Raw genomic sequence first — 72089 nt, 5'->3', positions numbered from 1 at the left:
GGGGTAAAACCCCTCAGTGGTGAAGTGGTTAAAGATTTATTATATTAAATAACTTTAATAATTACCATAACAACAATTGATTATAACTACAAAACTGTGTGTTAAAAGTCCATAAAACAAACAGAAAGCCCACCCACATTAGTGGGTGACTTTTACCCAACTGGTCCAAGGACAACAGACACAAAGACAACCTGAATAACAACAAATAACAAATAAATGAGGCACGCCCACAATCGCTAACGACCTAGACACAATAACCCAATAAATTGTGCCAGCGACAAAGGGAAGGGTGGGAGGGAAGAACGTTCCAGGCTGTACCTCAACCACAAGTGAGGGCTGCCCGTCAGACCACCCCTTATATACTCCAGGTCACCTCTCCTGCATTGGGCAGAGAGTTTTCCCACACTTTGACTGCCGGCCAATTACAGGTGAGCTGCTAGATTACTCTCTTCAGCAACAGCTACCACATACCACATAGCACCTGAAAGAGAAAAGAAAGAAACAACAGAAACATTTTAAGAAGGAAACACCACTCACCACACCACCATGCCGAAATTGTAGGAGGACCAGGCGTAGCCAGACCCAAACGACACAAGTAGAAGGAAAGTTCGTTCAACCAAATGGCATAAAAGTCCAATCTTTGTTGGCAAATCGTTCTGGAAAGAGACATATCAGTTCACGCGTATTGGGGCAAAAAAACACACCTTAGACTCAGGAGTGAGTTTGTGGTTCGATACGCGCAAGCTGATATGTCTCTGTCCAGAACAATTTGCCAATAAAGATTGGACTTTTATGCCATTTGGTTGAGTGGACTTTCCTTCTACTTATAAACAGCAGAAACAGCCCAGACACCATTGAACCCTTATGTATCAAGCGCTCTTCAAACAGAAATACCTGTGTATACATGTTCAATCATATTTTTTTTACTTTGTATTTAACCTCCTGGGGGATACAATTATATTGCCCAGGAGGTGGCGCAGCACTATTTTTTTTTTTAAATTATTTTTTAAATCATGTAGCGAGCCCAGGGCTCGCTACATGATAGCCGCTGTGCAGCGGCGTCCCCCTCTGATCGCCTCCGGCAATCAAAGCAAACAGGAAATCCCGTTCAGAACAGGATTTCCTGTTTGGCTTCCCCCGTCGCCATGGCGACGATCGGGATGACGTCATCGACGTCAACGACGTCGTGACATCAGAGGGAGTCCCGATCCACCCCTCAGCGCTGCCTGGCACTGATTGGCCAGGCTGCGCAAGGGGTCTTGGGGGGGGAGCGGCGTGGCACGGCGGGTAGCGGCGAATCAGCGCGGAGCGGCGGCGATCGGTATATACACGCAGCTAGCAAAGTGCTAGCTGCATGCAACAAAAAAAAATTATGCAAATCGGCCCACCAGGGCCTGAGAAATCCTCTGTGGCGGCTTACCCCGAGCTCAGCTCGGGATTATCCCCCAGAGGGTTAATATTAACTTTTATTTAATTATTATTATTATTTTATATAAAGTTTAAAGTAATTTTACCTCTGAGCCATTGTCCACCAATGTGTCCCCATCCATACAAATGAGGCCTCTCATATCCTTAGTTTGAATGACTGAAGTTCAGGGGCATAACTACGCTGCAAAAACCTGCATGATGTAAACCCCAAAATGGTCTTTTTCCTACAGCTCATAAGAACTGGCTGCATCTATATCTATGTGCAGGCCAGTCCCACTTACATATGTAGGTTGCCTTAGCAGAAGATAGAAGCAATCATGACAGATTTTACAGCATGCCAAAACTATCCTCCCTGCAGTGCAGCCTCATAAAGCAGTACTGCTACCCCAGAGCCAATTTATAGCTCCAATGGGGCCATGGGGTGAAAGTAACCTCAAGATCCCACTGACACCCCCCCCCCCCCTAATCCCCCAGCAAATTCACCCCTAAGATCTCCACCCAACTTGCAACTCTCCTCTCCTGGCGGGTGCACTGCTCCATTAGTCCGTGTGCTTTCGCCTTCATCCCCGCAGGGGCACCGGTGCATGCTAATATGTAATGAATAACATGCTCCGGGTCACCGAGAAGATGTGGGCAGGTGAGGATGAAAATGAGAACGCACGGATAACTGGACCAGCACATCTACCAGGATAGGTGTGTTACCTATTCTATGCTACCAAAAACTTTCCAGGTGTCCCAAGGAGCACAAGTCAAGGGGACACCTAATGCTAGGGAGCCCTGGGGCAACTGTCCAGGTTCCCCCTATGGTAGCGCCAGCCCTGATACCAGACATGGCAGCATTGCTACACAGCCATAAACCCGTTATTTGTATCATTCAACTATTTATCTCAATGCATGGGTGATCTAAGTCAGTGCTTTATTATAAAGTAGAATTGACAGAATTATGTCAGCAAGTAAAACATTTAATGTTGTCTTTGTAAACTATGGACTAAATTTAGCCCACATACACAGCTGTTACTAAACAACCAACTTTTCTTGATTACTGTATTTAACACATCATTTAACATATTGCTGCTAAAGGTAATCTGCCTGAACATTAAGTGATATACTTCAGTGATGCAGCCAGCAACTCCTCTGAGATTCAGATAATAGGTCCAGGTAGAAAGAGCCTAGATCCTGGGCTCTCAACACGCATTATCCCCCAGCTGTACTCAGGCTGGGCTTAGGGGGTACTTTAACTTGTCACAGTCAATCCACTCTAGTCAGTTTTGAGATGAAAAAAAACAACAACAACAACTTAAAGAGTATCTGTATTTAATATGTATAACATGTTTTTAAAATGTAGCATAAAAAAACATGCCTTTTGTTCGGGGACATCTCCTATTACCCTCTGTCATAATTTTGCCGCTCCCCGCCGCATCAAGCATAATTAACCAGTTCCAGATTTCTGCTACGTATATATACGCCCCTGTGTTTACCTCTAGCAGATCAGGGGCGTATATGTACGCACTGTTTACTCACCGCCGCCAATCGCGATTCCAGCGCCGTTTCCGCCGCATCCCCGTTCTTCTGTGTTCAGGGCATGAGAATAATCCATTCTCAGCCCTGATCCCCGTGCCAATATGAATGGGAGAGAGAGCATCTCTCATTCATAACCCCAAGGAAACTGTTACAGTTTCGTTCCTATCTGATGTAAACAGCAGACAGTGAGCTAAGTGTAGTGCCATCTTGTGGTCAAAAAGTAAAATACATCCATATACACCCCAATATACCATAATACACGCTTACATTCAGACATTTATTTAAATATTTACTATTGTTAAACCCCTTCCACCCCTAACCCATAGTTACCAAAATAAAACTTGTAAATAAAAAATAAAAAAAATTACAACATAAAAAAAACCTACATAAATAGTTACCTTAGGGACTTTTTAAATATGTATGTTATGTCGATATTTTAATGTTGCTTTTGTAAAGAAAAGCCTATTATTATGTTTATAGCATAAAAAAAAAACACTAAACTGAAAAAATACACCTGTGTTTTCAAATAAAATAATATTGCCATACATTGTACTAGGGACGCAATTTAAGTCAGTAAGAAGGTTCATGACGCTCTACCCCTAACCATCATACCAGTCGGTGCAGGATCAGGCAAGCCAGGCCATAGTAGTAGAGAAGTACAAAAAAGGATCCGCAAGCCAGAACAGGATGAGGTAAAAAAAAGGGCTGAAATGTTTATTAGAAAAATCCACAGACAAGGCAATAAAATCACAGGATCAACTAACGCGTATCGGGCCTACCATCTGCCCTTAGTCGTAGTTAAAAGTGAACCTGAACATGAGGAGAATTTATGTGAGGCCAGGGAAGAGAAAGCTCCACCCCCGGGGACACACAAACCGCCTCTTTAAAGAGACATACATCCCCAATGGATACAATGTAAAAATACAATAATAACATTGAAAATGAAATATAAAAGATGTAAAAATGTGTTATCACTGACAAACTGTAAAGTTGTATATGAATAGGAGAGGAGAGAGGACAACAGCAATTCACATAGATTGTTATCTAAATACAATAAGTATGATTAAGGAGAGGAAAGAGAGGGGCTCAATATGTGTAAACCAAGCTCAAGTCCCATCTCTTGTTTAAACCCTGTGGTGTACGGGTACCCAACCTATGAATCCAAAAGGCTTCACGCTTTAAAAGCATTCTCTGCAGCTCACCTCCCCTAATTGGACAAACCACCCGTTCCACCCCCTGAAAAGTAAAGGAAGAGAGATCTTTCTCATGTACTGTTTCAAAATGTTTGGAAACCGCAGACTTGCGAAAGGTGTTCCAATTTGTGCCACAGTAATGTTCAGCTACGCGGGCTCTAAGGTGGCGAGTGGTACATCCCACATATTGTACACGACATGTCATGCAGGAGATAACATAAATCGTGTTTTTGGTATCGCAGTTCACATACTGTTTGATAGGAAAGCTTTTGTTATGGGCAAAAGAAAAAATCAAGTTGCTTTTTTTGTGACACTGACAATAATTGCATGTGGTGAACCCGCAGGGATAGGAACCCACTGTAGCCAGCCAGGTTGGGGTACGAGAAGAGGAGGGGGACCGAAAAAGACTGGGTGAAAGGATGGACCCCAAAGTGCGGGCCCTTCTAGCAGAAAAACGGCATCCCTTGCCCAAAATGGTTTTTAGTTTTGTATCCGGATACAGCACAGGAATATATTTTTTAATAATGCTTGTAATTTTATTGAATTCAAGGCTGTAGCCGGTGACAAAAGTAACCCGATCATCTCCGGCCCCCCTCACAACCCTGCTTCTCAGTAGATCTGAACGTGATCTATTTGTGCCCTTTTGGAGCCCCACGGCCAACTGTCTTCCAGTGTAGCCTCTTTGTTTAAGTCTGGTCTCCACCAGGTTGCACTCCTGTTTAAGATCAACTGGATCCGAACAGTTACGTGCAGCCCTGGTGAATTCCCCCGTGGGGATGGCATTTAGGGTGTGTCTGGGGTGACATGAGCTAGCAAGCAGGATGGAATTTCCCGCTGTGGGTTTCCGAAAGGTACGGGTGGTAACTGTGTGTAATGAGGGGTTTCCTGTGAGAGTAAGATCCAAAAAATCAATTTTGATCGGATCCGAGCTCATAGTGAAATTTAAATTCAGATCATTACTGTTGACATAGGTTAGGAAATCACTCAGGAGAGCAGGGGGGCCACCCCACACCAAAAGTAGATCGTCAATGAACCTGCCATACCAAATGATATGGGAGGCATAGGGGTTGTCATCTCCAAAGATGCGGAGCTCCTCCCACCACCCCATATAGAGGTTCGCAAGGGAGGGGGAAAATTTGGCCCCCATAGAAGCTCCGCATCTCTGGAGATAAAACCCCGAATCAAACATAAAATAATTGTGCGTGAGGAGGTACCCCACCGCCCCCCTGAGGAAAACCTGTAGGGATTCATCAAAGGAAGAGTATTTACAGAGATGAAAATCCATAGCTTCCAAAGCTAGGTCATGGGGAATGGATGAGTACAGTGATGTGACATCCAAAGTCACCCACAGGAACCCGTCCTCCCAAGAAAAACTGTCAAGGGTTCCATGGAATCCTGTGAGTTGCCTTCCTTGTCCCAGAATCATATTGAGAATGTCTCTTCATTTCAGGACATTAGGACTCTTAGTGCATTACAGGATCTGGATGAATATAAATCAGACGGGGTGGGCTTACAGCAGGTGGTTCCAATTAGGATTTCCAACCCATCTTTCTACCCCATGAATGCTAGGTCTCCCGAGTTAGACTCTTTTCAGGATCTTATTGAAAAGGAGTTGACTGCATTGTCCAGGGCGTCCAGGGCCCCCTCCGACCTCTCAGTCTCCGAGCGACACGCTCTTACTAGTCTTGAAAGTAACAAAGATATTGTCATACGCTCGGCAGACAAGGGGGGTTCGGTCGTTGTCCAGAATGCATTGGACTACAGAGCGGAGGCCCTTAGGCAATTGAGGGATGTGGATGTGTATCGGCCCCTGCTTCGGGACCCTACACAGGATTTCCAGCGGGATCTTCGGGTGCTGTTGGACCTCGGGCACAGCACGGGTGTACTAACCAAGCGAATGTCTGAGTTTCTGTGTCCATTGCACCCGGTTGTGCCCGTCTTCCACCACCTCCCGAAGATCCATAAACCGGATGTTCCCCCGCGGGGCCGGCCGATTGTGGCCGGGATTGGCTCCGTGGGTGAGCGTCTGGGTGAGTGGGTCGATGCACATCTACAGCCCCTTGTCACCAGACTTCCTGGTTACCTGCAGGATACCCGTCATGTTCTCTCAAGCCTTGACAGTTTTTCTTGGGAGGACGGGTTCCTGTGGGTGACTTTGGATGTCACATCACTGTACTCATCCATTCCCCATGACCTAGCTTTGGAAGCTATGGATTTTCATCTCCGTAAATACTCTTCCTTTGATGAATCCCTACAGGTTTTCCTCAGGGGGGCGGTGGGGTACCTCCTCACGCACAATTATTTTATGTTTGATTCGGGGTTTTATCTCCAGAGATGCGGAGCTTCTATGGGGGCCAAATTTTCCCCCTCCCTTGCGAACCTCTATATGGGGTGGTGGGAGGAGCTCCGCATCTTTGGAGATGACAACCCCTATGCCTCCCATATCATTTGGTATGGCAGGTTCATTGACGATCTACTTTTGGTGTGGGGTGGCCCCCCTGCTCTCCTGAGTGATTTCCTAACCTATGTCAACAGTAATGATCTGAATTTAAATTTCACTATGAGCTCGGATCCGATCAAAATTGATTTTTTGGATCTTACTCTCACAGGAAACCCCTCATTACACACAGTTACCACCCGTACCTTTCGGAAACCCACAGCGGGAAATTCCATCCTGCTTGCTAGCTCATGTCACCCCAGACACACCCTAAATGCCATCCCCACGGGGGAATTCACCAGGGCTGCACGTAACTGTTCGGATCCAGTTGATCTTAAACAGGAGTGCAACCTGGTGGAGACCAGACTTAAACAAAGAGGCTACACTGGAAGACAGTTGGCCGTGGGGCTCCAAAAGGGCACAAATAGATCACGTTCAGATCTACTGAGAAGCAGGGTTGTGAGGGGGGCCGGAGATGATCGGGTTACTTTTGTCACCGGCTACAGCCTTGAATTCAATAAAATTACAAGCATTATTAAAAAATATATTCCTGTGCTGTATCCGGATACAAAACTAAAAACCATTTTGGACAAGGGATGCCGTTTTTCTGCTAGAAGGGCCCGCACTTTGGGGTCCATCCTTTCACCCAGTCTTTTTCAGTCCCCCTCCTCTTCTCGTACCCCAACCTGGCTGGCTACAGTGGGTTCCTATCCCTGCGGGTTCACCACATGCAATTATTGTCAGTGTCACAAAAAAAGCAACTCGATTTTTTCTTTTGCCCATAACAAAAGCTTTCCTATCAAACAGTATGTGAACTGCGATACCAAAAACACGATTTATGTTATCTCCTGCATGACATGTCGTGTACAATATGTGGGATGTACCACTCGCCACCTTAGAGCCCGCGTAGCTGAACATTACTGTGGCACAAATTGGAACACCTTTCGCAAGTCTGCGGTTTCCAAACATTTTGAAACAGTACATGAGAAAGATCTCTCTTCCTTTACTTTTCAGGGGGTGGAACGGGTGGTTTGTCCAATTAGGGGAGGTGAGCTGCAGAGAATGCTTTTAAAGCGTGAAGCCTTTTGGATTCATAGGTTGGGTACCCGTACACCACAGGCAGGGCCGGGACAAGGTCCACCACCAACAGAGGCTGAGCTGCCCAAGTGCGCCCCCCCCCCTCCCCCGATATCGCTCGGCGTTACTGCCACGCACCCAATCAACCTCAATGGCCTGAGATCTTGCAGCATGTCTGAGTGACATGCTTGGCTTAAAATTGTCTGTATCGTCGACTGGGCATGCACTTGGCGTCTCGGTTTTCATCCAGTTCTAATAGTCATTAGACAGCAGGAAAAATATACACTGAAACTAGATTCTGCTTGCCATGATCACAAACCATTATTTCAAGAGCGTTTATGGCGCCTTATGCATGATATTGCCAAGACACGGTACAGTACCCATAAAGATTACAGCCTATAAGGGCCAGATTGGTGGATGCATGTTACCCTCATTTGGTCACATGTCCCCAAACATACTCAGTCTGCACCTATAAATATTATACTCGTGCCCCTAAAACACACGAGGCAGATTCTGCTGCCGATAGATCTTTCTATAGCAACCACTCATAGTCTACGTCAGTGGTTCTCAACCTTTTCCAGGTCAAGGCACCCTTAGTGACCCTGTAATTGATTCAAGGCATCCCTTGACAAAAACAAATTACAGACGTGCACAGTCACTGTATTACGCATCAAATATGGCCCAAGAAGATGCATTACAATCACCGTATTAAAGTGGACCTGAACTCCTGCATAGGACAAAAGGAAAACATAGTGAAATGAACCCTGTTTGTATTTATAGAATTTAGCCTGTCTAATTCCCCCATTATCTTATCACAAGTTGTAATTTGATCTCTCCCCTGTATCACTTGACTGCCAAGGCAGATAAGCTCATTTGAAAGCACAGAATGTTAACAATATGTCTGCTTTCATGAAAGCAGGAAGTAGATACACTGCAGATTTATTGCAGGATTTGTATCAGCTGTAACAAAGAAATGTTTTTCTGTAAAGGTTATTATGCTGTGGTTTATCTTTTAGAGCAGAGAGTAATGCTTCATACACACTTGAGATAAAAGTATTTGGAAAATGAAAGATCACAGACCAATTTTACCCCCTTCCATGTAGTATGAGAGCCATACTCTACACAGTCTATTCTATGGAGCTGCACTCCCCATCGGACAGAAATCTTTGCAAGATGCTGCACACAAAGATGCCCGTACACACTCAAAAGATCATTATCTGCAAAAGATCTGTTCTTGCAAAAGATCCATTCCTGCAAAATGCATTCATAGTCTATGAGATCTGCAGATCATCATACACACCTTGTTTAACAGACATTCATCCAGGGACGGATGTAGACCAAGTTGCGCCTGGGGCAAGGTCAGGTTTTGGCGCCTAAAGGTCAGGTTTTGGCGCCTAAATTGCCATTCCCCATCCAGTTTTGGCGCCTAATGGTCAGGTTTTGGTGCCTAAAGATCAGGTTTTGGCGCCTAAACTGCAGTTCCCCATCCAAATTTTGCCGCCTTTTTAAGAATTCAAAAAACTGCGCCTGGGGCAAGAGACCCGTCTGCCCCCCCCCCTAGATCCGTCCCTGCATTCATCTGCAGATCAGATCCACCAGGATGGATTTTCAGATCTGCAGATGATTGCCAGATATGCAGATGAAGTCTGTTAAACAAGGTGTGTATGAGGATCTGCAGATCTCATAGACTATGAATGCATTTTGCAGGAATGGATCTATTGCAGGAAGAGATCTTTTGCAGATAATGATCTTTTGAGTGTGTACGGGCATCTTTGAGTGCAGCATCTTGCAAAGATTTAATCTGATGGGGAGTTCAGCTCCATAGAATAGACTGTGTAGGTATGGCTCTCATACTACATGGAATGGGGTAAAATTGGTCTGTGATCTTGCCTTTTCCAAAGACTTTTATCTCAAGTGTGTATGAAGCATAAGTTCTGATTTCAGGCCCGCTTTCCTCCTCTGGTTATACAGCATCCCAGTTAAGCAGGCAATGCTCAGCTTTAGGCATTATCCCTACTGCTGAGCAGAATGAGAGTGTTGGGGACTGGGGAGCAGACTGAGGGTGCTGCGGAACAGAATGAGAGTGTTGGGGAGCAGAGTGAGGGTGCTGCAGAGCAGAATGAGAGTGTTGGGGAGCAGACTGAGGGTGCTGCAAAGCAGAATTAGAGTGTTGGGGACTGGGGAGCAGAATGAGGGTGCTGCAGAGCAGAATGAGTGTTGGGGAGCAGACTAAGGGTGTTGGGGAGCAGACTGAGGGTGCTGCGGAGCAGAATGAGAGTGTTGGGGAGCAGTGTGAGGGTGCTGCAGAGCAGAATGAGAGTGTTGGGGAGCAGTGTGAGGGTGCTGCAGAGCCGAATGAGAGTATTGGGGAGCAGACTGAGGGTGTTGGGGAGCAGAATAAGGGTGCTGCGGAGCAGAATGAGGGTTGGGGAGCAGACTGAGGGTGCTGTGGAGCAGAATGAGTGTTTGGGAGCAGAGTGAGGGTGCAGTGAAGCAGAATGAGTGTTGGGGAGCAGAGTGAGGGTGCTGCGGAGCAGAAGGAGAGTGTTGGGGAGCAGCCTGAGGGTGCTGCGGAGCAGAATGAGGGTTGGGGAGCAGACTGAGAGTGCAGCGGAGCAGAATGAGGGTTGGGGAGCAGACTGATGGTGTTGCAGAGCAGAATGAGGGTTGGGGAGCAGACTGAGGGTGCTGCAGAGCAGAATGAGGGTTGGGGAGCAGACTGAGGGTGCTGCTGAGCAGAATGAGGGTTGGGGAACAGACTGAGGGTGCTGCGGAGCAAAATGAGGGTTGGGGAGCAGACTGAGGGTGCTGCGGAGCAGAATGAGGGTTGGGGAGCAGATTGAGGGTGCTGTAGAGCAGAATGAGGGTGCTGGGGAGCAGAGTGAGGGTGCTGCGGAGCAGAATGAGAGTGTTGAAGAGCAAAGTGAGGTTGCTGGGAAACAAAGATTGCTGGTCAGCAGAGTGGGGTGCAGGGGAGGAGAAAGTAAGGGCACATTGAGGGTACAAGTGGGGAACAGAGACATACAGCAAGGTAAGCAGTGATTAGCAACAAGTGGAGGATGCAGGGAAGGACAGGCAGAGGGAAGGGATGGCAAACAGTGTGGGCTGAAAGAATGCACTCACGTTCCCTGCCTTCTCTGGTCTGGTGCACACAAGGCACCGCATCATTAGCTCTCTTCTGTGTTCAAAAGCTAGCTCTACTACGCGGGGAGGTGGGGCTAGCCTGACTTCTACATTCTATTGCTCTTCTCCCCCTTGCCTCTCACTGTAAAACACTTTTGAGGGGGAGAAACTCACTCGTGAATTAAACACAGGCAGCCTGCATCTAGACACAATGCAAAGCAGGACTAGCCCAGCACTAGAATTGGGACACACGTGACTGAGAGGCCAGCTTCAGCACCCCTGGGAAAGACTCATACAGAACTGACCTTACTAACTGTAAGTTTAAATATTGTGGGCGCCTGTTCAGTCCTGACTCCTCAGTCCTCACTCACGCTGTGTGCCAGTAGCAGATGCTCAGAGGGACATCAAGGAAGGGGATTAGACTCACGCAGGGAAACACTAGCTTGCATCAGGAGAAGGGGGCAGGACTTGTGCGGGCGCTTCCTCCAGCCAGCATCAGCCACAGTAAGATCTGTATAGCTTGCCTGGCTGGAGAGAGTGGGCGTCGCCGGCATCATCACCATGGCCACGGGCGCAGCACTCGGAGCTGGGAGACGGAGTACAGAGACAATCCGCTCCACAGCAGGCAGGTGAAAAACGATCCTGCGCCCCCTATGACGTCAGTGACCTGCGCCCCGAGGCTGGAGCCTCGCCAGCCTCTGTGTCGGCACGGCTCTGACCACAGGGTTTAAACAAGAGATGGGACTTGAGCTTGGTTTACACATATTGAGCCCCTCTCTTTCCTCTCCTTAATCATACTTATTGTATTTAGATAACAATCTATGTGAATTGCTGTTGTCCTCTCTCCTCTCCTATTCATATACAACTTTACAGTTTGTCAGTGATAACACATTTTTACATCTTTTATATTTCATTTTCAATGTTATTATTGTATTTTTACATTGTATCCATTGGGGATGTATGTCTCTTTAAAGAGGCGGTTTGTGTGTCCCCGGGGGTGGAGCTTTCTCTTCCCTGGCCTCACATAAATTCTCCTCATGTTCAGGTTCACTTTTAACTACGACTAAGGGCAGATGGTAGGCCCGATACGCGTTAGTTGATCCTGTGATTTTATTGCCTTGTCTGTGGATTTTTCTAATAAACATTTCAGCCCTTTTTTTACCTCATCCTGTTCTGGCTTGCGGATCCTTTTTTGGACGCAATTTAAGTGTTGTAATAAACGGGACAAAAAATGGGCAAAAAAAATGTGACTGTTTTACCTACAATAGCACTTTTTTTTTTAACTACAATGGCTGAAAACTAAGAAATGATACATTTTTGCAATTTTTCTCTTCTTCTTCCCTGTAAAATGCATATATAATAAAATAATTCTTAGCAAAAAGTATTCCCCAAAGAAAGCCTAGTTTGTCCCGCAAAAAATAATATATAGATCGTTTCAGTGTGTCAAGTAGCCATAAAGTTATTGGCGAATGGATGGGAGGTGGAGCTTGCTGGTTCCCCCGTAAAAAATCTTACAGGAAGAGACGTCACTTCCTAGTGTGTCTCACCTGACCGCTGTGGTTACTTCCTTGCGCTCCACTGCTTCAAACTTCCTACGTTGTAGCACGATTTGCAGGATATTGAAGGCAAAGGCATAGACCACTCTGTAGTTAAACGGGGCGCCCCTAAAACATTACAGATCGCAGTTTGATTCTATGGTTCTAAGGAGTAATACCTTCAGCGATCTCTGGTTACGTTGTTTAGCGTTCCCCATTATCCCAGCAGCATTTGATGCCTACAAGAAATGTGACAGTCCCTTGCCATATCTTATGAGTTTTTACCATACATTTTATCATTTTTTGTGGTCTTCGCCTATTACTAACAGTAATTGTTTTTGTGATCCCCACACATATATATATATATTTTTTACAGGGGAACCAGCAAGCTCTATGTATGAGTGTATGTTTGTATGTTTGAGACTGAGTATATGTATGAGGTGCATAAATCACCGGTCGTAACATTGTTTGTAATAAAACGCTTTTATTGAAAACACAAAAAATTATTGTATTATATCCAGCGCACCACCTACTAGATTTTAAAATTTGTCCTTTTCCCAGGTGGGGGAAGGGGATAACCCCACCCTGGTGGTTGCAGCAGGAGGCAGCAGTTCTTCCATTTTTATTGCAATAAGACATTTTTGTTTTTGAATAATTTCGACCCATATATGAATTTGGGCAGCGCCCTCCAGTGTGTTTTTCGAATGGATGGGAGGTGCATTATGTGAAAATTGCTCTGGTCTTGAAGTGGTAAAAACATGTGGTAGGGAAGTGGTTAAAAACAGTTTTATAAACTTTGTTTATAAACAAAAAAAATGGCCGCCAAAAGCGGAAGTATGTCAGCAGAGCTTCTTTTCCCCTGCAGCTCTCATCCACTGAAGTGTGACAGGCTGTTTGTTTCTTCTGAGCCTGCAGACTCGAGCACTCTGTCTGTTACTGGGATTGCTCAGCATGTGACAGTCCAGTCAGCTCATGTCACAGCCTCACAGAGGACGAATTCTCCTGGTTACAGCTTGTTTTTACAAGTTGTATAAAGCCTGCTCGAGTCTGCAGGCTCAGAAGAAACAACCAGCCTGTCACTCTATACGCAGCTCTCTCCCTGGTCAGCCTCAGAGGCAGCTCTCACTGATATCAGAGAGCAGAGACACTGTCTAATCTAAATAACAGACAAAGGAGTGTGCATAGAGAGGGTCCTGGAGGGGGGCGTGCATTACAGATCAACAACACTGAAGAGTTGGCAGCCTTCCAGACACAGGGCGACAAATCTGACAGGGGAAAGATAAGTTGCTTTATTACAGAGACGGGGATAGTAGAAAGTGCTGCAGTAAGCCAGAGTACATTAGAATAGGTTTAGGAACTTGTAGGATAGTAGAAAAAAAGGATGACATTTTTGTTACAGAATCTCTTTAAATACATGTTTTGTACTGTGCACAGCACTACGGAAGATGTTGGTGCTATGTAAATAAATAACATAACTATAATAATAAATCACGTATATAAAAATCTGTATAAGCATTCTAGTTCACTTAAAGGGACTTCGAGGAGTAAAAAAAAAAATCGGAACTTAGCTGGGGCTTTCTCCAGCCCTACGTAGGTCGGGAGGTCCCCCGGCGTCCTCTTGGCTCCTCACCCGGTCCCTCCGCAGAAATCATAACCGGCGACACCAGCACCTAGTGTCGGGCTGACACTTCCTGAACGTCATCACGCCGGCCGCTACGCTTCATCACAGTGGCTGGCGTGACAGTACTGCGCTTGCGCTGTTTTCTAACTCTAAACCGCGCATGCCCAGTACTGTCACTCCTGCCGGCGTGATGACGCGTAGCGGGCGGCGTGATGATGACGAGCGTCACCGTTCAGGAAGTGTTAGCCCGACACTCGGCCCCGGTGTGGCCAGATTTCTGCGGAGGGAACGGGAGAGGAGCCAGGAGGACACCGAGAGACCTCCCGACCTATGGTGGGCTGGAGAAAGCCCCAGGTAAGTTCCGATTTTGTTTTTTATTACTCCTCGGGGTCCCTTTAAAGGACACAAACAAATTAAAAAAAAAATAACCTTTTAAGATATTCCACAGTTCTATTTTATATGTAAATCTACTTTTTAAGTTTTTACTTTTTTATTATTTTTCTCAATGACACATTCATTGAAGTATGCCAGAGCTAAAAAAATATGAACTATTGACCTTTTTTTATCTCTTTCCTACTCTCAAAGCCATTTTCTGCTAGGAAAGTTTTTTATAGTTGTAATTTCTTATTTGTGAGGGTCACACTGTAGACCCAGACAGGAACTGCCATTTACATAACTGATGTTTAACTCTTTCAAGCAGAGAAAGAAAAAAAGGAACACAGCATAGTTATGTGTTCCCTAGGCACTGTACATACCCATGTCTATCTCTTCATGTCACATGTCAGCTTGGGTATCCTTTAAACCAGTGTTCCCCAACCCTGTTCTCAAGGCCCACCAACAGTGCATGTTTTGTGGAAATCCACAGTGGTTGTTAATCAGCTCTGCTGAGACACTGATTACCTCACCTGTGCATGTTTGTGGTTTTCTGCAAAACATGAACTGTTGGTGGGCCTTGAGGACAGGGTTGGGGAACTCTGCTTTAAAGCATATAAGAATACTTTTAAAGGACATCCGAGGTGACATGTGACATGATGAGATAGACATGGGTATGTACAGTGCTTAGCACACAAATAACTATGCTGTGTTCCTTTTTTTCTTTCTCTGCCTGAAAGAGTTAAACATCAAGTATGCAAGTGACAGTTTATGTTTGGGTTGGGACTGGGTCGGACTATAGCATAACCCTCACTGATGAGGAATTTTAGCCATAAAACATTTTCCGGGCAGTAAATGACTTCTGAGAGCAGAAAATAGATAAAAAGGGTCAATAGTTCATAGATTTGAGCTCTAGCATACTACAATTATTGTGCCATTGAGCAGAGACAATGAAACAGTAATAACTTAAAAAGTAGATTTAAATTTAAAATAAAACTGTAGGAGGTCTTAAAAAGTCATTTTTAGGAGGAAGAGGATAGATAAAATTGTTTATCTCATCAGTTTATTTTCACCTCGGATGTCCTTTAAAGTATTTGTACATGATTAGGAAATATTTTGCACAGCATATATTTGACAAATGGTACATGATACGATGATATCCATAATAGGCTGTGCTTGGCTATTTCCACATTGCAGTAATGGGTAGCATGCTGTAATAATGCTGAGAAACATTGTGGTCAGTGAGCTCACAGTTCTCTACTATGCACATGTGTATGGAGATTGCAGATTTACACACGTTTAGTTTGTACAGATTTGAAATAATTTGAGCTGCCAGATTTGCCATTTTGATTGATTTATAAGAAGCATTTAAAGGAAATCTCGGACTTTAAGGCAAAAATGTAGATATCTCAGGAGAGGGAAGCTTCTGGATCCCACAGAGGGTTCCTCTCTGCCCCTCCGTTCCAGGGCTAAGACCCCCAAAATTCCAGGAAGTTCCATTGAGGTTCAAATACTTATATAGTGTAAATACTAGAGTTTTCAAACCATAGTTTAATGTATCTAGAATGTGATCTTGGAACACAAGTCTGGATTAAATTGAGAATATTTTGTATTTTGTGAAAGGCATTTTGTGGATATCATTGCCAGTAGTTTTAGAAGCTGCCCGCCACTGGCACTGAAAATCAGTGAGGTGTGTTTTGTAGTATCTTCTATTAATTCCATATGGAAGATAAAATCATGAATAAACACAAAATACCTGGCACACTGGCTTTTCACAAATGCCTACCTGAGCCAATGAGAGATGCTATTTGCTTGAGAGAACAGAAGTCCACGTTTGTCCAAATTTCTCCTCATACTGTCAACTACAAATTGGTTATTGTAAAAATATCTTCAACCATGAACTAAAAAAAACATAAGACAAGTTTTTAGGAGCCTAATTCCCCTTTTCAGGCATATAGCACCCAAAGAACAGGGAACAACAGGGAAGGGAGTAGCTGCATGAAAGCTTGCACTAAGGAACTTTTTCAGTGAGCCATTAAATGCTGCTATCATTTGTACAATCACCATAATTTACCACATCATCAGAGGATTATCACATCATCGCCACATCCAGGTATATGTAAAGAGTACCAAGACTCTCATATTGGGTCTAGCACTTCCAGAGTGCTCCTTTAAAAAGTTTGTTCTAATTGTTTGGTTATACTATGCAGACAAACAGCAGTGCTGGCCAATGCCTTGTGTAAAATATATTAAAATGAAGTCCAAAGGCAATACAAAGCTTTAATGATAGTGAGTGGTTTATAATAAAGCTATACACTAACTCTAGTTGTCTCTGTATATTCTATTTATCTCTTCATTAGCATTACTAATCTAACTAGGAAGTATGGCAGAAGGATAACAGTTGCTGCTTAAAAATGGATGTTGTACACGTACGCTGTCGACATTTTCAAGTAGTGCATTTTCCACCTTGAACATGATTAGCAGGGTCCCCTGCTTGTCTCTAGGCCCTGAATGGTGCGGTATAGGACCAGAGCATTGTGCAATGTTTCTGAGATTTTCTTGTCAACCTAACTGGTTCAGTTCTGACTTTTCTAAACCGAACAACCAATGTTTGTGACAAATTTGACTTGAACCCAAATCCATAGAGCAGAATTAAACAGATCTATGCACATGCAGCAAGATAAGAATGCAATAACGTCCTGTCTTTAGTGGATATGGATTGAGACAAGATTCTTACCTTTGCTAAAGGCAATGAAGTTCATAATCTGATTCAAGATTGTAACTGAAACCCTAGCAGAGTTTACAACTGGTGAGAGGCTCATATGCACAGCAATCTAGACTTCCATCCAGGTAATGCTGGATGACCTAAGGGCCCTATATTGATTTATCTGGGGGTGGTCAATCATTTATTGTTACCCTGTCATCTGATTAGTTGCCCTTATTTGAAAGAGATTTGATCAGTGTTGGGAAACATCCCTCATGATGACGGTTAGCATTTGTCTCTAATCACCCGATGTCACATTTACTGCATAGTCACACAGTGACTACATGGTGCACAAGGGACAGAAATGATCTCGTATGGATGTAAGGTTATTCTGTGACTCCTCACTCAATACAGTGTGCCTCACTCTTGGAAGATATGAGCACTTGTGATATTTTTAATATTTTAAAGTGGCCGATGTGCTCCTCCACAACACGCTAATATCAATATACTGTATGTTATAATTGAACCACTATTAAAAGGAGTATGTCTCTAAAATAACATAAATAATAAAAGTAAAAAGCGCTCAAAAGTATGAAAATATACTAAATCTTACTAAATTATACATAGCCCATACATGGGGCGCTCAAGAACGCATAGAGTCCATCAATAGCAGGGCAGCCATCAGGGGAGGGGACAACCGACACTTCAGTGAGGGGGCCAGGGCTTCTGGGGGCCCTGCTCCCCCAAAGCACTGGAAGGGCCACATGTGCTGGCTGCGGACCTGTGGCTCACTAACCAACGCACCGCGTTCCAGCACCCAGAGAAGAGTGACATCAGTGCTGGAACGCAGGGAGCAGATGAGTGAGCCCGCTACAGCGGACTTCCTATACTGGGGCAACACCTACATCTGGCTACAGGCTACCTATACTGGGCCACCACCTATACCTGGCTACCTATACTGGGGCTGGGACCACCTATACCTAGCTACCTATACTGGGGCACTACCTATACTTGGCTACCTTTACTGAGGGCACCACCTGTACCTTGCTACCTATACTGGGGCATCACCTATACTTGGCTACTTACACTGGGGCTCCTATAGCTTTATACCTATACTGGGGGCACCTGTACCTGGCTAACCAATACTGGTGCACCACCCATACCAGGCTACCTATACTGGGGGCAACTATACCAGGCTACCTATACCGGGCACCACCTATAGTTGAATACCTACAGTATACTGGGGCACCTGTATCTTGCTGACCTATACTGGGGCACCAGCTTTACCAGGCTATCTATACTGGGGGCATCTACACCAGGCTACCTATACTGGGGCACCACCTATAGCTGGCTACCTATACTGGGGGCATCTACACCCGGCTACCTATACTGGGGCAACACCTATAGCTGGCTACTTATACTAGGGGAACCTATACCTGGCTACCTACACTGGGGGCACTTATGCCTGGATACTTATACTGGGGGCACCTATACCTGGCTAGGGCAGGGGGACAAGCTGAGATAGAAGGGGACAAGAGTTAACATAAAAGGATAAAAGAGGCACAGGAGGAACAGAGGCGGACAAAAGAGGCACAGGGAGAAAAGAGATGAGAAGGAAACATGAGGTCACACAGAGGGACACAAATGAGGCACAAACTGAGAGACAGGTGAGACAGAGGGGGATAAAAGAGAATGGATAAAGGATAAGAATGGGCCTACAAGTCCCTATCTCATTTGTTAACCAGGGACTACCTGTATTTTGCTAGTATTTGGCTTCCATCCACAACATGCCATGGTCACACGGCACACCCACTTTTTGCCGCATTTCACTGTGCATGCTGCTATCTTCAATGTCAGAGCCATGCACATTTTTCGGCGCAGCGCACTTCGTGCATGGACACGAGGGTGGGGTGGCTAATGAGCGGGCACAGCAATCAGTGGGTGGGCCCAGAAAGAGGGGGGGGCAGACCTGATGATGTGTGAGGGGCCCCAAAATTTCTGATGTCGGCACTGATCAATAGAATAATTATCTTGATCTTAATTCGCAGAGAATAAAAAAACATAGCAGTACTTCACTATTGTTTGCCTCTCTTGTGTTCTTTCTCGAGGAATTAAGGTCAAGATACTTCTTGCATTGAAACACTCTATGCCTTAGGTAAGTATCTGATTTTTTGTTAACAAGTTCCCCATCGAGTTTACTTTAAGATTTTCCTCAGCGGGTGCAATTGTTTCTGATGATTTCACCAGGAAAGTGTGTACCAGAGATCTGTCAGCATGGATTCTATCCCCCAGTTACCTGTTGTTCCTAGTGAACTTCAAAGTAAAGATGAGCGAATGAGTAAAGTTCAACAACCACATAAATTACTGCGGGATATCAACCAATTAGATAATCGACCATTCTGCCTCACCTATTAACTTAGTACAATTTCAACAAACACATATAGGGAGCTGAGATGTCACATTAACATATTTATTAATCAATTAGCATATATCAAAAACACATAATTGTATCCACATAATTAAAATTAGGGGTGGGACGACGAATCCGGCGAATCCACGAATCCCTCGAATATTAGGAAATATTCGAGATTCGTGGACTCGAATCCCGACGCCATTTTCTGTTCGCCGAATCCCGACGCTGCATCGCCGCCGCCGCTTCCCCCGCTCGCAATTGTCCTCCTCCCGCTCCCCGCAGCCGCCTCCGCTCGCCCGCCGCATAAATAAGAAGCAGCAGCCTCTCACCTCCAGCATGGAGCCCGGAGCGGCAGACCTCCTGCAGACTTCCTTATTCCCCCTAGTGACCGGCTCTTACTACGCGTCATCAGTAAGAGCCGGTCAGGTGGCCACTAGGGGGAACCAGGAAGTGAAGGGAGAAGTCTGCCGCTCCGGGCTCCACGCTGATGCTGGAGGTGAGAGGCTGCTTCTCCTTATGTATGCAGGGGGACGAGCGGAGGATGCTGCGGGGGGAGGGAGGAGGATATGTGCCACTGCCACCCATAAGAAGCCCCCATAGCCTGCTATATATACTGAAGCCCCCATACGAAGCCCCCATAGCCTGCTATATATACTGAAGCCCCCATACGAAGCCCCCCATAGCCTGCTATATATACTGAAGCCCCCATACGAACCCCCCCCCCATAGCCTGCTATCTATACCGAAGCCCCCCATAGCCTGCTATCTATACTAAAGCCCCCCATAGCCTGCTACCTATACTAAAGCCCCCCATAGCCTGCTACCTATACTAAAGCCCCCCCATAGCCTGCTACCTATACTAAAGCCCCCATAGCCTGCTACCTATACTAAAGCCCCCCCATAGCCCGCTAACTATGCTGAAGCCCCCCATAGCCTGCTACCTATACTGAAGCCCCCCATAGCCTGCTACCTATACTGAAGCCCCCATAGCCTGTTACCTATACTAAAGCCCCCATAGCCTGCTAACTATACTGAAGCCCCCCATACTGAAGCCCCCCATAGCCTGCTACCTATACTAAAGCCCCCATAGCCTGCTAACTATGCTGAAGCCCCCCATACTGAAGCCTCCCATAGCCTGCTACCTATACTGAAGCCCCCCATAGCCTGCTACCTATACTGAAGCCCCCCCATAGCCTGCTACCTATACTGAAGCCCCCCCATAGCCTGCTACCTATACTGAAGCCCCCCCCCATAGCCTGCTACCTATACTGAAGCCCCCCATAGCCTGTTACCTATACTAAAGCACCCCCATAGCCTGCTACCTATACTGAAGCCCCCCATAGCCTGTTACCTATACTGAAGCACCCCCATAGCCTGCTACCTATACTGAAGGCCCCTATACCCTGCTACCTATACTGAAGGCCCCTATACCCTGCTACCTATACTGAAGGCCCCTATACTCTGCTACCTATACTGAAGGCCACTATACCTTGCAACCTATAGTGAAGGCCCCTATACCCTGCTGCCTATACTGAAGGCCACTATACCCGGCTGCCTATAATGAAGGCCACTATACCCTGCTGCCTATACTGAAGGCCACTATACCCTGCAACCTATACTGAAGGCCACTATACCCGGCTGCCTATACTGAAGGCCACTATACCTTGCAACCTATAGTGAAGGCCCCTATACCTTGCTAGCTATACTGAAGACACCTTTACCTAGCTACCTATAGTGCGGGCACCTATGCCTGGGTACCTTATACTGCGGGCAACTATACCACGGATCGCACAATTCTTATGTGCAGGATTCGTTAGATTCGGGATTCGAAAGGTTCGAGATATTCGAGAACCTTTTTAGATTCGGATCCGGATTCGGATTCGAAGAAATTGTGGATTCGTCCCATCCCTAATTAAAATCAATTAAAACTCATGACCTATAGGACAACCTACGCAGGATATAGATTTGGTGCACCAATTATACCGGTATATGCATATATATATATATATATATATATATATATATATATATATATATATATATATATATATATATCTTCGGGCCCCTTTAATCCTGTTCAGTTGTACTATAGAACATCATCCAAGAGAGAAAAGCAGTATCTTCAATCCACCTTGCATAAACTTATTAATAACAAGCCTCTATTCCATTTGTAAGATGCGCCCCCATTACATGCAGCCAGCGGCTACAAGACCTTGCTCGCCTTAGACTACCACCAGAGCCTCAGCAGATAGAAATAGCTTTTAAGCGGAATTATTTCGACTGCAACAGGAATTGCTTTGGCTGATTAATCAGAGGTGCATAGCATTAGGTCGGGTCGGCCAACCAAGCCTGGTACTCACGTGCCCTGTCATGTTAGCAGGGACTTGGTCATTGTTGTAGCGCTGTTCCAGGATGTCCGCGTTATCTTTGTACACGTCTGAGGAAGCCTATTGGCGAAACGCGTCACGTGTTGTGACGTCATCCCGCCACCACGCTGGCTGCAGCGATCCATCTCCTGCCTCCGCCCCTCTTCCTTAGCTCAGCCTGACTCCCGGACACCTCATGCGCGTCTGAACCTGTCATCCAGCCGCAAAGATAACTCGGACATCCTGGAACAGCGCTACAACAATGACCAAGTCCCTGCTAACATGACAGGGCACGTGAGTACCAGGCTTGGTTGGCCGACCCGACCTAATGCTATGCACCTCTGATTAATCAGCCAAAGCAATTCCTGTTGCAGTCGAAATAATTCCGCTAAAAAGCTATTTCTATCTGCTGAGGCTCTGGTGGTAGTCTAAGGCAGGGGTCCCTAACCTTTTCTGGCCCGGGGACCACTTACTGACCAAATTTTTCTCCAAGGCCCGGGGGGGGGGCGCGGGTTATTGCGCGCGCGACCTAGTGGACAGTGTCGTGCGCAGCGGGTTACGGGGGGAGGGGCTGGGGTGCGGCAGCATAGCTAGCATAGTTGCCTCAGTATAGGGAGTTTAGTTGCCCCAGTATGGCTAGTATAGTTACCCCAGTGTTGCTAGTATAGTGCCCCAGTATAGCTAGTATTGTGACCAGTATAGCTAGTATAGTCCCAGTATGGGTCGGTAGTGCCCCAGGATGGCTAGTATAGTGCCCAGCATGGCTAGTATAGTGCCCCAGCATGGCTAGTATAGTGCCCAGCATGGCTAGTATAGTGCCCAGCATGGCTAGTATAGTGCCCAGCATGGCTAGTATAGTGCCCAGCTATAGCTAGTATAGTGCCCAGCTATAGCTAGTATAGTGCCCAGCATGGCTAGTATAGTGCCCAGCTATGGCTAGTATAGTGCCCAGCTATGGCTAGTATAGTGCCCAGCTATGGCTAGTATAGTGCCCAGCATGGCTAGTATAGTGCCCAGCATGGCTAGTATAGTGCCCAGCTATAGCTAGTATAGTGCCCAGCATGGCTAGTATAGTGCCCAGCTATAGCTAGTATAGTGCCCAGCATGGCTAGTATAGTGCCCAGCTATAGCTAGTATAGTGCCCAGCATGGCTAGTATAGTGCCCAGCATGGCTAGTATAGTGCCCAGCATGGCTAGTATAGTGCCCAGCTATAGCTAGTATAGTGCCCAGCTATAGCTAGTATAGTGCCCAGCATGGCTAGTATAGTGCCCAGCTATAGCTAGTATAGTGCCCAGCATGGCTAGTATAGTGCCCAGCTATAGCTAGTATAGTGCCCAGCATGGCTAGTATAGTGCCCAGCATGGCTAGTATAGTGCCCAGCATGGCTAGTATAGTGCCCAGCTATAGCTAGTATAGTGCCCAGCATGGCTAGTATAGTGCCCAGCTATAGTTAGTATAGTGCCCAGCATGGCTAGTATAGTGTCCATCTATAGCTAGTATAGTGCCCAGCATGGCTAGTATAGTGCCCAGCATGGCTAGTATAGTGCCCAGCATGGCTAGTATAGTGCCCAGCATGGCTAGTATAGTGCCCCGCTATAGCTAGTATAGTGCCCCAGCATGGCTAGTATAGTGCCCAGTATCTGTAGGTGGTGCCGCCGCTTCTGTTACCTTATGAGCGGGCGGGCAGGCGTCCGCTTCCGGATTCCCCCATGCGCCGCTCTCCTTCATGCATGATGAAGTACTATCTCCTCCTATAACAGCAGCGCGTCTTGCGTCTGCTGTAAGGAGGGAAGGAGGCGGGGCAGCGGCTTCCTGTAGCGGCGATATGCATCGCCGCTACCATGGGAACCGCTGCCCCGCCTCCTTCCCTCCTTACAGCAGACGCAAGACGCGCTGCTGTTATAGGAGGAGATAGTACTGCATGAATGAGAGCGGCGCATGGGGAATCCGGAAGCGGCCGCCCGCTCATAAAGTAACAGAAGCGGTGGCCGCGGGTGGGAGGGGCAAGATGACAGACCGGTGGTTGGGGACCCCTGGTCTAAGGCGAGCAAGGTCTTGTAGCCGCTGGCTGCATGTAATGGGGGCGCATCTTACAAATGGAATAGAGGCTTGTTATTAATAAGTTTATGCAAGGTGGATTGAAGATACTGCTTTTCTCTCTTGGATGACGTTCTATAGTACAACTGAACAGGATTAAAGGGGCCCGAAGAGATATATATATATATATATATATATATATATATATATATACACACAGGATCTTCTCAAAAAATTAGCATATTGTGATAAGTTCATTATTTTCTGTAATCTACTGATAAACATTAGACTTTCATATATTTTAGATTCAAATACACACAACTGAAGTAGTTCAAGCCTTTTATTGTTTTAATATTGATGATTTTGGCATATAGCTCATGAAAATCCAAAATTCCTATCTCAAAAAATTAGCATATTTCATCCGACCAATAAAAGAAAAGTGTTTTTAAAACAAAAAAAGTCAACCTTCAAATAATTATGTTCAGTTATGCACTCAATACTTGGTCGGGAATCCTTTTGCAGAAATGACTGCTTCAATGCGGTGTGGCATGGAGGCAATCAGCCTGTGGCACTGCTCAGGTGTTATGGAGGCCCAGGATGCTTCGATAGCGGCCTTAAGCTCATCCAGAGTGTTGGGTCTTGCGTCTCTCAATTCTCTCTTCACAATATCCCACAAATTCTCTATGGGGTTCAGGTCAGGAGAGTTGGCAGGCCAATTGAGCACAGTAATACCATGGTCAGTAAACCATTTACCAGTGGTTTTGGCACTGTGAGCAGGTGCCAGGTCGTGCTGAAAAATGAAATCTTCATCTTCATAAAGCTTTTCAGCAGATGGAAGCATGAACCCACTTTTGAACCAGAAACAGCGGCAGAAGCACCTGACCTGGGCTACAGAGAAGCAGCACTGGACTGTTGCTCAGTGGTTCAAAGTACTTTTTTCGGATGAAAGCAACTTTTGCATGTCATCCGGAAATCAAGGTGCCAGAGTCTGGAGGAAGACTGGGGAGAGGGAAATGCCAAAATGCCTGAAGTCCAGTGTCAAGTACCCACAGTCAGTGATGGTCTGGGGTGCCATGTCAGCTGCTGGTGTTGGTCCAGTGTTTTATCAAGGGTAGGGTCAATGCAGCTAGCTATCAGGAGATTTTGGAGCACTTCATGCTTCCATCTGCTGAAAAGCTTTATGGAGATGAAGATTTCATTTTTCAGCACGACCTGGCACCTGCTCAAAGTGCCAAAACCACGGGTAAATGGTTTACTGACCATTGTATTACTGTGCTCAATTGGCCTGCCAACTCTCCTGACCTGAACCCCATAGAGAATCTGTGGGATATTGTGAAGAGAAAGTAGAGAGACGCAAGACCCAACACTCTGGATGAGCTTAAGGCCGCTATCGAAGCATCCTGGGCCTCCATAACACCTGAGCAGTGCCACAGGCTGATTGACTCCATGCCACGCCGCATTGAAGCAGTCATTTCTGCAAAAGGATTCCCAACCAAGTATTGAGTGAATAACTGGACATAATTATTTGAAAGTTTACTTTTTTTTGTCTTAAAAACACTTTTCTTTTATTGGTCGGATGAAATATGCTAATTTTTTGAGATAGGAATTTTGGGTTTTCATGAGCTGTATGCCAAAATCATCAATATTAAAACAATAAAAGGCTTGAACTACTTCAGTTGTGTGTATTTGAATCTAAAATATATGAAAGTCTAATGTTTATCAGTAGATTACAGAAAATAATGAACTTTATCACAATATGCTAATTTTTTGAGAAGATCCTGTATATGCATATACCGGTCTAATTGGTGCACCAAATATATATCCTGCGTAGGTTGTCCTATAGGTCATGAGTTTTAATTGATTTTAATTATGTGGATACAATTATGTGTTTTTGATATATGCTAATTGATTAATAAATATGTTAATGTGACATCTCAGCTCCCTATATGTGTTTGTTGAATGAGTAAAGTTTCCCGAGATGCAAAACTGTAAACCTTTTGTCTCCGAGAATGGTCTGCCACAGAGATGGTTCATTTACCTTACTCCATCCTCCTTTCACACTTCCTGTTTCACAGTGGAGGCTATAACCAAGCAAAGGCATTTGCCAGCCAGCTATGCAGTTATTCCAATTATGGTGCAAAAAAATTGCTTGTCTTAAAATCAGCCGATAATATTCCATACTGTAAATATCTTGCTTTAAGGACCACTCCAGCAAAAAAAAGAAAGCAGTTAAAATCTGACAGAACTGGCAGGTTTTGGACTAGTCCATTGCCTCATGGTTGATTCTCAGAGTTTTCTTTGTTTTCAACAGCATTTCATCAACAGCAGTTTGACTGTGTTTTGCCAGTTAGACTTAGCAACTGACGTTAAGGAAATGCTTTTGAAAAAAAAGAAACCCCTGGGAATTCCCCATGAGGAGATGGGCTAGTCCAAAACCTGTCGGTTCTGTCAGATTTTAGGTGCTCGCTTTTTTCGCTGGAGTGGCCCTTTAAAGCATTCATTTATATTTTCCATTGCCTTTACCCTGCACTGAAAGTGACACAGCTGTAAGACATCCACATGGCACGCTACATGCATCCTATTAAGGCTCCACAGACACAGTATGTAGGTGTGTGGCACACAACATGTCATCCAGCGCAAGCTATCTGTGTGGACAAAATTAATGTGCAGACAGCTTGAAAACTGTGTCACTAAATGGCACACAGAGGCCGGGAAATCTCATACAGTGTCTATACTCTGACTATTTTAACAACAATAGAACACACCGCTTGCATTTCTCTACACAATGGCCAGTTTACTCCCAGATCTCCAGGAAGAATTCTTCTTTTTTTTCTTCTCTCATTTTTATTAAAAAGAAGAAGTATGCTGTGTTACATTTTTGACCTGAAACAGAGAAAAGGAAAAAAAAGACAAGAGGAAAGTTATTCAAAGGGGAATATTTTGCACCACCTACTCCATTTATCTTTGTGCTGCTACTCCAGATCTATGGCAGTATAAAACAGATATCTCTCAGGATCAGGCATCTTGGTGATACATCAGTCTCTCTATACCATCCCTGCGGAGTCACATCTCCTGCTGTGATTTTACTCTATTGCTTTACCCAGATCTTTACATCAGTCTACCTAAGGGAACGGCTAATTACCTGAAGCGCCCTAATTATCAACCTGTAATTGTATTTGAACTTACTAAATGATGTAGAGCCTGCTTGGCTAATGAGGAAATACTCAGCGTCTTACGTTATATAGTCTACCTAAATACAGATCCTTACTTTCCACGTGCACAGAAATCATTAGATCACAGTCTATATACAGTATATACATATTCAAGTCATTTTCTTCAACCTGATCCAACTTAACGAGTAGCATTTCCATCTTTGTTAAAGAGAATCTGTACTCTAAAATTCTTACAATAAAAAGCATACAATTCTATTCATTATGTTCTCCTGGGCCCCTCTGTGCTGTTTCTGCCACTCCCTGCTGCAATCCTGGCTTGTAATTGCCAGCTTTAGGCAGTGTTTACAAATAAAAGACGCCATGCCAGCCATTGCTAACAGCATGTGATAGGCTGATAGTAGCTCAGTGTGTGAGTCATACAGAGCTTGGAGGGGCCTGGAGAGGGTGTGTATAGCTTCTATCCTATCACAAGCAGACCTGCACATTCCAGCCTGAGTGCCTGAGCCCGACAGAGCCGACCGAGGAAAGAAGATTAGATTATGTAACAGAGATAACACAGCCACTGTGCAACTAGGAAAGGCTGCAGTAAGCCAGAGCACATTAGAACAGGTATAGGAACTTATAGGATAGAAAAAATAAGGCTGAACATTTTGTTACAGAGTCTCTTTAACCACTTCGGTACCAGCAGCCTCTGCCCCCTTAAGGACCAGAGGCTGCTGGTACGCTAAAACACCGCACTCCGACAAATCGCCGCAATAATCCGTTGCTCCCGCCGGTCACGCCGTTCTATCCCTGCCGCAGGCTGCTCTCTCTGCCGTCTCAATGGGATTGGCTTACAGTAATGACAGGGCCAGGAGCCAATGAAAACGGCTCCTGCCCAGGTCACAGTGCTCTGCCGTCATAGAGGCGGAAGGGCAGCACATTGTGGCGGGTAGAAAGCGGCGAGAGCGGCAGGAACGGCCGGGGATGCACGGTGAATGGGACGTAGAGTTTATGTCTGGTCAGAACCGCAGCGCCACCCGCCTGATGTAGATTTAAACTGCGTCAGTCCGCAAAAAGTTAAGGTGGCCGCACACAATACAATAAAATGATTCGGTTTTACAGCAATTTGATAAAAATGATTGGATCTCCCGAAAAAGTCGAAAACTTTTTTTCATTCGACTTAAAAATCCGATCAGATTTCCCGTTTTCTACGATTTTATTTATCTGGAATGCCAGGTAGTTTTCTTCAATCTTTCTAAAGATTGTATGGTGTGTGTTAGATTGTCATTTTATTAATACACACACCCTAGCAATTTTGTCAGAGTTTCCAATCATTGTTATCATAATTGGGGAAAAATTTAAAATAGGTGTGTGGTACATTGGTCATATTTTTGAAATGTTACAATCAGTCAGAAACATTTATTGCAATTCTTTAATTGAACAGATATTTAAAAAATTGTATGGTGAGTGGCCACCTTTAGATGGCAGAGAGATAAACAGAGATAACCACTTATAGCCTTCTATATCTCCTGAGGACTCTGGAACCAAGATTACTGCACTTGAGGTCCACCACCTGCACATTCGCAACAGTCTTTATATGGCATTGCAGTCATCCTTATATTTGCTTACATCTCAGCTGGATAATGTATTGGTTAACCTCCTTGCCGGTCTAATTAATCCGGCAAGTAGGCAGCGCAGAACTTTTTTTTTATTTATTTATTTTTTAAATCATGTAACGAGCCCAGGGCTTGCTACATGATAGCCGCTGAGCGGCGGCATCCCCCCACCCACTCCGATCGCCTTTGGCGATCAGAGTAAGCAGGAAATCCCGTTCAGAACGGGATTTCCTGCAGGGCTTCCCCGGTCGCCATGGCGACGGGGCGGGATGACGTCACCGACGTTATGGACGTCGGGACGTCACAGGGAATCCCGATCCTCCCCTCAGCGCTGCCTGGCACTGATTGGCCAGGCTGCGCAGGGGTCTGGGGCGGGGGGGCATCGCGGAGCGCCGGGTAGCGGCGAATTGGCGGTGAGCGGCGGCGATCGCGTACTACACGCAGCTAGCAAAGTGCTAGCTGCGTGTAGGAAAAAAAATTATGCAAATCGGCCCAGCGGGGCCTGAGAAATCCTCCTGCGCAGGTTACCCCGAGCTGAGCTCGGGATAACTGGCAAGGAGGTTAAAGACATTATTCTTCGGTAGAAAACCATGGTTTGAATCCTGGCTGGAAGCCACTACTTAACCAGCATGGGGCTTGATTCCCTAAAGCGTGCTAACACAGTTAGCACGCCTAAAAGCTTTGCAATGTGCAAACTAGGGTGCTAAGTAATTTGCACGGCCAAAGCTGTTACTGATCGCGCGCTATTGGGTGCGCGCAAAATGTCGCACCGGCTTTTCACTGGCATGCTAACACTTAGCACGCTTTAGTGAATCAAGCCCATGGAGTACTTGGGCAAGACTCCTTTACGGTCTAGGATCTACTGAGCAGCACACCCTAACTAGCTGCAGCTCTCAAGTAATTTGAGTTTGCAAGTGAGAGAGGAACACTATCAAGGGTGGCAGGGGAGCAGCCCATGTAACCTCAGAGGGCCCAGAGCTGTAAGAGGGCCCCAACTACTACTTCACTCCCTCCAATATAGGGCCCATCCTTCAGATCAGGTGTTTTGATATGGATATGCTACGGCCAAAGCCAGAAATCGGCCAATTCTAGAATTGGCCGGCCGTTTCTAGAACTGGCCGATTTGACGTCGGCCAAAGTCCAAAATGCTGTAAATTTCTGACATTGGCCAGCCAGTTCTAGAAACGGCCAAAGTCAGTCGTCCAAAGTCCAAAATGCACAAATCTCCACTTCGCGTTATGACCTGCCAGAACCCGAAGTGGACAGACTTCGGGTTCTGGTCGTAACAGTACTAATACATAGGGGGGATAAGGGGAAAAAAATAATTTGTCACCTTGCTGCTAATGGTCCACAGCATCCAAGAAAAGTGGAGTTGGAGTCAGATTACAGTGCACACCATCTTTCAGAGGGAACGCTGTTCTAGCATGATTCCGGATGGCAGAGTCTATTACTGGTTTCCCCCCCTAACAGCTGTGTGAAAGCTGTGCAACCGCAGCATGTGCGTGTGAGGAGCTCCTTCTCTGCAGAGTCTGGCTCAATCAGAGCAGCATATAATTGGCTGGCAGCTATTACCTAGCAATGGATAAACAGTGTGCGCTATGGCCGGGAGAGGAAAGAGGCTTGTGCTGTGTGCAGATCTGCGAGGAGATTGCAGGTTGGATCAGGTTTCCACAGGCTGCAGTGTGAAGTTCATTAATCGAATGAGCCGGCTCTAATCTAAGAGCCGATGTTTTGATGTGAGCGTTACCTCCTCTGAGTCTCAGGTTTCCACAGGCTGCAGTGTGAAGTTCATTGAGCAAATGAGCCGGCTCTAAGAGCCGATGCTTTGATGTGAACGTTACCTCCTCTGACTCCCTGCACAGAGAATCAGGCCGGGCTGCTGCTGGAAGCGGAACAACAATGCGGGGGACAGTGGGACGGGGACAGAGCGGGGCAGAGCGGGGGACAGCACTTTCAAATAGGTGAGCTTTGGGACTTGGCCGGCCACATTTAGTCAGAACGCATTCTGGCCGGCCAAAGCCCGAAATTAGGCAGCACTTCTTGTATTGGCCGCTTCAGGCGGCCACTTCGCGTTGTGACCGGCCAGAACCCGAAGTGGCCAGACTTCGGGTTCTGGCTGTACAAGATATAAAGACTATGATGTCCACACTTGTTTTATGACCCTTACAAGATAAGCCTCCGGGCTATGAGGGTCATCAGTGGTAGGCAAGGGAAAGGGTGTGAACATTTGGGGGGGGGGAGGCATCAAAGTTTTGCTGGGGGTTCCCATGACTGTTACACCTCTGAACACTATATAAGTGTTAATATTTCATTATCAACCTAATCATAAATATGAGAAAACCAAGAAGTCATGAGACACATCACAAACTCCCAGGTGGCTGGACATGGAACAAAAAAAAAGTACTTTGCCTCATGGCACAGGGGAAGTGAATTAATACATAAAGAAAGCAGCGATCATTGAAAGTTAGCAATAAGCAAACAACGACGGCACACCTTTGTATTCAATGACGGCACAACGACTGACTGCCAACAGTACGAACGTCCAAATCGTCATGCCCCGGCTCTTCTGCCACAGGACGATCACTCCGCACCAGGGGCTTGATTCACTAAAGCATGATAACTGCTATCACAGCAGTTATTATCACGTGATCTGCCACGTGCAAAGGTTTGTACGCGAACTGCGTTACTTCATGTGAAAAGTGCCTGTGATCGCGTACAAACCTTTGCTTTTCACACAAAGTAACGCCGTTCGCGCAAACCTTGGCGTGCAGCAGATCACGTGATAACTGCTGTGATAGCAGTTATCACTCTTTAGTGAATCAAGTCCCAAATGTGAAAGTAGGCTTTAGGTTAGGAAGGAAATTAAGGAAGGTTAATTTTGTTTACAATTTAGAGGGATTGGATATTGTCAAAAACCTTTACGGGAAAACAGTTCCTGACAGGCAGGCGCAGGTGACTCGCACCTACACAGCAGAGCCTGAGGGGAAGCTTGTGCTGTGCAGGAGCAAGGATTGGTAAATATTGACGCATGGCTGAAGAGAACGGGGGAATCCTCATTAGGATCCAGAGGCTTCCCCTTCCTAAAGTAAGTACCACTCAGGGGTACTTTTTCCCCTTACAGGATTACTTTAAATATTGCCCCATCCATCCTCTCTGATTGGATGACCACAAGCAGCACCAGCATTGGCTAATGGGATGCTGGTGCTCCAGCTATTGGCCAAACTCTTTCCCTGCATGCTACTCTGTGACCCAGCTGGGACTTCCAAGACTATTTCACAGTACCCAGGTATGCTAGGACAAAGTTGTACTGTCATGGAGTACTGTCACAGAGAAATTGTGACAGTTGAGAGGTATGCAAGATCAGCAGGAAAGCCGGGCAAGTAAATAAGCACGTCAGTCTCCATATCCCTCTCACTTCAGGTGTGCTTTAAGCACAAGCGGTTTAATCAAATATCCAGTCTGTGGGATTGCAAATCGTTCAGGCCGATTTCACACTGCTAACCCTTTTCTAGTGTGGTGCAGTGCCATGGTTGCACCACAAAAAAAAACAGCCTTTGGGGATCACCGTTTTAATACATGTTAATTCCCTTTTGGCAGAAGGCCAAGCAGGAAGTGAGGCTCTCTAGCACTCACTTCCTGCGTCCAAAGAAAGGAATTGTGTGGAAGTGTATTGCTAAAATATGCTTCCACCCATGCGCACTGCAATGCTAATGCGAGAATTAATTAAAAAGTACACGTTGCCATAAACTTACATGACTTCTGACCTGCCGCATATCGGCGGGCGAATCGACGGTAACGTAGGGATGCGCTCTGGCCTTGGAATGCTACATCACTTCTGTTTCATCACATTGCACCGCGTAGGTATGAAAGGTCCAATAGACTTTCAGTGGTGTAGTGTTGGCCTTGTGCAAAACCAGGCCAACCAGTGCAACCAGGCCAGTGTGAAAGGGCCCATAGAGTCATAGCAACATACTAATAGGGACAACAGCAAGTACATTTGTTAAATGTTTAATATGTCTAAAAGCTGTTATTAACTTGTCTTATACAGGCCAAATACGTCTCTTCAATTATGTTTTTAGCTAAAAATGAGGAAAGGTTATATTATGTTTAATCCTAACAATGGACTCTCCCAGAATGCATCTGTGTATCTTACCATTTGGTTTGGTCTCCTCAGTGCACAGATTGACTGTAGCAGAGGCAAGATCTTTGTCAATGTTATCTAATGAAGCAGTTCATTTTTGTCATAAAAGGTTAAAGTCTATAGGCCATATACAATTCACTTATTCCCCTGAGTTTTCTCCTAGGAGATATTTTTCATCTTCTATTTAAAATAACTTTCCAGCACTTTTCAACGAAAAAAGTACTTAACTAAGAAGTAAATGAAAAAGTACCATGAAAATTATTTTCTTGCATGCTGGTGGCTTAAAAAGCATTTTATTGACAAGTTTAAAATATCACCTAGGAGAAAATTTAGGAGAAAAACTTAATTGCATATGGGCCTATGTGTTTAAATGTTCTGTATAATGTATAGTGGTGAAAGTATGCTTTTGGATGCAGCCTCTGGGTCCTGCAGTACATACAGGGCTGAGCAAATTGTGTAAAGGTGGAGAGCATTTCATATCACCCTGATGTAATATCTTTGTACTGTAGACTGATTTTTTTTCTGTTTTGTTATTTTTAAATACAGGAAGTGTGAGTGCCATCTCTTTAAGTCCACAGCATCTATATGTATGTGCCTGGATGCACTGATGACTGAATTGGTGTGAAAGCTGGAAGTATTGCAGGTGGTATAAAAAAGAGAGGGTTACACTTAGCTGTTAAATCTTCTTGGCTTCAGCACCTGGGTCCCAACCACCCACCTTTCATAGATAGAAATTATTCGGTTCAGCGACAGCAAGCATCAGTACGAAATCCACCGTTGTACTGCTGATACTGCCACTGTAGCCTAGCATTCTCTCCCAGTCCACCTGAATCCCATGGATGTGGATGCTACAGCATATGGTGGGTTGCTGTCATGGCCGGATTTGTGGGCAGGCCACAGAGGCTCAGGACTAGGGCGGAGCTTCAGCTAGGGCGATGTTACAGCTGTCGGCAAATCAGCTGTTCAATTATTGCGTATCTGTGCAGCGCTGCCCTCTTCCTCCTCGGGTCTCTCATGTATTCAGTCAGTGTGTCCCTTCCGCCCCTTTCCTCCACTCTGACACTGAGGGGAGGGGCCGATAGGGCGGGAGACCCGAGGAGAGGATGAAGACCACAGGCAAAGTAGGTAGTTGCAGAACACCTGCTTTGTTTAACATGACGAAAGTTCTGTGCTGTTCTCTGGCTTTATTGCTGGAGTGCAGCGCTGCCTGTATTACAAAGTGTCACTCAGTCTTCTTCTTTTACCACCAAACATTCCTTGTAAGTCCGGAGCCGTCTCCTCTTCTCTTCTCGCATAGCATCTAAGAGGAAAGCTGCCCTGTGTCTCTGCATCCTCATAGCACACATTGCTGAGCATCCAGTACACGCTGCTGCCACGGGGGAAGGGAAGCAGCTGGCTGTGTCTGTCTGACATGCAGTGTTTAGTCCACCACTTGCTGCCAGTGTTATATTCCATGCTGGAGAGTCTGCAAAATTATGTGTTTTCCTGAAACTATGTTATATAACAATTTTGTGTGTGCTGTATTGAAAAACTAGTGTTTGCTATCTGTGGCTTATTTGAGGTTTGTTCATTGCTGAATGCTAAGTATATTATTGCAGGCAACTGTTGCTGTTATAGAATCTGTTTAAAGCACCAGGAATGATTTTATTTACAATGAACTTCCCCATAAGGGAAGTTCGGAAGAGTGTTCTGTTGGGATAAGCATCATAACTTTTGTAGGGGGTGCTGCTTCCCTGGCCTGTTCCTATGAGATCTTCATTCTTCTCCACAGACTGACCTCACAGTGATGCATTTTTATTTTCCCAGCAATGGTGTTCACGCACCGCAATGCATGCCGGGAGATGTAGTCCATGGTTGTGAGTCCAGAGATGTTCTTGCATCCAAGGACTACATCTCCCAGCATGCTATGCAGCAGGCACACACAATTGACTTAGCTGGGAAAAAGAAAATGCAGCACTGTGCGGTCAGTCTGTGGAGAAGATGGTGGATCTCATAGGTACAAGAGTTGGTTAGTGTTTAGTCTGCATAGTGTAATGGTCAAAGGACAATGTAGCGAGAGGTATGTGGAGGCTGCCATGTTTATTTCCTTTTAAACAATACCAGTTGCCTGGCTGTCCTGTTCTCTTTGACTGCAGTAGTGCCTGAATCACCCAACTTAAACAAGCATGCAGCTAATCCATCCAGACTTCAGTCTGAAACACCTGATCTGCATGCTTGTTCAGGGTCTATGGCTAAAAGTATTAGAGGCAGAGAATCAGCGGGACAGCCAGGCAACTGGCATTGTTTAAAAGGAAATAAATATGGCAGCCTCCGCATACCGCTCGCAATAGTTGTCCGTTAAGAGCTCTGCCTCTGACATAGTAGACCTGGGTTTAAAACTCGGCTTTTCCTATTTAGTAAGTCAGCACCTATGCAGTAAGGAGTTCTTGGGTAAGGCTAACACTGCTACTGCCTACTGGGTGCGCTCTAGTGGCTGCCCCACAAGCACTTTGAGTCCGACAGGAGAGAAGCGCTATACAAAATACTGGAATTATTATTATTATAGATATTTCAGGTGCTCAGTTCGTTTAAAAGTTTTATAAGTGAACACAAGTCCCAGCTGTCCCTTTATTGGAACCAAATCCTTTGTCTTTGTGTCTCCTCCACGATGTATGTGCAGATCTATGTACTGTACTGTAAATATATGTCTCTAACTACTCAAAACCTTTTTAGAGCCTCAACATTTAAAGCAAACCTGAAGTGAGAAAAAGTGCTTCAGGCTTTATACTTACTTAAGTATAGGGAAGGCCCTGAATAACATAGAGCCTTCCCATTCCTCCGTCCAGCCCATCATTCCAGCAACGTTCTCCGTTAGAGGTATTCCACCAAAAAGATTTTCGGAACTAGTTATGTCCCAGGTTAGTTCAGAGGACGAGGGCATCACTACTGCCCATGTGCGGGGCTGGACTTGCACATGTGCAGGGCTGGACTTGCACATGTGCAGGAGGGTTGCGCTCATCTTTGGACCTAATCAGGGGCACAAGTAGTTCCGGAAAGCTGTTTCATCGAGCGTCACAAATAGCTTTACCAGAGGACAGCATTAGAATGACAGGCCGGGTGGAGGCTCTATGCAATCCACAGCCTTCCCTCTACAACAAAGGTAAGTATCAAATCTGACGTTCGTGTTCTCACTGCAGGTTTACTTTAATCCCTCCCTCTAAACCGAAGTTGCCTATTTCCAGATGCTAATATGAAACAGTGAGTAAAAAAGGCCCAGCATGGTTAGACTTAACAACCTATGCATTTTCTCCATGCTATCTTCATATGGTGTGACAAGGGGTTATGGCCGGAAGTGTGTTTTAAATGCCTCCCACTTTTTTAAATTTAAAAACTTTGGGGACATTTGAAATACCGGCAATGTATTCATTAAACCTTCCTCAGTGTAACAGCAGTGAAAACATTTTCTGATACCTGATTTTGGAATCCTCCAATACTCACTAATAACTCCTCAACATCCTTTCTGGTGCAGTTTTCTGTTAGGCACAGACATTGATTTTACTGCCCATCTTTCCTACCTGAAGTTCAGTTTTACGTTGGGCTAATGGCAAAATAGTAAATTCAATAAAAGTGTGGTCATTTGGGAGAGCTATTAGTAAGCTATTGTGACTTGTAAAAAGAAATGTATTATTGATTTGGGACCATTTAAAGTAAAATGAATACGTTTACTTATCTGGATTGTGATTCTCTGAAAATATATTTACCACAGCCCCCCGCATCATGTTCTGTGATGTATTTAATCATATGCTCTGCTATTGTATGTGCAAGTCATATTTAGACATGCAAGGGGCACTTGGTCGAAGTTGGGCCTAGGGTGGTCAAAAGTGTAAATCCGGCCCTGGTTGCTGTATATGGAAACTGGCGGGTTAATAGCAAGTCCCAATCCTGCGAATGTGTGTGTTTATACATGAAACTGTAGTAAAAAGAACCTTTCCTGATGCAAAACGACATGTCTAACCATCAGTAGTGAAATTAAAGGGATACTTAAGCCTATTTTTAAAAATTCAGTTTTACTTACCTGGAGCTTCTACTAGCCCCCTCCAGCCGTTTCGTGCCCTTGCAGTCATTCACGGATCCTCCTGTCCCCCGCCGCCAGCTAGTTTAGTGTCACCGACAGGCCTGGCCAGTCGTTCCCGTCCGTAATAGCATCCTGCACAGGATGCTATTGCAGATGGGAACACGAAGAAGGAGACGCCTGGCCAGGCCTCCGCAGTAAGCCTGCCGGCGAAAAAGAAGCTAGCTGGTGGCGGGGGACAGGAGAATCCATGAGTGGCTGCGAGGGCATGGGACAGCTGCTGAGGGCTGGTAGAAGCCCCAGGTAAGTAAACATGATTTTTTAATAGAGGCTTAAAGGAATACTATTGATTAAAGCATTTTTTTTAAATGCTGTACATTAGGGCACACATTACCACAAGTACTAAGTGCAATTTCCTGTCTCACGCAGCTCTGCTTCTGCTTTAAAATCCTCTTCAGTTTTAGATACAAAAGTGTCGGGCTCTAGACCATGTCATTTCAGAGGAGGGGTTGCTATCAACTCCTCAGTGTATAGTTTAATAATCACCTTGCTGAAAGAATCTTATTCAGGTGGTGGTAAGGGGTTAAAGATTCCAGCAACATGTGTTCCTTGTCTTCTGTTCTCTGACTGATAAAAATCCTGATAATGCCTTTGTAAACAGTGCCTCTCCCTCTCATAGCAGCCTATGAAGTAGATGCAACCTGGAGTGTATTATCACAAGCAAGCCAGTCAGTCAGGAATAGTGTATACACATCACCCTGCTAGTTATATTACAGTAATATTACAGCTCATCTAGGTACATGTTACCGCCTCAGATCAGCCTCCTCCTCATGCCTCCTGCATGCTGTGACACAGTGAAGTGTATTTGTGAGCTGTGTGAGGAATAAAGGATGATTTTTTTCAGCAGGGAGAGAGGAAGACAGAACTGCATGAATAAGTAAAGTGCCCCTAGCACTAGTGGTAATGTGTACCCTAATATAGAGTATTTAAAAAAAAAAGTTGGTTTAATTGATAATCTTCCTTTAAGTATCCAATAAGGAGCTATGGGCACCATTGCAAGTTTTATATTGGTCTCTCTCCCGAGTGCTCTATACAGGATAATTGATATGGAGCTCCAGAGCCTGCTAACCAAAGCTGCATTATCAGAGGGGTGTAAGCAGTGGCAACTGGCAAGGGAACAATTTATTAATCATTAACCACTTCACCCCTAAGGGTTTTTACCCTAATGGACCAGAGCAATTTTCATCTGTCAGCGCCCCTCCCTTTCATTTGCCAATAACTTTATCTCTACTTGTCACAGCAAAATTATCTATATCTTGTTTTTTTTTGCCACTAATTAGGCTTTCTTTGGGTGGTATGTTTTGCTATGAATTATAAATATTAAGAAATAATACGAAAAAAAAATGAAAAAAATGCATTATTTCTCAGTTTTCGGCCATCATAGTTTTAAAATAAAACGAGCTACTGTGAATAAAACCCACATATTGTATTTGCTCATTTAACGTTTGAATTATGTTGCTAGAGCAATCTATGTTAACAATATTTTATTTAGAAATAAAAGTGAATTTTTTCAGTTTGTGTCCGTCGCTAATTATAAGCCCGCATATGCAAATATAACAGTAATATATCTTAATGCCATACATAGTAAAAAAGCGAATTAATTTATTTTTAGCTAAAGTACAAAGTGTAAACGTGGTGTAAAATGTGTATTTTTTACTTTTGTATGTATCATTTCTACCACTAGATGTCCCTAGTCTGTGTGCTTTGAACAAGCACACAGACAGTGTTGTTACAGCAAAGATCATTGATTTCTCGTTGAAGCCATGATCTTTCTCTTACAGGAACTTTGATTGGTTCAAGGAACACTTCTTCCTATTTACCAATTGTGGCTGTACGGGTTCCAACGGGTACACCTGGCGAAGGGTGCATATATGCGAGCACGGCAGCGGCAGAGTATGTTTTAAAACGTCCCTTGGTCTGTTAAGAGAGACCAGCAGGACATTTTACAAAGGCGTGTGGTCCAGAAAAGATTTACACTATTTAAAGCACATATAGAGGTGATCAAGAAGAGTCTCTTTGTGGGCCCTCTGGTCCAAGGCCACCAGAGCAGTAGCAAACCTCTGCACCCCCTATTGCTACGCCACTGTCTATGACCACTTTCAACAAAGCTGTCTTCAGACAGGTGACCTTGAAGCTGTTACTGGTTTGAAAGAGTTCTTCTAATGCCCCGTTGAAACCAAAAACATCACCGGTGTGTTCAACTTGTACCACTAATGGGTTTCATTTAATACCTAACTTTCAACATGTGAGATGCTTGTCACTCAAAACTATCAATCCATCAACAGGACTGGTGACTTAAATTAAAAAGAAAAAAACAAAACAAAAAAAACACTGAAAGACTCTTATAAATAACTGAGCTGTCACTTGCCGTCAGCTTCATCTGCAAACAGAAAGTCAGTAACACTGCCACATACATCAAAACCGCAGCAAACCATGAGGATTTCTTCCTCTCGCTCTCTCTGCCTTTTGTGATCAGGTCCTGTTGTTTCTTTGGCACTGGCTGTCTCGCTTTTTGCAGGTGACGTGCAGGTGCAAGACTTTGACAAACTGTACGCAAAGACTAAGTAACACATTAACTAATTAGATGAGATTGATCACTTAAAACCTCATCTCATCTACAAAGAGATTGTTTTTCATCCGTGCACAGAAAGCCCAGAGCAAGATCAGAACGCTCAGCTAATGGCAGCTGTGTGAAGTGAGATGTTGCGGCAAGCTTGTTTCAGTTCAGACCTTTCATGTTACCTCTGTCATCGCCACTCTTTTCATGTCACAATTTAGCTGGGAACAAACGATGTGAAATACAATTTACATACAACTGAAATGCTGCCCATATTATTTATAAGGCGAAGTAGGGAGCAATTGTGATGTGCAAAGGCCAAAACCTTGCAGCAACTACTTAAACCCATTACGTTGGGGGAAAAGAATGTTTATTTACATTTTCAATGATGTGGTAAGTGATTAGAAGCTTTTTGTGCTGTCTGTTCTCTTTTATTATCTGTCCTTGAGACATTTATGACTTTAAAAAGAATGTTGTACCCATTTAAAAAAAAAAAAAAAATCTAATTGAAACAGAATTCTGGAGATCTCAGGACCACAAGCTGCAACAAACTTCATTAAAATGCTAGACTTTCATGCAGAGGTGTCAGACTCAATCACTTAAGAGGCCAAACATAGTCGTAGGCCATATTGTTTTTTAAGACAACATTTATTGAACAATCTCAAATTAAGTGGTGTAACTATAGCGACTGCTTCTCCCCTTCCGCAGGGTAGTGCAGGGGACAGGGGCATAACTAGACGTAATAGGGCCCCCCAGCAAAAATGATGGCATGGGGCCCCTTTGGTCCTTGAACCCCATGCAGGTCACATGATCAGGAGCCGGCAAATGGCAGCAGAGAGTGTATTGCTGCAAAGCAGCATCTGGAACCAGGAAAAAATTACACACGCTCCTGCACATGGTTTTTGTGAGCGACCAGGGAGGGATTTTTTGCTAATTGGCAGCACTTGTGGTTGGGGACAGGGAGGAGGAAGGGCCCCCAAAGCCTCTGCCCATGGCAGTGGAGTAGATAAATATTTACGTGCTCCAGTACTGCTTCGGGTCTCCTCTGATTTTCTTAAAGGCCACACGCTCTATGCAGCTTACCTCTGGCTCCTGAGGCACGTCACGTGAGAGAAGGAAGTATGGGAGCACACAGCAAAGTGGGCGGCATTGAAGGAGGAGAACTGTGGAACGCACCGCACGCAGCACTCTGATGCCTGGAACGTAAGGAAGAGGTGAGTTAATTATTCCCCACCCGCTGCCTCCGCAACAACCTTGCTGTACTATCTGGAGGGGAGCACAGATGGGGGGACCAAGGTGAGGAGGGAAGTCTGACCCCCCCCCCCCCCCCCCCATCCCCACTGATGTGGCCGCTGCTCCACTTCCTGGCTGTTACCCCCTCCAGCTCACCTTACGGCGGGCCCCCCCTACACACACACACACCCGGCCAGGCGGGTGGCGGGAAGCCTGGTGGCGGCAGGACAGGCACATTTCCTGCTTTGACATCACTGGGAGGGAGTTTCTATAGTAAACTGGCCGTGCACACACAGCACACATGAATAGTACCAGCATTGCACTGTAACGCACATTGTGCATACAGTGCAACTCACAATCTATAAACAATGCGCATGCTTGTAAAAGTAGCCTTATTTTCTTATTTCATTCATGAGGCCTAATGGTTCTTGGTGTTTCAAGTGGCAACTTAGAGTCTGTACAGGAGTTCTTAACCCTCTGGGCGATACAATAAGATCGCCCAGGAGGGGGCGCAGCACTTTTTTTAAAAAATTTTATTTCTTAAATCATGTAGCGAGCCCTGGGCTCGCTACATGATAGCCGCTGCCCAGCGGCATCCCCCCACCCACTCCGATCGCCTTCGGCGATCAGAGTAAGCAGGAAATCCCGTTCAGAACGGGATTTCCTGCTGGGCTTCCCCGGTCGCCATGGCGACCGGGCAGGATGACGTCAACGACGTCATGGACGTCATGACGTCAGAGGGAGTCCCGATCCACCCCTCAGCGCTGCCTGGCACTGATTGGCCAGGCTGCGCAAGGGGTCAGGGCGGGGGGGGCTGCGCGACACGGCGGCGAGCGGCGGATCGGCGGCGAGCGGCGGCGATCGGAAGTTACACGCAGCTAGCAAAGTGCTAGCTGCGTGTAACAAAAAAAAATTATGCAAATCGCCTGAGAACTCCTCCTGCGCGACATACCCCGAGCTCAGCTCGGGATTATCGCTCAGGAGGTTAAAGCAAACCTGAAGCGAAAATAAACTTTTGAGATAATGAATTGTATGTATAGTACAGCTAGAGCAAAGAAAAGTCCCATATTGTTTTCCAGTACAGGAAGAGTTTAAAAAAAACTTCAGTTGTTATCTATGCAAAAGAGCTTGTCTGTGCTATCTGACCCTCTAGGTCGAATACAGTCCTGCTTTTTGAAATACTTACACAGCCAAGAAACAGTGTGAGACAGCTTGAAATAAGGTTTTACTGCAGGAAAGTTCAAAAGGACATTATTTCTGCTTTGTTTTATAGCTTAAAAGACAGTGTGTGGTTTCTAAACTAAAAATATGACAGAGTGAGGCAATTTTATAAAAAATAACAGCTATATACTGTATATTTCAGACCATAAGACGAACCCGCTAAAGTAGAAGGAGAAACTCAGGAATTCAACGATTGGCTCAATAGCAGCGCTGTGTTCCCACCCTCAAGACAGTCAGCGGCAGTAACAAAGCAGGCAGCCATGATTGGCAGGGCTGCACACTGCTTAGCTGCAGACATGTGGGAGCCTCTCTCTTCCGGCTCTCCGATAGCCGCCTGCGGGATGCCATCTTCCTGTTCAGCTGCTTCCAAGACACCGCTGACCAGCAGGGAGCCTCTCTACTCCAACACTCTGTTATTGAGATCACAGGCAGCCTGCCTGATGCTCCCTCAGCAGCCTGCCTGAGGACCCCGCTAACCAGCAGGGAGCCTCTCTCCTCTGGCTCTCATGCTAAGCAGATCACAGGCTGCCCGATGCCCCCTCAGCCTGGTAAGCTGTTAAGGACACAAGAGGAGGACACATAGGAATAGAAGAGGGACAAACGAAGATACAGAGTGACAGAGGAGGACACACAGGTACAGAGGAGGACACATGAGGAGGGCACATAGGGACAGAAAAGGAGACAGGAGAAGGAAACATAGGGACAGAGGAGTACACAGAGGGACAGAAGAGGACACAGGAGGAGGACACATAGGAACAGAGGAGTACACAGAGGGACAGAAGAGGACATAGGAGGACAGAGGAGCAAACAGGGGGATAGAAGAGGACTCAGAGGAGGACATGGGGGGAACAGAGGTGGACACAGGGAGGACAGAGGATGACACCAGGAGGACACAAAAGCTACAAGGAGGCACAGGGGCACACTAGGGGGACACAAGAGGTACTAGGTTGACATGAGGTACAAGGGGGACATAATAATTGGGGGGAGAAGATCCACAAGACGCCCCTGCGCCATGGACACACCTGATTTAGTATTTTTTTTTCCATGGTGCACCTTATGGTCCGGAGCATCTTATGGTCCGAAAAATATGGTAACTGAAAACAGAAATATGAGCCTCTTTGCAACTAATGTTCTGTTCATTATCAGTACTACTCATACAATGCATTGGCCTCGATTCACTAACTGGCGCTAAGTGTTAGGGCCAGAGTGAAAAGAGGCTTTGCGAGCGCTAAGCAGCTATTCGCACACTAATGTGCGCGCAAACAGCTTTGCGCGCGCAGCACGGTGCGCCCATAACGTTATCATCACACCGTTCGCGCAATAATCAGCCTATAAAGGGCTTGATTCACAAAGCGGTGCTAACCTACTTAGCACGTCTAAAGTCTTTAGACACGCTAACCGGGGTGCTAAGTAGGTTAGCACCGGATTTCTCAATCAGATCGCGCGCTAACTTTGCGCGCGCAAAGTGTTATGCGCGCAAACTTTTACGCGCGCTAAGTCCCATAGGCTTTAATGGGCACTTCGCGCTGAGCGCCCTGCGCTCTGTGCAGTACGCGCGTAAAGTTTTATGCGCGAAAAGCTGGTTTAGACGTGCTAAGGGGGGTTTCACAGGCGTACTAACAGTTAGCACCGCTTTGTGAATTAAGCCCAAAGTTGCATTGGGTGCGATAACGTCGCACTGGGTGCGACCTTTTAAGCACACCCAGTGCAGCCTTTTAGGGGCACCCAATGCAACTTTATAGGCTGTTTACGTTATCGGCACACCGCGCAAAGGCAGGCACAAAGTACCTAGCGCCCTACTTTGCGTGCACAAGGGCCTTTGACGTGCTAACCGGCTTAGCGCCGGTTAGTGAATCGAGCCCCTTATATGTTAAAGGATTTTTTCACTTCTGGTTTTCCTTAATGTTGATCACCTGTTCTGCAGTGATATGCTAGTTTATCAATCCCTAAAAACCATTGCAGTTCCTGCTACCAGCTACAGTGGGAAACATCCTGCTCATCCTTCCCTATCCTCTCTCCATAGAACAGAATAGGCTCCTAGGGCAAAGAGCCAAATAGCACACTTGGGCATTGAACTATCACCCAAAGAAATCATGATTGTTTCAGGCAACATTTCTCTGATGTATGTAGCTATACAGTTGTGTGCAATGGTTGACCCATATTACAGCCATTACTCTCAGTTTCAGCATAATATCCATACAAACTTTGGTGCAAACTAGAGAGGGTATGCATAAGATGCATCTACAGTATATTGAGCACACTATGAAATCATATAGGGATTTTTTTTTGTATTGGCTTTATGCCATTAAAACAGAGTTGAGGTTTTTTTTTTTTTTTTTAGTTCGTTAGTGATAAATAACAAAGAGATGCAATGGGGGATCATCAGTGTCAATCAGCAGAATGTGCTAATGGATTGTTTGAGTGAGTTTATAGACAGAAGAAGATTAACCTTGTTCGGCAGTTCAGTGGCTAAGTGATCACTACTCTTGCCTTGCAACAGTGGTCGGTGTACCAGGTATGAACCTCAGCCAGGACATTGTCTGCATGGAGTTTGTTTGTTAGAACCTGAAGTAGAAAAAAAAAACTGGTGAGATAAATAATTGTATCTGTAGATTAAAAACACATCTGGAGTTTTGCCAGCATGGGCTCTCCCCCGTTGCCTGCTCAGTCCGGCATCTCCATACAGCTGATGCCGTCCGCCCCACCTGGCTCCGTGCGCTCCGCAAAGAGCTTTGCAAAGCGCACGGATCAAGGTAGGGTGGACGCCAACTGATGCATGGAGATGCCGGACTGAGCAGGCAACGGGGGAGAGTCTGTACTGGCAAAACTCCAGGCGTGTTTGTAATCTACAAGCATGTGAGTGAATTTTTATAACATTTTTATACAGAATCACGCTATGAGAGACATTCTTTCAATCTGAGGTCAACTTGCACATCTTGGAGGCCATCCTGCTCACACTGAAGCAATATAATCAACTGGGGCCTGATGTGCTGAGGTATCCCAGCATAAAGCGCACTTTTGACCAGTCTAATAGTGGTCACACCGGCTGGGTGCATTTGTTCCTCGACAAGTGCCCTGGTGGTGGTTGAATCAACCTAGATTAGAGTGCATAAGAAAGTGTGCAAGAACTTCTATATGAAAAGGGATGAGCATTATAACTGTTTACATAACTATGCATTGATTGTATGGTACCAACCAGAGGAATATCACACTTCTATGTTGGCAGTGGCGTATAGAGATGGATCGATCCTCCCATTTTCGGTTTGCGAACCTCGAACGTGAACTTTTGCAAAAGGTTCGGTTCGCTCCAGTCATTGCTTCATTGTGATACGCAAGCCCCCTCACCGCGGCAAGGTAACGATTTGGGGAATTGACACTCCTTTTGTTTTGTTGTTGCAGCCGCAGTGCAGCCAGAACAATTAGGCAGGCATGTACACGCACCAGAAAAATTATTATAGCGGCCGCTGCTAGCAAAAATTCAGGAATCCGCCTGGAGTCTTGGACCCTGTTGGTGGTGGCGGAGAAAGCAGTCAAGCGGCCTGCAGGCAGAGATGCTGTGAGGGGGCTGACTTAGTCCTGGGGCAGGCAGTCACACGGCGTGCAGGCAGAGATGCTGTCTGTGGGGACTGACTTAGTCTTCGGGCAGGCCTGACCATGCTTTGCAGACCAGGCATCCGTGGTCCGATGGACCCTTGACCCAACGCTGTGTGCCAGAGATGTCACCACTTGCCTTTCAACATCACGGTACAGTTTGGGTATCGCCTTTTTTGAGAAATAATTGCAGTGTGTGGCTTTGCTTTTGTGTGCTGCTTTTCCTCAGGTGGTCATCCCATTGCAGTTTGTGCTTTGTAATCATGTGCCTTCGTAAGGTAGTTGTCCCTACCCGGGTCTTGGTCTTTCGACTGCTCAATTTTCAGTGGCAGAGAGTACAGATGGCATTGCTCTCATCTGAGGCAGACACACAAAAAAATGTCCACACCGCTGAGTCCTGTGAGGATGGCACTTTGGTGATGGCTGCTGACAGAGTGTTAAGTGGGGTGCCAGAATCAGAGCAGGAGGAGGAAGATATGTCACGCTTCCGTGCGGAAGCTGAGGTGTTCTGTGTTAAATAGTCAACTACGTCCAGAGAATATTGGGGGTTGATGGCACGTGCCATATTCTGAACACTGTACTTTTGTTGAGAGCCGCCTAAAATCACGACAGCGCGACCTCAAACAGACCTGCCAGGTGACCTGACTCTGGCTCTGCCTCTTGTTTTGTCCATATTGGGGGGGATGAAGTGAAAGGTATGCACTGACTGGACTAATACAATGTGCAGTTACACAGGTGCAGTGAAAAGGTTGCAGTGACTGCTGGTACAAAAATGTGCAGTTAGACAGGTGCAGTGAACAGGTTGCAGTGACTGCTGGTACAAAAATGTGCAGTTAGACAGGTGCAGTGAACAGGTTGCAGTGACTGCTGGTTCAACAATGTGCAGTTACACAGGTGCAGTTAACAGGTATGCACGGACTGGTATATAAAACAGCGTGCGGGTCACACAGGTGCAGTGAACAGGTATGCAGTGACTGGTATTACAAATGTGCAGCTGTCACACACACACAGGTACCCTGAACAGGTGCAGTGACTGGTGGTATATAACACTGCGTGCGCTCACGTAGGTAGGTGCACTGAGCAGGTAGGGATGCAGTGATTAGTATTACAAATTTGCAGCTGTCACACACACAGGTACCGTGAACAGGTGCAGCGAGTGACTGGTATATAATATAACACTGCTTGTGGTCACGTAGGTAGGTGCACTACTGAACAGGTATGCAGGGATTGGTATTACAAATGTGCAGCTGTCACACACACAGGTACAGTGAACAGGTGCAGCGACTGACTGGTATATAATATAACACTGCTTGCGGTTGTGTAGGTAGGTGCACTGAACAGGTATGCGGGGATTGGTATTACAAATGTGCAGCTGTCACACACACAGGTAGTCACTGGATGTGCTGGGCCTGGCAGTGGCACAGTCGGAATTACCAAGGGGCCAAGGGCCAGCGGCGACTGACTGACAGGGCTGTATATGCAACACAAGTCTCTGTGGGACATACACAAAAAAAAATAGATCACAAGAACAACATTTGCTCTCAAAAGAGCTGTTGAGGGGTGCTTTTTAGCAATAAGTATCAGCAAGGAGCAAGCTAACAAGCCTAACAAGAGCCTAACTAAGCTTTCCCTATGTCTCTCTGCAGCAAGTTCTCCCTTTTCTAATTACTGCAGCCACACAAGTGAGTGAAATGGCTGACGCTGCCTGCCTTTTATAAGGGAGCGCACCAGGAGGGAGTGTAGCCTGATTGGCTACCCTGTGTCTGCTGACTGTGATGTAGAGGGTCAAAGTTGACCCTAATAATGTTGGAAAGGGGGGCGGGTCGAACTCGCATATAGTTTGCGGTTCACCGCAAACGCAAACCACCGAAGTTTGTGCTAATAAATTTGCGTGCGGACCATTCGGGCCATCTCTAGTGGTGTAGCAATAGGGGGTGCAGAGGTAGCGAACGCATCAGGGCCCTTCGGCCACAGGGGCCCTCTCTCAACCACAGAATTAGCTCTCTATTGGTCCTATGCTGGTAATAATCACTACTATAGGTGCTTTCATTAGTAGTAATCATTAACAAACTGGTCCCCATCCCTTCCTTGCACTTCTGACACTGTGGTTGTCCTTGGCAGGTTTTGGTGCACCATATCAATTGTTATGTATAGAACGCTTAGGGGGCCCAATGGAAACCTTGCACCGGGGCCCACAGCTCCTTAGCTACGCCACTGTATGTTGGTGTTTATTTTAACCTGATTTAAATTTCATGTGGTTAAGTTATAGACTGTAACACTTTCTATTAGAATTGGTGAATTATATCTATAGTCCTAATCCTAAATAAAACTTTCCTAGAATCCCATAGTCTCATTTTGTATTTAAAGGTTAAAATCTATGTTTAAAATGTTGACTGTCTCTGGTACATAAGGGTAGTTTATAGGGAATCTAAAGTGGCATTAAGGTGGTCAGGTTAACTTAGCTTTCTCCAGCCCCCTGCAGTACTCCAGATCCCTCATAGTCGTTTTCCTCTTCTCCCTTTAACGGTTGAGCCCCTAAAAAAGCTGGCTAAGTGGGCCAGCCGCAGGTTACTGCGCAGGCATGGACTGCGCATGTACAGCAGCAATATATTTTTTAACTGCACAAGCCCAGCACGTTTCTGGCCACGGCAGACAGCACGTGGCCCGGAGACATGCACACAGCTTTCAGAGGGGCACAGTAGCTGAAGGAAGAAGTACAGAATAACGGTGAGGGACCAGGAAGACTGCAGGGGGCAGGAAGAAGCCGCAAGTAAGTTAAACTGGTCATCTGATAGTCACTTTAGCATCCCTTCGAAGTTCTTCAGCTCCTATAGAGAATGATCTTGAACTAATAAACTTGTTATCTGTCCCATGCATTTACATGCATTTTTGAGTCACCCAGGGTTTTATGACCTCTAGTTATGAGCGAGAGTTATGCTATAGTCTACCTGCAGATGATCTGTTGTTTAAAGCCCTAGAAAGGAACACAGCCTAGCCATGAGTATGACTGAGCCTGAACCTACACACATTTATCTTATAATGGGGTATATTCAGCAAAGTACAATAAAGCTGACATGCCAGGGAGAGCTAAACAGAAGGTAGGGGCATGGTTCTAATCTCGGCTCTTCCTGTTCAGTAAGCCAACACCTATTCTTTAGGAGACCTTGGGCAAGACACTAACTACACTAACTACTGCCTACATAGTGCATTCTAGTGGCTGCAGCTCTGATGCTTTGAGCCCAACAGGAGAAAAGTGTGATATAAATGTTCTGCGTCTTGTCTATTCTAGGTATATTGCTAGGGTACTGCATGCTATTCAAGAACATTGCGCTAATTGCACAACGCACGCTACCTTACTGTCGGAGATACCAGTAAAATTTTAGTGCCTTCCCTGTACACAGCAACGTTACTATACTTTCCTAAACTCACCCCAATGTCACATGTCCCTTCCAGTGCCTTCTGACTCCTCCGCAGGGCAGTTTATGACGTGTGTTCTTTGCGGTACTTTGCACAGCGCTGCTGTGAATGTATAATAGTAATCCTATAATCCTGGCATTTATAGAGCACTTTTATCCTGTTGGACTCAAAGGGCTCAAGAGCTGCAGCCACTAAGGGCGCACTCAACAGGGCCGGCGCCACCATAGAGGAAAAGGGGGCAATTGTCCTAGGGCCCCAGAGCCTGTTGGGGCCCCCAAGATGCCTCCCCAGGGCCGGATTTACCACTAGGCACTGTAGGCACGTGCCTACAGGCGCCATGTGCTACAAAGGCGACAGGGTAGTAGTGCATCACTTATGTTTTCAATTGCAACTGTCCTACACGCATTCACGCAATGGCATTGGCAGCGCTCTTACGTCAATCTGCATAGGCCCGCTGGTTACAACTGCGCTCAGCCACCCAGTACTTCCGCCCCGCTCTATATCCGCCTGCTGTGTTCCTGCTCATCATCAGTCACTGCAGTGCATCTGACCCCTGCGAGGGCGGAAGGGGGCGGGGCGTGCACACTTCGGACTTCAGCTGTCGGGAGATAGGTAAGCGAGTATGTTTGCTGAGACTTAGTAGAGGATGCTGTTGTCTCCCTCCCTGGAATTCGGAGTGGACTTCTTCAAGCTTGAAAAGGGCTTCGTGCTTCAGTGGTTCCAGGAGGGAGATCGTAACCTGCTGCCGCTGGGAAGGAAGATCAAAGCTGCACGTGGTGTAGTATTTCTTCAACTTTACTTCGCTAGCTGCTGGATTGTCTGCAGGGAGGGAGAGTGTATGTATGTGTGAATGAATGCATGCATGTATGTGTCAGTGTGTGTTTCAGACGTGTCTGTGTCAGTGTGTGACTCAGAGTGTGTCTGTGTGTATGTGTCAGTGTGTGTCTCAGATTGTGTGTGTGTCAGAGTGTGTATGTGTCAGTGTGAGTGGCTCAGGGTGTGTGTCAGTATGTGTGTCTCTGTGTATGTGTTTGTGTGTATGTGTCAGTGTGTGTGGTTCAGTGTGTGTGTCAGTGTGTGTCATTGTGAGTGGCTCTGTGTGAGTGGCTCAGATTGTGTGTCTCTGTGTGTGTGTGTGTGTGTGTGTGTGTGTCCCAGAGTGTGTATATGTCAGTGTGAGTGGCTCTGTGTGAGTGGCTCAGAGTGTGTGTCAGTATGTATGTGTCAGTGTGCGTGTCTCAGAGTGTGTGTGTATGTGTTTTTAAAGGAAACTTTAAAGTACTTCCGAAGTGAACAGCAAAATCTATTTTTTACTCACCTGGGGCTTCTTCCAGCCCTGAAGAGCAGTCTCAGTCCCTCTCCACAGCCCCTGTCCTTCTAGGTGTCCCTGCTGGCTAGCCGTAAGGATCGTGACCTGCCAGCGGGTCAGCTATTCTACACCTGCGCGGACATTCGTGCCCTCATGTCCATGTCATCTGGCGCGTACTGCACCCGTACAGTAATTATGCGCAGGCGCAGTATGCGCCAGATGACGTGGACGCAGAAGATCCGACCCGCCAGCAGGTCGGCATAATTGCGGATGGCTAACAGGGACACCTAGGAGGCCCGGGCTGTGGAGAGGGACTGAGACTGCTCTTTAGGGCTGGAAGAAGCCCCAGGTGAGTAAAAAATAGATTTTGATGTTCACCTCGGATGTCCTCTCACTGTAAAGGGAAAAAGAAAAAAAAAAAAAGCCAGTTACTTACCTGGGGCTTTTTCCAACCTCTTAAGTCCTTCTTGGTCCTCGCTGTCATTCTGCACTGCACCGTTCAGCCACTCTGGCCCGCACAGGGTCGATCCCGGCTATGGGTGCGCGATCAGGGAAATGAGTTCCATGCATGTGCAGTAGCCAGCGACTGGGCGACCCGCCCAGCTTTCATAGAGGGACAGCGGAGGAACGTCACAGTGCTGAATGATGGTGAGGGACCAGGGACTGAAAGAAGCCCCAGGTAAGTAACTGGCCATTTTTTTCCTCAGTTACGCGTGGGAGGGGAGAGTCCACCATAGGAGGTAGGCTTAATGGGGGGGGGGGGCGGCTTGTCTAGGCTGCATGCGGGCTATATATAGAGTGTTGCAAAAGACCGGCCCTGCTACCTGTCACATGTGCAAGTTAATAACGGGCAGACGCTGGCCGGTCCCCAAGCACGTCTCGCTTAATTCCAGTTATGTGTGGCCTAATCCGACTTTCTTGAAGCTTGTGACGCTTGTATTTGCTGCTGTATGCTGTATGCTCTCATATGCAAATGCAGCTGATACAGGCTTCAATAAAAGGACACTTATAGCAGGGAAGAGGCGCACAGGTACAGACCAGCCAGCGTTTGCTTGTATACCCACACTCATGACAGGCAGTTGGGTTGGTCTTTCATGCACCACCCTGTACTTTATAAAGACAGGTGAGGGGATTGTTGCCTAGGCCACAGTCAGGTTTAATAAGCAGCAGGTGTTACTAGCTCGCAGACAGACAATGATGAATTTTATAGCACACACTATTCCTGTGACTACAGAGGGGTCTGATGACTGAGGGTGCCCACCTCTTTCCCCACATCCAAGTAGCAAAGCATAAATGCCAACTCTAGGTCCTTTTGTCTTTTCTTCACTGCCGCCATTCAGGGAGCAGCTGCGTTTCTCCATCAGGGTCCCAAATCCATATCATGTGACACTGGGAGCCTATGTAGGAACATTGCTGCATGCTGAATGGATATAGTGAACAGGAGAGCAGAGAACTCAGACTTTGAAAAGGTATTTGTGCTCTGCTATTTACATGGTGGAAAAGAGGCAACACCCCCACTCCCCCCCCCCCCCCCCCATAGTTTCTGGGGATTAAACTTAACACTGGCCTTGCTTATTAGGGGTTGGAGGGACGGAAATTCTTCGTGTCAAAAATAGGGTGTGGCCTGTGCTGAGGGCGGAGCTTGGGGCGCCAAAACTTCTGTGCCTATAGGCTCCTTAACTGTAAATCCGGCCCTGTGCCTCCCCCCAACTTAACTGTTTTTCCTTGGTACCCCTGCAGAGTCATTGGGTGACCAGATGCTGTCAGCCCCTGCCTCAGGGTCCTTAAGTGGAAATATGACTGCCGCTTTTTGATTGGGGGATGTCTATTGAGGGGCCCCGGGGTTAATTTTGCCCAAAGGCCCCATTGTTACTAGAACAGGCCCTGGCACTCAAGTGGCCACCCTGCAGCGTTAGGAAGTCTTGCCCAAGGACTTCCTACTGAATAGGTACTGACCTTAGACAGGATTCAATAGTAATAAAAGCAAGTTCTTCTACACATGAACAGCTGTATTGCCCATCTTTTCCCTGCACCATAGCCCTCTCACTACAGAATACAAATATAAAAGTGCTATTGCTTGACCAAATGAAAATGTACTCTCTTCTCATTTACTGCAAAGCAGCCGGAGTGACCTGCACCCGAAGGATAAGCATGATCACCCTTTGACAAGCAAAATTGTCATTTTTTCTTGTAAAGGACTAACGCTGCAGATCCAACCTGCCGAGGATATGGCTTATAGGTTTTTACTCCTTTACCCCATCAATCCAGCGCTCCTCTGCAGACCTGGATGTTTTGGTCAGAGAACACTGAAGGCTTAGCGCCCTTCATTCCAGGCACATGGCTTTTACATAAAGCAATGAGCAAGATGCTAAAATGCAAGTCTCTTTTTATCAAGACTGAAACTTTATTTCCAGATAAAAAATAATAATCTTACATGTAGTTGGTGGGAAGCATTATGAACCCTTTATTGCGTGTGGGATTTATGATCAAGGTCTCACCTACAAGTATCCCTGAGCGACAGCGAGAGAATTACAGAAAGTGCACGACCAAAAAGCCATCCAAATGACTCTACTGCCATCTAGTGACCGCTTGCAGCAAAGTGTTCCTCAAAGAAGTCGAAGAGAAAACAGCAGCTTTTAGGTTTACATCTTCCATTTTACAAAGACAGGTCTCATTTTCATTCAGATCTCCTTTTCTGCCTTAATTGCACCTAAATTAATTAATACCCTGGGTTAACTACAGGAAAACAGCGTCCCATGATAAGTAAGTCATTCGGTCCCCTGGCTAAAGCACAAAAGGGCGTTATTCCTTTTTCTATCGAGGCAGACTTAATGAATACGCAATCTTCTGAAGAACGTTTTGCATCTCAAACAAATTACAAAGGCACTTTTTTTTACCCTGGTTTTATGCAATCAAAAACACTATACCACCCAAAGAGACTTGATGCCGCGTCTCAGCCCTCTCCTCAGGGGATGAGCGCCAGACAGTAGTTTTGAAATATTTAATGAATTGCTGAGGACACATGTACTCAATTATGTTATAAATGCATGAGCAGCTGGTCATTGGCAATATGACTTGATTACAGAGCCTGAAAAAAAGTTATTAGAATAAAGTACATTTCTAAAGCAGCAAAGCCGAAGAACTGATCTAATGCAATTCAAAAGCAGCCAGTAGTTTAGATGTAGTTTATGAGTCCAGATGGCTATCCATTTTCTTCATCTCTATATGTGTGTGTTATGGTGATGGATATAGCATAGACTCTGTAACTCTTTCTAGGCAATAGCAGCATCAAATAAATACTGCTAAGTGTGAATCAGAGGAATAAGTTTAAACTTTTCTAATAAAAGATGTCTTTTTAGAAGCGGTAATTTTTTAAATAATACACCTGGAAACCAATAATAGATGATAGATGCCATGACTCGAATTGTTTCGATGAATATATGGATACAGGACACAGGACAGCACAATAGCTTCATGCCAGATACTGTCCTACAAATAGAGCAGAAGAGGATAGCAGATTAGCAACTGGAGTAAAAACGGTAAACATTAATTCATAAATAAACGTGAGGACCATAACAATGAGACAATAACAACAGTATAAAGTATTACCCAGAGACCACATCAGCTTTACTTCTCATGGCTCCATGGCTCTGGTGCCTGTGTAGCCCCTCTTCATGTTGGTACATGCTCCTTGGGAGAGGACATACTATAGATTCTGTTCCTATCTATGCCGCTTGGATGGTCCTTGGAACTAGAATTTGTGGATCGGCACCTGTACAAAATTCCTAGTGAAGTATGTATAGCCATGACATGAAGGTTTTTAATGGTTCTAGCATCCATTAGTAATGCAGTGTAACCAGAAAGGTATTAAAGTGAACCTCAAGACTAAAAATCTACTCAGCAGCACTGAAAAGGCTTGCTGTTTCTTTAGGCTGGAGTTCCCCTTTAAGAAGTACAGGGCTGTGGTGAGGATGTCAAATTCTTCTGCTAAAATACTGTGATGTGCAGCTTTGTTTTAAAAACAGAAGCTGTTCTCCGGTCATTATTGTCATCACTATCCCAGAGGCCTAAAGGAAACAGTTTTCATTATTGCACTCACTAGAGCAGATTCATTCAAACAGGCTAATAAAAAAATTGGAGTAAAGTGCAAAAGAACCACTCAGATGTCATCCATTGAATGAAAAAAGGAAAAAAGGATTTTGGTTGGTTGTTCTGAGCCACTTCTCTACTTTTGCTTTGGAGCCTCTGAATTGATGAATTTCCCACAAACTGTTTATTCTAACTGGCTCCTAACTACCCAGCCCACTTAACATAAAGAATGGGCCTCCAAATCCAAACTCCTTCTTATATTAATTTGCAGGTTTCCTCACTTTGTGGGACCACATACACTTCTGAGCTGATTGAGCTGCTTGTCACTGCACCAGTGCTGTTTTCCAGCTGTCCAGATGTTGCCCCTCATCGCTGGTCACACCTCCCTTCCATAGGAAGTAACAGGAGGAACATGCCTAACCCACTTCTTCTCACAACCATGCACTGCATCAATGTTCTTCTGTGGCTATGCCCCTTGCCCTTTCCAATAGCTGGGAGGAGGAGAGAGTGAGTGAGGCTTGTGCTATACCTCTCCCAAAATTCACTGTAGAGGCCAGGCTGTTTCTGTTACACCAAGTCTTGGCAGGAAGTACCATAGATTATGTCTTTACAGGAGTTTCAAGGTTTTTCAAGAGTATGAAGGAACATATTGGTGGATGGGGGTCCTTCTTGGTCTTAGGTAGGGGAGTGAGAATTGGGAGGAGGATTTTTGTTAAAGATTATTTAAATAAGAAATAAGTATTTTGATTCTTTACATTTGAGATGGTGGTAATTGTCAGTGATGTAGCAATAGAGGTTGCAGAGGTTCTGACCGCATCGGGGCTCTTGGGCCAGAGGGGCCCCATAGGGCCCTCCCTTAACTGCAGTATTAGCTTCTTATTGGGCCTTTGCTAGTAATAATCACTTCTATAGATGATTTGAATAGTAGTAATCATTAATAAACTGTTCCCCATCCCCTTCTTGCACTTAACAAAACCTCTGCGCCATCTTCTATGCTAGACTGCTGGATGCCCGAGTTCCTGGATAGCCAGGGCATTACTGTACATTTATACAGTAAAAGGACACATGCAGACGTTCACAGTAACAATCAAAACTTATCATTTCATAGTCTGACTTCTACAGAGGTTTTACATTTGTAAAGTATAAATGGGCACACAGCTGCAGCGAGCAGAATTACACTAAGGTATTTTCAGTTTGAAAGTTAATTTCCATGGGTTTATTTATACTTATAATTTACAGTAACCATGGGCGTAGCAATCACCCCTGCGACCCCTGCCATCGCAGGAGGGCCTGGAGGCTTTGGGGGCTCCTCCACCTTCCTCTCCCCAACCGCAAGTGCCGTCAATTAGCATAGTAACCTCCCCATTCGCTCACAAAAATCGTCCCTGCCTCCTCCTCTCGCCATGCAGAGTAGCGGGAGCGTCTGTAATGGTTTACTGCTTTCAGACAGTGCTTCACAGCAGAACACTCCCTGTTGCCATTTGGCAACTCCCAATCATGTGACCCTCATAGGATTCGGGGACCAAGAGGGCCCTATGCTATCATTTTTGCAGGGGGGTCCTATTAAGTCTAGTTACACCCCTGACAGTAACCAACGGATACAGAATTTGTCTTATTCAGTGTTGGCTTTAATTGACTTTAAGCGTAATGTTTATGTGTACAGTACTGGGTCATGTGAATGATGAACTTTAAAAGCAGGTTTGCGTGCAGGGAAGCTATACTTGCTTTAATGCCAGACACAGAGCCTCTGTCTTGTTATATTGCAGCACAATCAAGTGTCCTTAGCACATAACACTACAGTGAGAGCACTGAGGCAGGAAGCTATAGGTTAAACTCGAGTCCTTTAGACATGGTTTTGCCAGAGGTTAGATGACCATGAGCTAAAAGAGTGTAGAAAGGAGGTAAAATACATCTTCCGAATAGGACATCAGTTATTAATCACGCATAGTGTTTTTTTCTGTGTGGTCTGTACATCCTCCATAAACCGTATGTGCTATCCAAACCAGCCAGTAATGCATCTGAAAATAGCACAGATCTTAGTAACTGATCTATTTAATCCATCACAGGTGAAGAATATAAAAGAGCAGAAATGATGCTGTTAGTGGTTTGAAATAGGTATATTAACCTTTAAAGCACAAGGAAAGAGCTCAGTGTGCATTACTGACAACACTGATGATCACAAGCTAGAAGTAGGCTTGTTTCGATCTGGTGTACAGTACTTGCCAACAGTGATTAGGGCTGGTCAATGAGATGCAAATAATGATACAGGATTACTGACATTTTGTATAGCATATGTATGCAGCTTCCCTATCAGTGATACTGCAGCTAGCCTGGTCTAACAACTTGATGGGCCACTATCAGGAAAAATTGTAAAGCTTAAAATGCACTGATATAAAAAGCACTGAACATTTTTTCCCCATGTTGCTGTCACTTATAGTAATTAGTGACAATCTGACAGGTATTTGACTAGTCTATCTACTTATGGGGGATTCTCAGTTATTTCTTAATTTAAAAAGGAAATAGTGTGCCAACGAGAAGAAAAGCTGCCTAGCAATGTTTGGCCACTCGTCGCACCTTCAACAGAAGATCGTCCACGCCTGGGTATGTCCTCAGGAACCGCTGAACTACTAGGTTAATCACGTGCGCCAGGCAAGGGATGTGTGTCAGCTTAGCCAACCTTAAAGCGCGAATGAGATTACTCCCATTATCACACACAACCATGCCCGGTTTCAGGTCCAGCGGTGCCAGCCACAAATCCGTCTGTTCCTTTATTCCCCTCCAAATTTCCTCCCCTGTGTGCTGCTTATCCCCAAGGCAGATCAGCTTCAGCAACGCTTGCTAACGCATGCCAACAGCTGTGCTGCACTGCTTCCACGATCCTACTGCTGCTGGGTTAGCGTTTCCGGATGAGGTACAGCTTTGAGATGCGTTGGAGGAGAAGGAGTCAGAGAGGTAGGTGCTGCTGTTGTTATCCAGTGGGAGGGACGGCGGTGCAGCTTTTTGCGGCGTGGGCAACACCCGCGCCGTAGCAGGTGAGGAATCGCTGCCAGGCTCCACAAGGTTCACCCAGTGCGCGGTAAGGGAGATGTATCGACCCTGGCCGAACGCACTCGTCCAGGTGTCAGTGGTGAGGTGAACCTTGCAGGCAACGGCATTCTTCAAGCTTCGGGTTATTTTGCTGACCACGTGCTCATGCAACTCAGGCACTGCAGAGTGCGCAAAGTGGTAGCGGCTGGGAACCACGTAACGTGGGATGGCCACTAACATCATGCCCTTGAAGCTGTTTGTCTCCACCACTCGATATGGCAGCATTTTGCAGGCCAGAAGCTTGGCTATGCTGGCTGTTAGTGCCACGGCCCGCGGGGTCATTTGCTGGCAATTTCCTCTTGCGCTCAAACATCTCCGAGACAGACAACTGAACCGTAGGGCTGCACACTGAAGGGCTGTTGGTTGTTGTGTTTGATGAAGACTGGGAGACCTCAAGAGCACTATTCCGGAAAGTGACAGTGTCAGCGTCGTCTGATGTTTGTGAATGTTGTGAACCACGCAATGGCTGGGCTACTGCTGCTGCTGAGGAGGGTCTGGTGGTGAGTCTGGTGACCCCAAGGGAGGCAGTGTTGCTGGTACCCTGTCCTGCCGCGTTTGCCCACAGAGTGGGATGTTTGGATACCATGTGGCAGGTCATGCTGGTGGTGGAGAGGTTGTTAATATTTTTCCCCCTGCTCAGGCGGGTCTTGCACACCTTGCAAATCACCATGGTACCATCCTCAGTGCAGTCTTCAAAGAAAGGCCAGACTTTGGCGCACCTGCCTTGCTGGCGATTTCTGTTTGCGCCTCTTTTGCGTCTCACTTGAACTTCCACGCTTGTGGTGCCTGAAATTTCGCGCCGCCTACCTTGTGGCACAAGGCGAACTCGTGCAGCAGTGGGTTCTTCAACAGACTCACCTGTGCTGCTACGACGGCGATGTTCTCCTTCACATACAAAATCTGGGTCTCTGTCCACATTGTCCAAACCCTCCTCTTCCATCTCCTCAAACTCGTCATATGTGATTGTGGGCCGCCGCCGTGGAGTAGAGCTCCCCAGAACAACCTCTGCGCAGCTCACTCCAACGTCGTCTTCCAGATCTTCTTGGCCGACCTCCTGCAATTGAAACCCCTCCTGCCCAACTTGCTCTGGGATTTGGGTTTCAAAGTCCTCGGACTCGCCTTGCATTTCAGTGCGCGGTGCATTTCCCACAGTAAATGGTTGTGAATCCGGGCACAACATTTCTGGCTGTTCCATTGACTTTTGAAAGGTGGAAGTTTGTTGGGCTGGGAATAGCTCCTGCGAATACCCCATTGTGTCCTGAGGAAATTCTTCGGACTGGTTATTTGGCAGTTGTGTGCGTGGTGTCGCTGCCGGTTGTGTCAGCTTTGTGCCCACTGGCTCCTTGTAACTGGCTGAGGACTTGAACCTCGTGCATGATGTGCTGGTGCTGCTTAACCCACTGCTGGACGCTTGAGAGGACATCCAATTAATTATCTGGTCCTGTTCTTTTGGATTTGTGAGGGTTGATTTCCTGGACAACATGGGCGGTATTGAGTGGGTTTTCTTCGGTGCTCCACTGTGGCCTGTACGTGAACTGTCAGGGGAAACACCTCTTCCCTTGCCCCTCCCTCTTTCACAGGATTTCTTCTTCAATTCACTTATCCTTAAAGTACACGCTGACTGGCAGCAGTACAGTGGCAGTACAGAAATGCTATATAGTGGTGGGTGAGCGGTGTACTACTATTCCCAGCAGCGACACAGAGCACAATGCTATACAGTGGTGGGTGAGCGGTGTACTATTATTCCCAGCAGCGACACAGAGCGCAATGCTATACAGTGGTGGGTGAGCGGTGTACTACTATTCCCAGCAGCGACACAGAGCACAATGCTATACAGTGGTGGGTGAGCGGTGTACTACTATTCCCAGCAGCGACACAGAGCACAATGCTATACAGTGGTGGGTGAGCGGTGTACTACTGTTCCCAGCAGCGACACAGAGCACAATGCTATACAGTGGTGGGTGAGCGGTGTACTACTATTCCCAGCAGCGACACAGAGCACAATGTTATACAGTGGTGGGTGAGCGGTGTACTACTATTCCCAGCAGTGACACAGAGCACAATGCTATACAGTGGTGGGTCAGCGGTGTACTACTATTCCCAGCAGCGACACAGTGCACAATGCTATATAGTGGTGGGTGAGCGGTGCACTACTATTCCCAGCAATGACACAGAGCACAATGCTATACAGTGGTGGGTGAGCGGTGTACTACTATTCCCAGCAGCGACACAGAGCACAATGCTATACAGTGGTGGGTGAGCGGTGTACTACTGTTCCCAGCAGCGACACAGAGCACAATGCTATACAGTGGTGGGTGAGCGGTGTACTACTATTCCCAGCAGCGGCACAGAGCACAATGCTATACAGTGGTGGGTGAGCGGTGTACTACTGTTCCCAGCAGCGACACAGAGCACAATGCCATACTGTGGTGGGTGAGCGGTGTACTACTGTTCCCAGCAGCGACACAGAGCACAATGCTATACAGTGGTGGGTGAGCGGTGTACTACTGTTCCCAGCAGCAACACAGAGCACAATGCTATACAGTGGCGGGTGAGCGGTGTACTACTGTTCCCAGCAGCGACACAGAGCACAATGCTATACAGTGGTGGGTGAGCGGTGTACTACTGTTCCCAGCAGCGACACAGAGCACAATGCTATACAGTGGCGGGTGAGCGGTGTACTACTGTTCCCAGCAGAGACACAGAGTGGCAGTAAACACAATGCTATACAGTGGTGGGTGAGCAGTGTACACAGAGTGGCAGTAAACACAATGCTATATAGTGTGGGTGAGCGGTGTACTACTGTTCCCAGCAGCGACACAATGACTGGGGGGACCCTGGCTAGCCTGGCTGGAGAGAGAACTACCCTGCCTGCCTACCCAAATCTAAACCCACAGACAAATGGCGGAGAAATGACGTGAATCGGGTATTTATTTACCCGAACCACGTGACCCGTTCGGCCAATCAGAGCGCGTTCGGGTCCGAACCACGTGACCCGTTCGGCCAATCACAGCGCTAGCCGAACGTTCGGGGACCGTTCGGCCATGCGCTCTTAGTTCGGCCATATGGCCGAACGGTTTGGCCGAACACCATCAGGTGTTCGGTCGAACTCGAACATCACCCGAACAGGGTGATGTTCTGCAGAACCCGAACAGTGGCGAACACTGTTCGCCCAACACTACCTGTAGCAACCAGTCGGCATCCAATTTACTATATTGTCCATCTGAAGTACCACACAGACTGGATACTTTACATAAAGTACTGAATTCTAAAGTTATATACAGTACTCACCTCACGATGCAGGAAGATGGATCCAGCGACGTCTCCCTGATGACGAGCTGTCCCCCGAATGCATCTTCCGGTCGGCGGGTATGCGCAACATCATGCGACGTTATACGATCAAGACTTCATGGGAAGGCGGTACTTTGCTCGGGATTGTCGGGGATCTTAAAGATCTGATTCGTCCGCGATGGTCATTATCGACGCACGACCCTAAGCAATATTTGCATGATCTTGTGCCTGTACCCACATTGTGAGATCGCGGAAACGACCGCTAGTTGCTCAATAAAATCGCCGGTTATCGGGAATATCATCTGTGAAATCGCAAGGTGGGTACACAGCTTAATAATCGATATGCAGTGGTTTAAGCAGTCAACATAGACTAGGCTGGGTGAGCTGGTGGTGGCGGTAGGTACTAAAGGCGGGAGGGCACCAATTCAACATGCATCCCAAACTAATACCCAACGATCTATTATTATAACATATATATATATATATATATATATATATATATATATATATATATATATATATATATATATATATACTAAAGTGGGATTACGAAAGTTCTGTTTTCTCTTGTCTGCCTTATTCTTGCTTGCACCACATCTGAATAGTGTATCCCTACTGGGGACCTGTAAACATACAGCATAAAGTATCATTTGAGTGTGACATTTTGAATAGTTCATAGCCCAGGGCCCATTACCAGGCCTGGAATTACATTACAGGAGCCTATAGGCACAGATGTCCTGGCACGCTAGACTTTGCCCTTCATGAACCGACAAACCCCACGAACTGCACTACGTGCTGGTTTGTCCAGCTGACACTTCTCCCTTACTTCCTTTACCCATCATAGGTAGCTACAGATGTCAGGGCCGGTTTAAGCAACAATGGGGCCCCAGGGCAAAATAAACCTGGGGGGCCCCCCCAACAAATACCCCGGAACAAAAATCGGCATTAAGAGACCTTTTTTGCAGCTGGTATAGTCAGGGTGTGAAGCCCCAATCGGTCGGAGCTCCACATTCTGGCTATCCCAGCCTGCATGGGGGACAAGGGGTTAAAAAGATTCAGGAGGGGGGACCCCACAATTTTTTTTTTAAAATTCCCACACTCTAAACATAAAAAAAAAAAATTGGGAAAATAGGAAAAAATGCCAGGGATCTCGATACAGCCATATTGCGGCTGTGTAGCGATCCCTGGCCAGAGCGCTGCGGCTGCGTATAGACCCCCTGGAAACCCCGTCAGGAAATTTATTGCGCTTTCGTTTGATGCATGTAAAATTACACTACCGTTAGGTTTGCTACTAAAAGTGACATTTACCGCATTTAAAAGTATACTTTTTTTCCTTCGAAACTTTAAAATCGATTTTCTCAAAAACTATAAGATCTTTTTGAAAAATTGTTTTTTCTTCTTATTCCCAATGATCTCCTTAACATACCCTGCAAATTTAGGGTTTCTAGCATTTAAGGTGGATTTGCTATTAACCATTAAAGTCGGCAGGTTTTTAAATGTGTTTTTTTTTCCTTTGAAACTTTAAAATCGATTTTCTCAAAAACTATAAGGCCGATTTTGAAAAAATGTTTTTCCTCTTGTAGCCACTGGGGGCCCCTACAAGCTCTGGGGCCCTGGGGCAGCTGCCTCCTTTGCCTTTATGGTAGCGCCGGCCCTGACAGATGTCCCTTAAGCTCAACACACACCATACAATCTTGGTTGTTCAATCTTACCACTTTCATGTAGTATAAGAGCTTATCCAATCAATCATTCAAGGTATTTTCAATCTGTCGGCCCTTATACTACATAGATTTGGTAAATCTGTACAACCAAGATTGTATGGTGTGTGTTGAGCCTTAGTGTTATTTAACCAGTGGTGTCCTCAATATTAAGCAGCTAGTGGTGTCCCCAACAGAAGGGAGATCTCATCAGTGGAATGCCGAGGGTGAGTAACCTGCTCTGGACTCTGTATAGGGAAGGAAGGAGGGTGGCACTAGGGGAGGGGAGTGAGCCGCCTTTCCATCAGCAGGAGCCTGTAGGCACATGCCTACAGTGCCTTATGGTAAATCCGGCCCTGCCCATTACGGAGCAGCTTCACGGTTTCGGAAACCGCTCATGATTTTAGATTCACGAAGTACTACAATTTTAAATGCAATTCCCGGAGCCACCGAAATTTGGCCTTGCAGCTATAGCGTATGATCACTCTGGAATCAGATCCGAAAATGCTGCATGCAGGGCTTTGCGTTTCCTGTGCAATCGCAATGCTGCATGTGAAACCACTGCCATAAGGTTCCACTGTTGCAATGCTTTGCCGATTACCCATGATCAGAAAGCACTGCAGGAAGCTTGGTAGAGGGCCCCACGACTGGAGCTGACTGATACAATGAAGAGAGCAGCAATGAGGTGAGGAGTGGTTCACACTGTTGCACTGAGGAGTAGCAGCAGAATCTGCAGTGGACCCCCCACAATGATATAGCATATTCATAAAGTACAGACACGGTCCTGCTACAGCTGGGACCCTTGCAGTGTTCAGCAAGCTGTAAACACTGGGCGGTACTAGTACTAAGCAGGGAGAACAGACTGCATACATGATAAGGAAATATAGATGTCTTTTAACTACAAACTATACACAGAAACAAGGTTTTTAAAATATTAATGCAAATCAATAACAATGTTCATTTTGAGCTTTTCATGTGCAAATCATATTAAATATTAACATGATCGAGACAATTCCATTAAAAAGCATTTACAACCAAATTATAAGCACTTTTTAATAGAGATATCATACAGACATGTAAAGTCATATTAAGCTACAGATATGGGCTTCAATGCATCAAGCCATCTGCAGTAATATTATTTTGTTTGGTTTATTTCAGTATTCATAATTTTTTTGCCGCAATCGGGATGCATTTGTTAAAATATTGAAAGTCTATGTGGCTACATCTGGTTCACAGTTAGGGATTGATTCACTAAGCTACATAGCTCAAGCAGCGCAGCTTAGTGTGACAGTGCAAGTAAAATTTTCAAAGTAGGCACACTACTGCTGTAGCATGCACTACTTACTCGCTCTCCCCCCCCCCCCCACCAACCCCCCACCCGCTCCAATTGTCCCACTCTGGAGCCTGTCAGGTCCAGTGACTTTGTAGGATGAGATCCTCGCACTTTGATTGGCCCAGTAGGCTATCTATCACTTGACAAGCAGCCTATTGGGCCAAAGGGGGGGATCTGGTTCTGTAAAGTGAATCAACCCCCAAGTCAGCTAGCTAATTGTACAAGCTGTTAGTTGGAATTTCTCCTTGTGGCTCTCTGGGAATTTGCTGATGTTACTGAAACCCAAGAGAAGCTGAAGATGTGTCTGACACTTCTGCTGCCTGGAGGATCAACTGTGTACACATCACCATGGCAACAGAGGCGTGAGCCCTCTGCTGCGCGTGCGTACTGTCCCATTTTGAAACATATTGTATGGCTCTCACGGAATTACATTTTAAAATATGTGGCGTCTATGGCTCTCTCAGCCAAAAAGGTCCCTGACCCCTGCACTAGACAGTCTAAATGTATTGATTACTTCTGCAACAGTGTAATTATCCAGGAATGTTTCTAGGCAGTCAGTACTCCACAAAGAGAGTATAGATTCCAGGCTTGCAAAGAAGAGCAATTTCACGGAGTTCTGGAAATGTATAACTCGTTGCACACTTGCACACATACTTACTAACGTTAAATTGCATGAAACCTCTTGGAGCACTGATGTATTTCTACAGCAATTTTTTTAAATGTAAGCTAGTCCAGAGCACACATCTCATTTGCAGGGAAACATTTGAGATTTATGGACTTCTATAATCTAATAGCAACAAGGATGATAAATTCATAGAAACAGTTTTCAACAGCAAAGTGTTCCATGGGGCGAAAAGTACTTTGAAAAGCAGCACAACTTGCTTTCTCTCCTCCTTGCTGGAATCAGCCAGGTGTGATCCAGAGTTCTCCTAATCTTTTATATAGGTTTGATGCAATAAATGTTTGCATGTCTGCACTGTGCATGTTACAGGGCTAGAGTTAGGACACCTACGAATACCTGGGAACCTCTACGCAGTATAGGTGACTACGCAAGAGAATGCATTCTTTTCTATTTAAGACCCCGGCTTTTAACTTAGCTGTAGGGAGAGCAGTGGTGGTGCCTGGATGACTGATCTGTGATTGCATCTGTTTGAACATTTGCATGTGAGTGTGCAAAGGGTTAACTGATTTTTTGCTATTTGCTGGCCACACCCCTTTAGCACCTCCATAATAACTTATTTAAATGCCCTAACTTGAGGGGATGTGCCTGGATATATGTATCTATTTCATGTGACACAAATAACACCAGTTTCCAGACGACATTTTCCAGCATTCCTGCACTGCAGAAGAAGCATGAGGATCTTTGTAGTGCACAGGAAGCAAATAGTGAGCATTGGAAGACCTCATCTCTGGTTATAGAAAATAATAACCTCTCTAGATCTCATAAACCTGTATGGCACAAGGGATTATTCAAACAGACAAATTAATTCTGTTCCATAGGTAATGCTTATAATTTAACACTAATCACTTTACATTTTGGGTTTAATTGCCCTTTTTTTAATGTGAAATTAACGTGATTTCCAAATGAAAATGTTTTAACTTTTTTCTATTTCACAAATAATTCGTGAATCTCTGTTTATTACGTTTAGTAATGCGGTTCTTCGACATTTCCAAATGATTCCTGCACAGGAAGGACTGGTTCGTGGAACCCCGCTGAGGGAGTAGCTGTCAATGTGCATTGATGCTTGCAGCCAATGCTGATTACTACCCTATAATAAATCTTCTAATGCCTTTAGAACAAGTGTGACAGTTAGAACAAGTTAACACTCTGGATGTCAAATACTTGAAGTGTGAGGCCTGAAAGAGACAAGTAGATCTAAGATGCTATTACAAGATATAGCATCATCAAAGCAGTCAGCAAGCATACAAAACCATGAGTCCATGACCATCCAAACCCATGTTTAGTGTATGATCTGCTAAAACATTATTCCATTTTCGACATAAACAGTAATGATAAGAAAGTATGGCCATTTTTGTTTTGCCATAATTTTTACAAAAATGTCACGTTTTTTGCACGGATGAGTGTTTGTGAAAATAGATGGGTATTTTAAATCACATTTTTGTATGAAAGAAGATATCGTAGAGGAGAGAAATATTTGGCCCTAGATGCTGCAGGAAGAGTGGATAAAGCTGGACCAGTGCTGATAGCAGCATGCACTCAGTGAATTGTAGACGAACTCCAGGCAAAGTGGAGGGGGTGGGGGTGGTACTGCATGCAACAGAGCTGCACTTTTATTGTGGGCACTAACCGAATAAATAGTTGCCTTTGGGACTTAGCTATTTTAATATGTATTTTATGAAGGTATATTCCTATTATTTTAAGTACATAAGGGCTTCAGCAGATTCTTAGAGGAAGTTGGTCTTTTACCAAGAAATGCGTCAGAACACAATTTTTGAGAGGCCTATTTTTTGTTGTTGTTGTTTTGAATCCTCTGCTTGCCATTTTCTTTGCTTCTTGTAATAATTCTAAACATATTATTAATATATTATTTGTTTAGTGGTGGTACTGTAAATCTTCATAAATACTCAGCACTATTAATCCAGTGCTACAATGCATGTGTTTTTAGGAATATTTGTTTATGTGTAATTTTTATCCCCATATCTATTTTTCATGTGGCTATTCCCACATCCATTTGGTTTCCCCCCACTGACCAGTTTCTTTCATTACCAGATATTTTAGGCATTCCCACCCGTTGTGAATGACATCGTACAAGTGAGAGCCATATTCTGACCACCACATGCATGTCTTGTGGCCAGACTTTGGATTATAAATTCACTTTGCAGCTGCATTTATCTCCCACAAGCAATCAACTGGATGTATAAGTGGCTTTTTTTCAAGTAACAAACTGCGATCAATGATGGCAACAATGGTGAGCAACATCTTCGGGACCTCTGGCAGCCTCAGGAGTATTTAGCTCCAAGAAAGAAGTGGTATGTGGCTATTTAGACATACCCGTTAACAGAAGCTTTTAACATCATCATTACAGCGGCCCCGCTTTAGGTTTAGCGTAAACCACAATCCTCTGATGGCTGCAGGAACCAAGAGTTTATTTTTTAGTAGTAGGAGTAGAAAGCCAGCAACTGATCTGCTATTCAGGTTTGCCCATCTCTCCAGATTTTGCTTGTTTTGTGTTTTTTAAAGCTGTTACCTAGATTGTACGGAAGCTTTGCTGCAAACAGCGGTGGGTGGACAGCTGATAAGGATTACAGCCAAGGCTGAAGCAGAAGGTCATATCACCCTCTTCTGTCTCCAGTATTCAGCGAGATTAATTGTTATGCTTGCAAGAGGTTCACTCAAGTAACTGTCTGTTATCTTACAGGGTCTGCGGCTGCTATGAAACTACAGCCCAGCTCCTTGCTGATTCTTCTCCGCCAAACCCCTCATCTCTATTACCTGAACAGCCACTTTCCGCAGGAAAAAAAGGCCACAAAGGGCAGAACATCAAGGCCTCGATTTTAAATAAATATGTTTAACAAAGGAATAGTCTATATCCCCTCTCCGCTCTCCCCATCAGTCAATGAGAGAGCACACGTCTGCTAGGCTGGCTCGCCGGGCCAATTTCTAACTAGTCACCAGGGTGTCCGACGCTAGGCTGCCAGCATGCAGATGGCTTACTGCTTGGGGAAAAAGAGAATAGCAGAGCTGTAAGCACATCAAATCACCACGTCTATTTCCAGCACACACATAAAGAAAAGCAAACCATTCTTAACAAGGTAAAACAGGGGAGGACAGGGAGCTAGGCAGAAATATGATTGTCAATAATGGAGTCGGGAAGAAACAATTGCCTTTTGAAATGTAATTGCCCAGGGTCTCTCTGGGGTCCCTCTTTGCTTTCCCAGAGGTCATTGCATAGACAATATGCTATGGATTTCCGTAAAGCTGCACTTAAAGGAATTTTATTTAATTATAGCGCTTTAAAAGTTGCAGCAGGGTAACGACAACACGGCAGAGAAGGACTGGGGAGAGAACACTGGTATCATGCGCACAGCCATTATGGCATTTATCGCAGTTCTTTGATCAGTGAAAAAAGAACACATTAATTTCATGTGGCGGAATCTGTTCTGAAATAAAAAAAAATAGTCTTATAAAAAACACCTGAGTCTAATTGACAAAAAATGAGTTATACTATGTGTTATCATTCATACTGTGACTTCTGTACCATAGCTGAAACTTCAGTTATAGGAAGTATTATGTATAATTATTGTGTTAGTGGAAAGGGAAAAAAGAGTGGTAAACATGTATGAGGATAAAACAGCACTTCACTCATAAGCACACTCTGCATGTTGATTAATGTTTTGCACCGGATCAAAGCAACACTTTTCAGCACTAATATCTCAATAAGCAGATCTCTATTCAAGATTATCCCTGACTTCAAATTATTGCCTGTGATCAGGACTGCTTTGAAGAAAACCTGACCTGAAATCTCCATGAAAAAAAAAGATACTTACCTAGGAAAAGGGAAGCCTTTGCATCCTCCAGAGGCATCCTGCGTCCTCCTTGCCCCTGCCACAAATGACCAGGACCCTCTGGAAGATTTGGGCCACGTTCCTCTCCATGCCTGAGCATGGCCATGCTGCACCTCTGTGCAGTAGCATGGAGTCACTCATGGATGACCGGCTCCGGCTTACTGCAAGACAGAGCTGGGACAAGGTCCTCCAGCACCCAAGGCTGAGACACCCAAGTGCGCCCCCTCCATCCCTCCCACCCCAGCTGTCACACACTGATTGCTATTAGACTAAGAGGCACCCCAGGGCCCCCATCCCCCCAACACCTTAATCTCTAGTTATCTGGCTTGCAGTTACTGTTATGTATTCCCTTTTCTTAATTCTCTCTGCTTCTAACAAGTCCTTGCCTCGCCCTGCTGCAAGAAGTGTGCGGTTGCGATCAGGAATCCGACAAACTTTTGTCGGATTTATTTTAAGGGTCCACACACTGCAACGGTGGGGGCCAGGAGGACTTGGGATGCCTCTGCAGAATTCAGAGGCTTCCCTCTACCTTAGTACGTAGGTGGTTTTTCATGCAGGTTACAGCACAGGTAAACTTTAAGACATAGGTGAACAAAGGATGAACTGCAGCACAGGAGTAACTGGTCATAGGATCCCATTGTGAATGGTTCTATGCACCTAACTCGATTACTGGTAGTTAGCGATTTTTATTATCAATTGTATTGCTGTCTGTGTGTCACAAGCAGAGGCCTGTTACAGAATTTAGTCATAAGCTGGTATGCCCTGTGGTTATATCCAATGAATAAAGTAGGTGGGTGCTCCAGATTCCTATCAGGTGAATAACACCAATCTATAACAATGCCCTGTTAATTGAGTCAGCAGTCCTAGTCCTAAACATGGATATTATATTAAGCCAATGTTTTGGGACCACTAAGAGCTCATGCTGAATGCACACAACCAAGCCTCTTCTATCATTATGTCCATCTTCTCCCATCTTCCCTTTGATGATATATATAACTGTGGAAGCCGAGCCAAGTTGTAAGATATCCTGACGGCCAATCTAGGGGGATGAGTAAGTGAATCTTTAAAGATTGATTTAGCTGCAAACTTGCCCATTTTTGCTTACCAGACCTTTTTTTACAATTGACGAGTGTTTCACGTTAAAATTCTCCTTTCACATTTTCACAAATTTGCCGGCAGATTTCAGGGCAAAATTGCATTGAAGTATTGGTACTGACTTTAGTGGCCAATAGCAAAGCCCCCATAGAGGGTCCATCTGAAAATGGCACCTGCGAATAACGGCACACGGTGTCGGCGCTAATCCGTTTGACGCTTATCGCTATTTAACGTTAAAGCCTTATCGCGATTTAGCGTTAAAGCCTTATTGTTATTTAGCGTTAACACAATGAACCCTCTTTGTACCTATCCCTAACCCTAAGACCCCCCTGGTGGTGCCTAACCCTAACCAGCCCCCTGGTGGTGCCTAACCCTTAACCACCCCCTGGTGGTGCCTAACCCTAACCACCCTCCTGGTGGTGCCTAACCCTAACCACCCCAGTGGTGCCTAACCCTAACCCCCTTCCTGGTGGTGCCTAACCCTAACCACCCCCTTGGTGGTGCCTAACCCTAGCAACCCCCCTGGTGGTGCCTAACCCTAACCACCCCCCTGGCGGTGCCTAACCCTAAGCACCCCCCAGGTGGTGCCTAACCCTAAGACCTCCCGGGTGGTGCCTAACCCTAAATCTTCCCTGGTGGTGCCTAACCCTAACCTTGACAGTGTTACATTAAATCCATTCACTGTTTTGCAGTTAAATAAGTTCTGCAGTTTGGCTTATGTAGGGCGCTATTGATAAATAACGTTACTGTGCACAATAACATCTGCTGTTTGGCATATGAACGGCACTATTGATAAATAACGTTACTGTGCACAATAACGTCTGCTGTTTGGCATATGAACGGCACTATTGATAAATAACGTTACTGTGTGCCGTTTTTTTTTCCCTGTGCGCCATTATTATGCAGTACTAACGATAAATAGCGATAAGCGTATCTTTTTAATGCGGCGCCATTTGTATGCATAGGCGCTGTGCGCCATTATTCACTGATCCGCCCATAGATGCTCGATTCAACATATTTGCTAGGTATGTTAAGGAGGACAGTGGGAACAACATTACAATAGGGAAATGTTTTTTAAATGTGGTTAATTAACAGATAATGTATCTACCCATTGGTATTGAAAATTTACATATATCCCCAGAAATAGCAGTGAATCTCCCCTGGGGCAAGTTGTTGGAAGGCAGTGGGCTTTTTTTTCCTCCAAATGTAATGCTCCTCTTTTAAGTCAAAAGTTCTATTTTAAAATCAACCATCCTCAAAACTTTCTTCCAGTATTTGTTCAGCAAACTGCAGATGGTCAGCAATATTTTTTGAGGAGAGATGTGACTTTCTCTATGCTACCCTGCAATACACATAATTGCTGTTCAATATTATTCTAAAGGTGGTCTCAAAAATGCAAACATTGATCAAAGTAAGACAGGCCTTCAGCTGCTTAGATGTTACCCTGGGTTGTAAACAATCTGTCTGACTGTTGATTGGTGGAGTCCACACTCTTTAGATATAGTCTTGTAACTTAGAGTCAGTAGGAACCTTTTTTTAATGTATTTTTCTATCATTTACCTGTCATTGTCCTCTGATGCTCTGTCCCCTTTTCATTGGTCTAGCTGCAGCCTGGCACCCAAAATCAGCGTTTCAAAATTTTGACCATTTTGGTCAAATATATTGACATGAGAGAGGAGTCAGAGCTTACTTCCCCCACTCCTCCGTCATGTGGGGCCATCTCCTCCCCTTTATCTGACCCCTCCCCCAAGTCATGTTAACAATGATACGTGGCTTCCTGCTCTTACTCAGAGTACACAGAGCGTGCATAGTGAGGATTTACACAGGCAACGCTGCTTTTTTTGCCTGTGCACAACCTGTTGTCACATAGTGCGTGCACGCTCTTCTATACGCGTGCAAGTGTTCACGGCCACGCACCCGAAATCTCTTTCTCTTGCGCTACTTAATCAGCGCTTCAGAGTGAGAGAGAAGAGGCTGCCAACCTGGAAGACAAAGCATAGGTCGGCAGCCATCTTGGAATAATACAATACAATACAATACAATAACATTTCTATAGCGCTTTTCTCCCATAGGACTCAAAGCGCTTAGGCTCTCTCAGATTCAGTAATTAGTAGGATGAAGTATTCACACAACAAAAGTTATATTTCTGCAAATGCCAGACTGAACAGGTGGGTTTTCAGTCTGGATTTAAACACGTCCAGGGATGGGGCTGTCCTGATCTGTTGAGGTAAGGAGTTCCAAAACGTAGGGGCAGCATGACAGAAGGCTCTGGGACCAAAAGTTTCTAAGTGGACTCTGGGTATGACTAGATTATTAGAACCTGTGGATCTGAGAATGCAGGGATTGCTTCGCAGCTGTAACATATCTTTCATGTATCCAGGGCCCAGATTATTCAGGGATTTAAATGTCAGTAGGCCGATCTTGAATAGGACCCTCCATTCTATAGGTAGCCAGTGAAGGGAATGCAGGACTGGCGTTATGTGGCAGTGACGGGGTTGGTTGGTTAGCAGTCTGGCAGCAGTATTCTGTATCAGCTGTAGGCGGTACAAGGCCTTTTTTGGAAGGCCAGTGTAGAGAGCATTACAGTAGTCCAGTCGGGATGTGATGAAGGCGTGGACTAAGGTTGGCAGATCTTCTGGGGGTATGAGGTGCTTGATTTTTGCAATGTTCTTCAGGTAAAAATAGGATGATTTCACCACAGCAGAGATTTGAGTTCTGAAGTTTAAATCCCCATCAATTAGAACTCCCAGGCTACGCACATGATCAGAGCTGCGTAGATCCGTGCCTCCTAT

Source organism: Hyperolius riggenbachi, chromosome 1 (genome assembly GCF_040937935.1).
Source record: "Hyperolius riggenbachi isolate aHypRig1 chromosome 1, aHypRig1.pri, whole genome shotgun sequence".
In the NCBI taxonomy this organism is placed as follows: Eukaryota; Metazoa; Chordata; class Amphibia; order Anura; family Hyperoliidae; genus Hyperolius; species Hyperolius riggenbachi.
This window is presented reverse-complemented; position numbering follows the sequence as displayed.